Source organism: Bactrocera oleae, chromosome 4, assembly GCF_042242935.1.
Source record: "Bactrocera oleae isolate idBacOlea1 chromosome 4, idBacOlea1, whole genome shotgun sequence".
Classification (NCBI taxonomy): Eukaryota; Metazoa; Arthropoda; class Insecta; order Diptera; family Tephritidae; genus Bactrocera; species Bactrocera oleae.
The window spans coordinates 41,632,579-41,704,667 of NC_091538.1; the positions used below are offsets into that span (position 1 = coordinate 41,632,579).

Sequence of the window (72,089 nt, forward strand, 5' to 3'; positions counted from 1 at the left end):
TGTGTGTCTCGCACGTGCACTTGAGTCTATTTTCGTTTATGCAACAATTTGTTGCACACTCTTTGCATGGGCAACTCCATCAGCACATAGGCCAAAAACGATGACAGCACTGCCAACACATTCACCGCAATAAAGTCCGAGCCGGAGGCAATCTCATTGAAGCTGGTCGGCTCATTGCGCAGACCATAGCTTCCCAATGTAATTATGGGCGTTAGCAAATAAATGCTGAAGCAGAATTTATTCAGCAGCCGAAAGAGGCGCGCGCTCAGCAACACATTCAAGCGGCCACCGTGTCCCCAAGCGCACATCAGAATGCCACCACCGATGCAGAGTGCGAAAAGCAATTTGCCAAAGGACATAATTGTTGCCACCAGCCATGTGGGTGTGCTGTGCCAGTAGCCCATGAAGTTTGCCACCGCACAGACGATGCCGGCGAAAAGCCAGAAAGCCGCACGCCACCAACTAATATTATTTCTCTCCAACGATTCGGCCGTTGCAGTAGCCGCTGACGACGCGCTTGGCTGTCGGTTCGGTGCTTGTTGTTGTTGTTGTTGCTGTGTTGGCACGTGTGGCTCTGATTGCGACTGTGAGTTCGGTGGATGCTGCTGCTGATTTTGCTGTTGGTGATTATGGTATCGGTGTCGCCGCTGCTGGTCGTGATTGTGCAGCAGCCAGCCGCAAAGGGCACCGCCGAAGTATGGATTGATGCGCACCCATGGCTTCACATACAGCTGATTCAGCGTGGAGTGTACTTTGTCAATGCTGTGCGTCAATTTATTTGGACAATGTGAGTACTTTTAGACGAACTATGTGATTGTAGAAAAATATGGACAGTGCAAATATGTGTGTATGTATATATGGCCGCAACTTTCTTGTGGCAAAGCGTGCGTCTAAATTGTGGACCACATACAACCTCATACAATTTATACACATGTAGAACATACATACATATTTGCAAATTATCTTATACCAGAGAACTTAAAACAACTTGTTTTAAGTTCTCTGCTTATACTTACTCGAATGTGATGCCATTGTAATAATAGCAGAGCCATCCGACCACTGGAAATCCCAAAGCAAGTGTTACAAAGACGAATTTGGCAAAACGCTCCCTTCTAACATATAAAAAGAGCAAAACGGTTATGAGCAGATAGAACTGCATTTCACACGCCAGATACCAAGTCCACGAGCAGCAGATGTCTTTCATGTCCAAGAAGTTTTGTATATAGAGAACATTGTGCCACCAGCTTCTAATAAAATACGAAAAATCAGGCATCAAAAATATTATAATATAGAAATTTGTATACCCTGACCAGGGTATATCAAGTTTGCCTCGAAGTTTGTAATACCTAGAAGGAAAAAAAGGAGACTCTAAAAATTATGTATGGTATCCGTCTATATATACGCGAACTTGCCCCTCAGTTTTTGAGATATCGGTGATATCTGATTTGATTCATAAATTGTTTTCTCTCCAAGGAACCGCTCATTCATATATAACATATAGCTACTTATATGAAAAGCTTTCTTAACTTGTTGAGATATTACGAGACGGTTAAGCGGATCGGATCACTATAGCATATAGCTGCCATACAAACTGACCGGTCAAAATTAAGTTCCTATAAAGTTCGCATGTTAATATCCGCATATACTCATATTCGTTCGAGATGTTATTCCATGAAGTCGAATATTACGCATTCACAAGTAAGAGATTATAATAGTGTTAAGCCACTTTTCAATCAGCTGATGCGATTTTAACCCTGGAAGGCCATAGTTCGTCGTTTCGACGACGCGAGTTTTTATTTTACCGTTTTCGAAATTTTTTTTTGTTTGGCTTGGGCTGATTTTTCGTACAGCGCTAGTCGGTGTTGGGGTGTTATTGTGTGCAGTTGGTCAGCTTCATGCACTTCGTGTAAGTAATTTTTTTTTTAATGTGCGTAGTCGAAACGATGAACTTTCTGTAAGTTCTGTTTCTTTGTTTATATATTTGGCTTTTCAAGTTGTAATACAGAATGAGTGTCTCCAAACTTTATACTGACGAAAAAAGTATAAACTAAGCGAAGAAGAAAACCAAATCGAATTGGAATCTGAAGCAGAGATCAAACAGAACGAAAGCTTGAAGGACGCAAGTTCTTCAGAAAATTTAACCGATACATATGAAGAAAACATACCACTTAATTGATTAAAAACCAATTCCAAAATAATTAGTTTGAAGAAAATTATTTTCCGAGGAAAAAATAAACATAAGTGGGCAACGCAAAAAGACAACACATCGCTATGGTCTAAATGTGGTGCATCTTCTTGGCATGTTGAACATGGCTTTTATAAATAGCTACATTATAGATTCACATATATTTCAAATAAATAAAAATCTTTCAGTCGCCCAGCTTTTATGAAAAAAGTACTTTCTTCATTTGACGAACGATTTGAGCATGTGCATTTTGTCCCCCTGGTAAGCGACGAATGACAAAATCATCCTGTGCAAAATGCCAAAAAAGCCTCTGTGGAGAGCATCAAATAGAACTCTGTGCCTCTTGCACAAAATAAAAACTATCGTTCCTGCAAGCATGTTCCTTTTTTAAGATATATTATTTTTTTTTAGAAGAAAACATATTAAATGAATTTTATATACTACAAGTTTTTTATTTTTAATATTTTCCAAATTATTTTTTTTTACACCAAGCCAAATGAATCAGAGCTGTGAAATATTTATTTATAATAAAAAGGCTAAAGAGAATCACTTAATATTGTTTTATTTTGAAAAAATATTAAGATAATAATGTAAAAATAATAACTTTTGTGGGTTTTGATGCACAGGTTAGTTTAAACATGCCTTTTAGAATTGGCGTCCTTCATACATATAAAAATAACGATGACCTTCCAGGGTTAAAATAATGTAAATAGTGGTTAGAGGAAAGCAAATTCTAGAAAACCTCTGAGCACATGCCTGCCATAAAAAAGCTCTCATAAATTTATTTGACCTTTGGAGATGGCTTATAACTTGCAGCTTTTCTATTAGAGGGATAATAAAGCACAGCATCAAGCACAAATGTAAATGCTATTTATACATAGCACACACAGTACCACAAAGTTTATTGATGAATATTATTCGGGCTCCTTGTCAGACAAATCAACTATTCCTAAGTAGTTTTTAAAATTCCGTACAAGCCATATGAATACTGAAGGCGATGAATGTAGTGCATGCCCTAAAGAAACTATTAGGGAAAATCAAAACCCTTTAACAGATTTTGGATTACCAATTTGAGTTAAAGCTCACAAAAAGATAAATATGCGGTTCCGATAAATAAGATGCTGAGCTTCATTGTTATATCTCGTAGATTGTCCGCTATCTCAGGTCTACATATTCGGTATGTAGAGGACTTTATAAGTTATGTTCCGATTTCGACCATTTTTACACCTGAGTTGTCTTGAAGGCACTATTTGTGCAAAGATTTATACACATATTTTCATTGGTGCTTGATTTGTAAATAGTAGAGTGAAAAATTCATAAGGAATTTAAAATTGTGTTATATCGGAAGTAGGCGGGCATAAGATAAAAATGTCAATAGTCGTTTTCTGAGAAATAGGACTTCACCTAAAGGTGCGCGATGCCACGCAATTTGCTCAATTTTTGCACCGATTCCGCTGAATAGCTTCCGTACCATCTTGTTCGTGAAATTAAATGATTCTGGCGTATGTATTTCGTGAGTTATTCCGCGTTTAGTAGTTTTCATCAGAATTGTTATAAGAGGAGTGGGCGGGGTTAGCACCCAATTTCATCCATTTTCACACTGTTTAAAGCAAGTTAAAGGATTTCTCCTAAGCAAGTTTTGTTAATATTGCTTTAGAGTATTATGAAATATGTACGTTTAAACTATTTCATAGGCGGGGCCACACCCACTTTTAATAATTTTCAGCTCACAGCTTAGTTATAGCTCGTAATAGGTTTTTGCTTAATGGCATTTTGTGGGCGTGGTAATTGTCCGATTACGACCATCAACAATACTAACCTCCCCATACTGCCAAGAAACACGTATAAACGTATACGTGTTTCATCACAATATCTCAATTTTCGCTCTAATTATTGCTAACACAGATGGCGATTAATTAGTTTTAGATGTTACAAAAGACTGTTACGTGAACAAAACTAGTTATTATACTCTATAGCAACATGTTGCAAGAGTATAAAAGTATGATAACGCGATAAAAGACTCAGTTTGGATTGGAGATTTTGAAACCAAACTTAACCTAAAAAAAGTTAATTTCAATGCGCCTGTGGCCATACTTTATAAAAACATTCAGATTATTATTCAACTGAAAAATTATACAATTTATGCTTGATTGCATCCAGGTAATTAAATCTCGCATACAATTACATAACCGTTACATGTGATGGAGTAGCGGTTGGCTTACAAAGTATGACAAGCGTTTGACAACTATTTTGTATAAGTGTGTCTACAAGGATTACAGCCATCTAAAATGTATACATATACAAGTATATGTGTGTATGTGTGTGGCAGCCGCCGGAACATTTTCGTATAAAATAAATTAAACGTGTGGTTGCTAAACCTTTTTTCGGCTCTGAATCGCCTTTAATTGAAAATCATTTCGTTAATCAATATATATTTGATTAAATCATATGCACGCATAACCAAATCCGATTTAAATTAATTCGGGTTATGTGTTATTTTCCCATATCAAATATGTATGTATATCTGCACTTGCAATTAACATGCATTCTTCCATTTTGTAACAATTTGAATAAATTAACGAACAAATAACCCTCAGAATTCGCCTTAAATAATCAACAAAAAATCTTCAATTAATAAAAAATGTATAAATAAATATGAATTAGATGGGCTTATCTAGATGGTAATATACTATATGTACATATCTGTGTAGCTCGCATATACTCACTGCTTGCAGTAATACCCGCTGTTCACTCCCAAGTAAAAGGGTGAATATGTGTTGGTCAAGTCGTAGAATACATCACTCAGAAGCATTGTGGTAATGAGCATTGGCGTGAGCCTGGTAACGAAAGCAAGAAGCAATTAGAAAACAATACGCAGCTTCAATTAATACTTTGAAATGTATTGCCGCATACCCACCGCAAATACCGCTGCAATAGAAGTTTCCCAAATAATTTCGAATTCTGTACGAAATCATTTTGTCGAATCTCCTTCAATCTCGACTCAGACGAGAGAAAATTGTAGACGAGCAGCAACGCACTGGAATGAAATAAATGGGAGTATAGCGATTACAATAACGTTTTATATATTTTTATTACATATGCATCTGATTATATAAATTTTGTAGATATGTAATTACTCGTATAAGCAATTATATTATATTAATATTAATAAAATTTACCACGATGTTTGTAACACCCAAAAGGAAACATCGGAGTCTATAAAATATATACATGAATAAATGATCAGCGTTACGAGCTGAGTCGATTAGGCATATATAGCAGCTATATGCTATAGTGGTCCGCTATCGATAGTTTCTACAAAGGAGTAGCTTTTTAAGGAGAAAAGGATATGTGCAAAATTTCATATTTCCATATATCTCAAAAACTGAGGAACTAGTTCGCATATATTCAGACAGACGAACAGACAGAGAGACATAAGTAAACTCAACTCGTCTCACCGGTCATATACTCTTACTCCTATATATATATTTTATAGGGTCTTCTACGCTTCCTTCTGGATGTTACAAACTTCATGGCAGACTTAATATACCATATTCAGGCTTTAAAAAAACAAGTTAGAAAGGGCTATGTAACATTTTATAACATCGCAACTTGCAAGAATCAAAGCCTGGGAAATACCTTCAGTTTTTTTCAAAACTTTAGAAAGACTAAATTCGAGAGTAACCGAAGGGTTAAGACCAATTTCATTCCTATACAGCTAGTGGTTAAGAAAATACCTAATTTCACGAAAATGTTACCCATATTGTCCTAAATACATAAACTGTTTAAAATCGATTGCAAATTCGGAAATGACTATATAAGGTATATGGAGGTAAGGAGAAGTGTTAACTTGATTTCGACAATTTTTGGATGGGTGACATACCTTAAAGACAAGTGTTAACTTCATTCGACTAAATCGCGAATGAATTATAATTAAATTTGGTATTTTATTAAGTTATATTATAGGTCATAGACTCAATCAGTTTTAAAACTATATTTTACGTCCCGCCAGCGAAAATTATATTAAAATCATCCTCAAATGAGATATATTGAACATAAACTTATCCGGAGAGGCTAAATTTAATATTTAATATGCAAAACGTCAATCAGCAGATCGCAATTCATGATACCATATTAGGAATATGAGATTAAAACCAAGACCAACTCCAATCATGTTCAACGATTTGTTAGAATAACGGAAATTATCATATCTGGTATAATATAATCTCACATATTTTCGGCATTAAACTAAAGTATATCCATTATTATACTTCAGTTAATTTTTCTAACATATTGACCGATGGTATACGGTATAAGGCCAACCGAAAGTTTGAAAATATTTTATTAGTTATATTGGATATAGGTATAGTATTGACCCAATTTTATCTATTTTTGGCGTTACTACATAGAAACAGAACCTCCTGAGTTTAATTAGGGTACCTCACATACCACCAACAATATATAAGGATCTTTGAAAAGCTTGATATTAGTTATATGAGAAGAAAGAGAAAATAACGCTCACTCAATTTAATTAATAGATAACTTAACTTAGATATTGGCCGATATATGGGATATAAAGTCAGCCGGAAATAGAAAAATTGCTTATTTAGTATATGGAGACCAAGGAAATTATTGATCTGATTCAATCCAATTTTGATACACCAGCATACTATTATCAAAATATGGTTCTCTCCGACTTTCCATAACATATCTCACAGATTGAGCGATATTTTCGATAAAACAATCGCAATGGGGACTGGGTCCACATATTCGGAACCTAGGAGTTTGAATAGTTTTGGTCAATTTTTGATCATAAGGTGGCACACTTTAGGAGTACTATTCGTACTAAGATTTATCCGTTATATTCATTGGTGCTTGATGTGTGGAAAGGGAAAGAATCAGATGGAATTTCATATTGTGGTATATGGGAAGTAGGCAGAATTGTATTCTGATTTCGTCCATTTTTGAACTATAACATAGAAATATCAGAAGAATGTTAAAACTGAACCCGGTTGAAATGGTTCGACCAGGTCCCGAGATATGTTATTTCACTCAAAAGTGGACGGAGCCACGCCCATCGTCCAATATTTACCACGGCTCCTATAAAATCCTCTCATACCATCTCGGAGGTAAAATTTAATATCTCTGGCGTATTTAGTTATTGATTTAACGCGCTTTAAGTTGGTTCTAACAGTGCTTATATGAGGAGTGGGCGGGGCTATCATCAGATTTCATCCATTTTTAAAGTATCGGTACGCGTGCTCAAGGGTCCAAGTCTTAATCCAATTTGGTTATTTTAGCTTGAATGATGTGGGAGATATGTATGTATACATTAAATCTTTTATATTTTTTAGCCCACAGATGCCCCTTGCTACTGCGATACCCTGTGCCAAATTACAGTTCCATAATTTAGTGTTTAGTTATGGCACTTTATAAGTTTACGATTATGCCCATCTACGAACTCGTCCTCCATTGTTTTCCAAACAACACGTATACGTTTCGTTAGGATATCTCAATTTTTACTCAAGCTACAATTGCACAGACAGACAGACGGACGGACGGACAGACAGACATCCGGATTTCAACTCGTCTCATCATCCTGATCATTTATATATGCATAACCTAAATAATATAAATCTTTCATGATTTTAAGTGATACAAACAACTGTTAGGAGAACAACATGTTGCAAGCAAGTTTTTTTTTTTTTTTGATATAGCTTTACTGGTTTGTAAAATATGTTCATTAAACTTATTAGAGGTCAGGGACACGCTTACTTTTAAAACACTTTAAAACCACAAATAGCACTTCCCTACTGCGGCTCGCTGTACCAGTTTTGCAATATATTAATATAGGTTTTCGCTTAACGTCATTTGAGGGAGTGGCAACGGTCCGATTCCGACCATCTGCAATACCAACCTCCACAGAGTATCAAGAAATACGTGGGCCAAGTTTTGTCAGGATACATTAATTTTTACTTAAGTTATCGCTTGCACGGACGGACAGCAGTTCAACTCGTCTCGTCATCCTGATCATGACCTCGATTAGTTTTAGGCATTAGAAACAACGGTTAGTCGTTATACTCTGTTGTCACATGTTGCGAAAGTTTAAAAACCTTACCCCGAATAGCTTTTGTTTTTGGGTTCGCATGTAGAATTTGTTTAGTATAAATTAACCTTATTCTGCTTCGAACCGCGGATTTCTTCGATCTTTCTGCGTTACTTTAGTAACCACAATACTTGCTACCGTGAGTGTCATCACGTTAATAGGTTGTGAAGACTTTGGAAGCAACTTTTGAAAGCTCATTCGCGCAATGCAAATTTTTTGAACCACTTATAATCAACTGCAAAAGCCTTTTCACGAGATCTTCCAACCACCCCTTAACTTGATGTGTACCTGATAAACTTTTTTACCAAGGGCATATGTGTTACTTCTATATGTTATAAGTATGTATATGTATTCTATTATTTATGCTTTTTTTAATAAATTTATACACAAACATACCTTATGATAAAGAAAACGTCTACGAAAAAAATGGCCTCTATAAGCGGTTGATTGAGAAAATTCCCCATTGCCACGAACAGCATGGGCGCATTGGAAAGAGCGAAGACCGAATAGTAGTATACGTGAAAAGTGGAGACCCATAGGCAAATAACGGTACGTACGCCGGCAATAACGCCTACAAAGTTTGAATTTGAATTCAAGCGTTCGGCTTTCAAAGCGCGCTGCCAATTCTCAGTGAATCGGAAACACAGCAAAATCTCTTCAACCGTTAAGCTGTTAACAGCAGTGCTTTCATTTGCTGACTCTACCGGAACATTTGCTATGTGCACGCCACCTACCGTCACCGTAGCGATTGGAGCTTTTGTATACAACATTTTATGGAGCTTCAATTTTGCTTTCGAGCGATAAACAATCTCAGCTAAAGCCATGAGTAGAACCAGTGTGGTGAGAATAATGCTGGAAGAAAAAAAGTATGTTAGAAGTTATTAAAATGCATGGTAAGTTCAGTGCAAATATTAAGCTTTAAGTTTGTACATGTACCGAAATTTCACCACACATACGTGTATCTTGAGAAAAATTGTGGAGTGCTTATAACCTCAGGAAATATACAATTTTCGAATATATTTAGTAGAGGTAAAAAATTGTATACTATGAACAGGGTATATTAAGTAACACCCAGAACAAAACATCGGAGACCCTATAAGATTTATATACAAATGATCTGTGTGACGAGCTGAGTTGATTTAGCCATCTCCGTCTGTCTGTCTGGCTGTATATAGCCGAACTAGTTATTCAGTTTTTAGATATCGCCCTGAAATTTTACATACGTTCTTTTCTCTCTAAAAAGCTGCTTATTTGTCGGAAACTTCTTTATTTGTGAAGGGTAGTATAGCTTCGGTGCAATAGAAGTTAAAATTTGTTTTTGTTTTGTGCCATGATCACACCAAAGGTTTGTTCAACTTATATAATACACAAAAATTATCTCGTCAACAAAGTCATCTTTAAAATTTTCTATTCAACAAAGCAACTGTAACTGATTTAATACAGCTGGAATCATTATTCTTAGAGTACTCTTTGCAAATGTTCAAAAAATCTTAAATTGAAAATATTTGACGTCATTAGAATTTCATAGAACAAAAAATAGAATCAAAACTAAAACAGATCTTTAAGCTAAAAAATGATGTTTCAAACATGACGTCATTAGAATTTCATAGAACAAAAAATAGAATCAAAACTAAAACAGATCTTTAAGCTAAAAAATGATGTTTCAAACAAATTTTCAAATTAATGCACCCACGACTTAAAAACGATTTCCCACCGTTTCCGACAATTTTTTTTTTTTTGCATTTGTTATTTCGATTTGGGTCTTAATTCAAATCTGAGTTTTTTGACGGAAAATAAGTAATAATAGTATATAATATTTTGTGCCCCAAAAGACTGGCAGTTGTTTACATAAAGTGAAATAAACCGCATAGGGTCAGATGGACGCATATGCAGAAGAACTTCTTCTAAGTTCTCTGGCACACGGACGTGGTTCGATAAGGAAATTTGTGTTCATGCATACAACGTACATATCAGAGAACTGCAGCGAGTAATACATTTTTGTTCATACACGAGAACGGGCTGATTCTGTCAGTTTGATTAATTGACACGAATCGAACCGTTTGTCTTAAAATCAGCGACAAGGAACAAGTTTGAATCACTAGCGATCGGCTTAGACATGATTTGCTTATGAACGTTCGCTTTTGCAGACAATAACCGTAAATGAATCATACTCATATTTGTATGATTGAAATGTTCGACAATGTTCAGGTTGTATCCCTACAGGGAACTGCTGATGGGTTCACCTGTACACTTACATTTGTTATGTCAGTACTGATGGTCAATTTACCCCTCAATTGACCGTCACAGTTGTTGTTAAAAAGAGACCCTTACGAATTATATTAATTACTACAATATTTGCTGCAATATTTAGTACTGTAACTACCGACAGTCAAATGAATAGTATAATGACTGTCAATGTTTACGATTTTTCCAAAAGCAAATTTTTTATACGTCGAAAAGAGGCAGCACACATTTCCATAGGAGTTTCGAAAAGTTTTGAAATACCTATATACAGTGTATCACAAAAATAAGTATGCAGTGTGTTTATCTGTTTTGTCATGCCAAAAAAAACGTTTAAACTAATATTATTAACCAATTTTTTTAAATTTTCAATTATTTCACATATTTATATTTCTCCAATAAAAAAAAACCCCCAAACTTAAAGTAATAATTTTTCAAATTGCAGAAAACAATGTTCCAATAGCTTAAAATTAAAAGGGGTTGTTTTTGAGCCTCAACCTGGATGGCGTGAACTTTACCATCTTTTGGGTCACTGAAGGGGGAATCTTGCTCCATTCGTCGATTAACGCAGCTTTCAAAGATTCTTTGCTGGTTATTTGGTGCCTTCTGATTTTTTTTCTAAATAATCCCACAAATGCTCGATAGGATTGACATAAGGAGATTGGGCTGGTGTTTTTAATTGTTTGGGTGTCTTGTAAAGAAGCCATTCCTTAACAATGGTGCGGTATTTTTAGGATCGTTGTCGTGTTGGAAGACAAATGATCCTTCAAGTCCTAATCTAGCCGCACTTTCGTTCAAATTGGCTTTTAAAATGTTAAGGTAATCATATTTGTTCATTGTATGCTCAATGAACAAGATTACCTACTCCAGATGCTGCCATATATCCCCACACCATGAGCGACCCACCACCATGTTTTACCGTGGCACTAATATTCCGTGTTTCGAGCTCAGTATTCCCTTTTCTCCAAACTTTTTCATGTCCATCCGAGCCAAATATATTGTATTTACTTTAGTCCGAGAAAATAACAGAATTCCAGAAATGTTCGTCTTTATTTTCGTGCTCTTTCACAAACTTCAATCTTTTTTGTCTGTTAGTGTTGCTTATGAATGGCTTTTTACGGACTTTATGACCATGGTAGCTAGCATCATACAGTACTCGACGAATAGTTTGGGGATTGCAGGTTTTACCAATCTCGTTTTCAATCTCTGTACTCACTTTTGGTGCACTCTTCTTTGGGTTCACCTGTATCTTGCGTGTTATAATACGCCGCTTGTTTGCATCAAACATTTTTGGCCGCCCAGATCTTGCCTTATTTTTTGTATTTCCCTCTTTTTTTATATATTATATTATATATACTCTCGCAACCTGTTGCTACAGAGTATAATAGTTTTGTTCACCTAACGGTTGTTTGTATCACCTAAAACTAATCGAGTTAGATATAGGGTTATATATATATAAATGATCAGGATGAAGAGACGGGTCTGACCGTCCGTCTGTCCGTCCGTACAAGCTCTAACTTGAGTAAAAATTGAGATATCTTTATGAAACTTTGTAGACATGTTTCTTGGTACCGTGAGACGGTTGGTATTGCAGATGGGCGTAAGCGGACCACTGCCACGCCCACAAAACGCCATTAATCAAAAACAAATAAATTGCCATAACTAAGCTCCGCAATAAGATACAAGACTGTTATTTGGTACACAGGATCACATTAGGGAGGGGCATCTGCAGTTAAGTATTTTTTTTTAAGTAGCCGTGGTCCCGCCTCTAATAGGTTTAATGTGCATATCTCCTAAACCGCTAATGCTACAATAACATAATTCACTGGAAGCAAATGTTTTTAGCACTTCTATTGACAGTGTGAAAATAGTTGAAATCAGGTGGCAACTCCGCCCACTCCCCATATAACGGTACTGTTAAAAAGTACTAAAAGCGCGATAAATCAAGCACTAAACACGCCAGAGACATTAAATTTTATCTATGAGATGACTTTATAGGAACCGCGTTCAAAATTAGACAGTGGGCGTGGCACAGCCCACTTTTAGGTGAAAACCCATATCTTGAGATCTGCTTTACCGATTTCAACCAAATTCGGTGCATAACGTTCTTTTCATATTTCTATGTCATAGTGTGAAAATGGGCGAAATCGGACTACAACCACGCCTACTTCCCATATAACACCATTTTAAATTCCATCTGATTCTTTCACTTTCCACTATGCAAATCAGGCAACAATGACTGTATCGGGACAAAACTTTGTGTGAATAATGCGATTAAAGTATGCCACATTGTGGCCAAAAATTGTCTAAATCGATTCAAAACTGTTTAAGCCCCTAAGTACTAAATATGTGGACCCCAGTGCCTATGTTGACCTTCTACCGAAAATATCAGTCAATCCACAAAGAAATCTCAAACGAGTATACTATTATATTTGACTTTGCGAGAGTATAAAATTTTCGGTTACATCCGAACTTAGTCCTTCCTTACTTGTTATAAATATTTATGTATATTATATATTATATATTATATAATTTATTAAAGATATAAAAACTGTATAATAAACTGCGCATAAAATAATTTTTCATTTGTGATAGATTTACAGTCATAACTAACAAATTTCAGCTTTGATGGTTGTATGATCAGCAACGACTCAGGAAAAAGCATGAGAGTTAGCAGTATGGATACACTTATAGTGAATCAATGCCGAATATCCATGTGTTTAAGGGATATGCAAAATCACACAAATGCGTTTGTTTACATCAATTTTGCACAAGGCTCATAAGAAAATTATACAAACTTTGTTCTGCTCGCTGATAAAATTTTTTCAGCTGTACCTGTCATATTACCGGTCAGATGACTGTCACTGTTCTTGTCTTATCCAAAGACCACTAATGAAAAAAATACTATGGTCGCCCATTGAATTTTTTGAGTTTTCGTGAACGGTTTAATCCACAATACGGTTGATAGCACATGTTATTAAACAACGAAAGGCTTTGATATTGAAAATGAACAGCATTTTATCCGTAAATACCTGAGCTCGTGTTGTCTTCAGTGGCCGTTAATACAAACGTCAACTATATCAGAAAACTTTATCGCACAGCTTTTGTCACATTGACGTATTTTTTAGTCAGCTTTATCTATTTGTATATTACTTAATTTGTTTTGATTTCTACAACTCCTGCTCACAGCTGCTTTTATAAACTTTCCCACTCCCCGGCAATAAACTCGGCTTACTTTCTAAATAGAAAACATATAACAACATTGATGCACTTACATGGAAAATAGTGTTCCGGTTTGCTGAAAGAAATCCAAGCCAAACGACGGTACTCTGGCCGCAACCGATTGCATTTGGAGCTCGAAATCGCGTTGCATCGTAAACTCACCGCGCCGAAAAAATTCATCCGTGTAGCGACGCAGAGCAGCACTCGAGCAGGATTGTGGTAAACACAGACCGATGTGAATGAAAGACTATATTTCATAAAAAATCACAAATGCCCATTTGAGAAAGATTTACATAAGCACACGAATAAAAAAATAACGAGTTTTCAGATTTTAATCACCTCATACGGAAGACGCAAATCGATAAAGTGCGGTGTGGAGAAACGCATATACACCATGGTGAAACGCATGCGAAAAGGGCTGGTGACATTGAATGGATTAAAGGCATAGGTACGAAGAAACTCTGACGAGGTCGCGACAACGTATGGCTCATTCAAATCGTTGCATTTCCATTGCGGACCGAACCAGTGGTTATTGCCCCAACTGAAGGATGGCGGTGGCGCGCCAAACGAATCGAGCACTTGCAGCGTGTCAATAAGAAATAAGAAATTAAGTTAAACATAAACAGATAATAATAATATGGAATGAAAAAAATTAAAAACACTGATAAAGTGAGCGCTTTGAGCGGCATCAATGAACACACAGAGACCTTTTATGCTCCAAAACTCTTTGGCCGCTACAGCCTTTAGCAGAGTTTCAAGTTCTCTGCCACAGCGCGTGCCGTTTTCGTGAAGCGCGCCTAACTGCGCCACACCAACCAGGAAGTTCGGACGCGCCAGCGAAGTCTCCGCCGAAGAGACTGATTCAGCGCGTGACGCGACGCTTGCTTTGACGACAACGAATGCCAAATACGCGGCCACAATCACAGCTGCAATAGTCCGCATTTTGGTGTTTTCGATATAAAGCGCGGAAAGTGACTGAAGAGCCAAAGCGATGAAATGCAAAAATTAGCGTAGGCTACCGGACTTTGACGGTTGGTGATTTTTCATGAACGCACGCAAACGTTGCAGTTTTTCTGCTTGAGCAACTAACACGGAAAAGTACGCTAATGGGCAAAGTAAATGCTGCTAACGAGTAATCAACGCAGCTTGAAGGGATTCGCACTACGCGTATAGCCTTATGACACCAACTGCAGCCACAACGCACTTTGCTCCCTTTTTATTAATAATTTCTCATTTAAATATGTAAACGAATGAAGACTTATCCGATTAATTATGAATTGCAACATCTGTACATACGAACATATCTGTGTCGCTTTATAAAGGGTGTCTCAAAAATGTAGTACAAATTTTTACTTTTCTACGGAGGCAGTTTTAGCATCGACTGGGAAAATGTTCGACTGTTATAATATCCTATAGAGAACGGACCGAAGCTCAATTGTTCTCAAGCATTTTCTTGCCTAGAGTAGAGTCACAAGAGGTACATTGAAAACATAGATGTAGAGACATTACCCAATGGATATGCGTTAAGCAAAGATTTCGAACAACGCCAACAGTCGAAGCTGTTTGGAAAAAGTCGACGAAAAATAATCGCAAAACTTTTTTCCGAACTGTCTAACTTTCGTAGGGGTGAGGTTTAAGTAAATTATATGTCATTTTATCAGCCATTCAAGTGAGTTAGTTGCAATCGAAGTTAGCCTCCTTAACGGATTTATGATAGTCTCATGATTCTATTGAAACACCCGTTATAAAAAATATGTATGCATCAGCGTTATTGCAAAATTATAATTGTCAACAAGTGTCGATCATCAATTGATATTCGTATTTGATGGAGCTACAAACTGTGCAAACTAAATGGGTGCAATTTTTTCAAGAAAGCGTCAATGCGCACGGTGGATTTGTTTCTAAGTATTAAAGAAAACATGATTATAAAAGAAAATAATATTTCTGGAATGGGTTTTGAATAATATAATAGAAACTTAATCACAACTGTTTATTAAAACAATAAATACAACGTGTCACAAATCAATGAAAATTATAGCAAAGTTATACAAATTTGGTTTGTAATCGCTTCCGCTAGCACTGTATGGCTTACTCCGAATCTGCGAATGCTTGATAGAAAAATATTTAGCGAAAATTTAATCACAGAGAATGAGACCTATTTTGAAGCAAAAGAAAAATCTAAATACAAGTAGTATTGAATATATGAAACCAAAGGATTGACTCAAAAGTATTGATATGATTTTTTATCTATTGCAAATTTAAAGTAACTTACTAATGTGTGTAGAAATTCCTCCATTTTAGCACTATCGCGTTTCACTTTTCGTTTATAAAAAGTTACAACAATTTATCTGTTTTACAAGCTTATGATTATCAATAATTTTAAGGCTTTATTCACTTTGATAATAACTAAAACAAAAATGTCTCTTCCTGTTTTTACATAAAAAATTCACAAGTAAAACCACTTTTTCGTTTCATACTATATATGTTATATAAATTGTTTGTGTTTCTTTTCCTAAGGGTCTTATGTAAGAATTACATACACATATCCATACATACTTGTATAACTGCTCATAACATGAATTACACGGCCCTTTCCACTACTGAAACTTACTCCTTCTCATAAATTCTTAAAAAGTAAACAGACCACTATCTCAAACCTGTTTGGATGCAATTTTAAAGTCGACTACGGAATACAATGTCACTCATGTACATCTGTATGTATGTATATGTACTTGTATGTATATTGCATATGACTATAATATTGAACTTCGATACCTTTGGGAATATTCCAGTGGAGAGCAAAATCAAAATATTGTCTGCTTCATTTGGCCTTACAATATCGTTTAATTTTACTATTTGCCTTGACTTTAATTTTAAGCACTTACATAAATACGTACATAAAGGCCTATGAAGCTCATTGAATAAAAAACAAGAAAACCCGTTAACTTCGGTTGCACTGAAGCTATAATACCCTTCACAAATACAAAATATTCCTTATGATAACTTGTTTTTGATCGGTCAGCTTGTATGGCAGCTATATCTTACCGGACCATGTCGCTTATGAGCTACTTCTAATGGAGACAAGTGCAAAATATGTGAACAATTTCAGATCGATAACTCAAATACTAAGGGACTAGTTCGCATGTATTCAAACAGGCATATACTATAGACTATATTTTATAAGCTCACTGACGTTTACTTCTAGGTGTTACAAATTTCGTGGCAAAATTAATATACCATGTTTAGGGTATACAAAATTTTAACTTGAAAAAGAGACAAAAAATATGCAGTTGTCCTCTTCAATGCTGGAGATCTGAATGCCTTACTTAAAATATTTATGAACATAAACTCAATCTTATGAACTATTTTTAATCATTCGGCTATTCAAAAGAGCATTTTTCATTATACCCTACCCACTGTGCTATCATAACTAAGGCACAAACAACTGACCGTTTTGAAAAGGGCTCGGTTTTACAAGTATTTATGACGGCTTCTAAATGGCATACATAACGCAAATAAAGTAGAACCTTTTTTCATCTGATTAAATGCAAATGTAAGTACATTTGATAAGATCGTATAGTTAAAAAAAAATAGAAAAGCGTCATATTAGTAAAAAGAGTGCCTGTAGTATTGACGAAAAACAAATATATGATTAATTAAGAATTTTGAGAAATATTTTCAAAAAGTGTTTGAACTCCATGCCTACATAGGTATACAACAAATAGTCAAAATAAAGCTACAGGGTTAGAGAACTCGAACGCGATCTCGATAAGCCATTGAAAGGAGATTCTCAGCTGCTCAATTTCTATTAGTTAGAAACATTGAGAGTCGTGGAAGATATCCTATCTCAACTGTCTTGCCCTAGTTCTGATGGAAAAATGGATAAATGCCATGTGAAGACTCCTACCATATCACACAACTCCTACTTTTCTAAAAGTGAAAGCCTTTTGGTCTGTCTGCCATCGATATTACCCCAAAATATTATTGCTTCAGCAACGGCAGCTTATGGAAATTGCATTGCCGGTCGCCTCCGAGCGGTTAAACCCGTGCGCTACTGAAGCATTTATATCTTTCTTCGAATATTTTAGAAATGGAGTAGATCTAATTCTTTTTTAGTGAAAGCTTAAAATTTCAGGAATATTAAATATATTCACGCAGTGGTGTTTTAAAGATAATTCGTAGTTAAGTTATTTCCAGAATAAGTATTTGAGGTTGACAAATACCTAAACCCACAATGCGGTCAATACTCGCCTATATTTGAGAACTTCATGTATGTGTGAAAAATGTACGGAGTGACTACTAATCTCAGTAGACAAGTGTTTGCTCGCTTATTTGCATATCTGCGAATGTGTACATTTATACAGATTTCTACATACGTAGATGTGAATATCTGATTTTTGAAGCTCGAAGATCAATTGATCTATTCATCGTCCAATAGGTCATCAACATGACAGTGACTAAATTATAAATAATTGCACTCACAGTTTGCTTCATCACTTGCAGAGCTCATACATAAATCAACATTGTGCTAAAAACAATCGATATCTACAATATTTACGGTGATGAATTTCAATGCGGAGAGGTGTTTACTTGGTTGGAGCCCAAAGATCAGCATAGCTTACAACATTGGACCGGGAGACACAGCGGTTATAGAAGGATTACATTGTTTGTTGAGCGCTTGCTGTTAGATTCCATGTTTCACATCCATATGAAATTATTGAGTTTACTCCGAAAATTTTCAGCTACCTGCGACTAGATATATTCGTTACTTACCATACCTTGCTATCTAGCACACACAAATTAAGCGCATCCCCCTAGATAATCGGTCTGCTGCTTTCTTCGGTGTGCCAGCGATCTGGAACGTAAATGTTGTCTAGTCCAAGAGTTTCGTTGTTTGCAGTGAATCAATCAAGTGTGTGCTGCGAATGTCACGTCTTGTAATGTGACGATCGCTCGGCTAGATGAACTACGAGGATGGCGCATACGCTACTTTTTGCAATACTACTCCCAAATGTGGACTTGTTCGCCCTTGAAGATCGTCAACTCTCCATTTTCATCTTCAAATGGCTTTGTGGTTTTGAAGTTGGGGCTCGTTTGCTGTCTTACCGTGTGAAAAAGATCTCGGGTGCTATGTGTTTCAGTGGCAGCTTGTGTTATCAATTCTCCTTCTTTAATCAGTTCTGGCACTTTATTTGCTTGTCAATGTTGCTTTACTATTGCTGCAGCCCTGCTTTAGATTGCGTGGTTTTCGGTTTGGTTTTTGGTTTACTCACTTTGTAGCCGACATGCTCTTCTGGTACAATAATTTGTCGTTGTATCTGATCCCATTCGTCTGCAAGTGCGAGTCCTAAAGTAAGGAAAGTGCCCATCGATTTCGTAAACCTTGTACAAGTTGCTACGTATTTTAGTTTTGCAATATCAAACTTCGTTTGCGCTTTTTGGCTACAATCTTTGCTGACCGCTCCCACCTTGAGCCTTACTATTGCGAACAGAAGTTATAATCACGTGCTATAACACCTCCACGCTGATTGCGCACGTTCATAAGGGAGCCACGCCATTTACTTAATTTTATGACTTATGGTAATGTAGTCGACCTGGCTTTCGGTAGCTCGATCGGGCAACATCCATATTATTTTGGGAATGCGCCACCAATAACAAGATTATAGTTAGAAGAACACTCAGTAAATATCCCTCGATTCTCAGTTTTCAAGCCGTGTCATCGTCCTTTCGAGACCCAAATTACATTGCCTAACTTGAGTGTTCATGTCGTCCATTAGAATAACTATCACCTCTGTTCGATTAAGATATTCTAAAGACTGTTGTAAAATATATCTTTAGCTACAAAATCTGTAACATTGACCGGTGCGCAACATTGGACTATTTTCATATTCCTTACTCTTGTACATAATTTCATCGAGTTCACTTTCCATTCTATAAGAGCCGCCGCAGTTGATTTGAAGAGGAGAAATCCGAAGCCACTAATTGTTTTTGTGTTTTCTCTCGAGTCCGCCCATCAGATTTCCCAGAGGCTGGGCACGAGAAGATGGTAGCGCTCGAACTCTTTGCATAGTTGCGACAATTTGGTAAGTTCTAGCAATGAGCGCATTTGTTCGTGGGTCTTAGGTCGTGATCAATTTATTGGAATTTTTAATTTCTTTGTTTATCTTGTTTTTTGTAATCTGTTTAACTTAAGATGAGTAGGGGACTAACCTTCTGCTTCTCCGCTTTAATTGAGGTTATATTGCCGGATAGGCTCTGTGTTCGCATCACCAAACCCCATTTGGAATAACATAATCTAAAAAATTAGCTTCTGACTCTTAAATGCCTTTCTGCGTTTTTGAATTTATTCGAATTTATATCGAGACTCCATGTAATGTACATCAATATACACAAAAACTGAATGTTCGGACGTTTGTACTTTTGGAGTACCTGTTCTGGAGTTCTGTGTAGTAAATTTACGTTTATATTTTTGCCGGCAGATCATCTTAGGGCATTAGACATAATTCCTATACCTAATAAGCAACTCTAAATAATCAAAATTACAAACATTCCCAATGAATCCTAGTGTGGGTTGTATTACAACGGATTGGTCCATACTTTAAAAACAAACGATGGAGCCACAGTTACTGTTAATTATATAAATGTAACAAGAAATGGGGGGCGTGAATTGGCCATCTAGATCATGTGATTTGACACCATTATAATAATTTTGGTTAAGGTACATTAAGTCAATGCTTTGATTTGACAAAATGCTCTTTATAAGACGCAGTCACTGGGGACTTACATCCGAGATTACATCCCAAACAGCATATGTCATTCAGTTTTCTAAAAAAGTACTTAAAAATCTCAAAAATGTACAGTGGTAGTAAAAGCGTTGAAGATCAGAATTTCAAATATTCACTTTCCATTACAACCACTTATAGCGATAAGCAATTTTTATACTCTTTCAACATGTTGCTACAGGGTATAATAGTTTTGTTCACCTAACGGTTGTTTGTATCACCTAAAAATAATCGAGTTAGATATAGGATTATATATATATAATATATATAAATTATCAGGATAATGAGACGCGTTGAAATCCGAGTGACTGCCTGTCCGTCCATCCAACTTCAGTAAAAATCAAGATATCTTAATGAAACTTAGAAGTAAAAATTAATGAAATCAGATGAATCTTCGGATGACTTTACACCGCATATATCAGCAAATATATGGGTTATATTAATAAAATTGAGATAACGTGTTTTTTAAATAATGGTGCATCTTTGTGCCTAAAATGGATAAAATCGGTTGAAGACTTGTCCTAGACCCCATATAACTAATATCAGAATTTTTAAATACCTAGTTGACTTTACTCCTTATATATTGATGTTGGTATGCGAGGTACTTTAATAAAGCTCTGAGAACATTTTTAAAATAAAGTTTAGCCTACATCTGAAGGTATTTCCCCGGCTTTAATCCTTGTAAGTTGCAAAAGTATTAAAAATGTTAGGTTATACCTGGACTTAGCCCTTCCTTACTTGTTTTTTGTTTCGATTGATCAAGACTATATCTAGCTGTCATTGGCATTTGAAGAGCATCAGAGTCTCAACTACGTTTTACAGGAAATATAAATTGGCCTGATGACATAAGTGACCTTCACAGTAATCTTCAACATTTTCACATTTTCCCAAAATTACGTAAAACACTTCATTGCTGAGCAAACCATTCTACAGTTATGTGGATAAAATAAAGCCAGATCTCTAATTTTTAATTAAATAATCAGTACAAAGGATACATAATAAAATAAATGTAACTTGAATATTTAGTGCAGGGTCCATTGTTAAAATTGTTTATAACTGCTGAGCCACGTCTGGACATAAAATTCACTAAATTCTGTCACATAACAGCTGGAATTTTGTACCATACCTCTTTCACTAGCCTCCAAAGATCCTCTTTATTTGATGGATTTTGGTCTCTTAGAGCCTTTTTAACTTTCCATAAATTTTCTTATGGATTAAAATGTGGCGATTGCGGAGGCCAGCTTAAAACTTCTATGTCATTTTGCCTGAACCATTCCTTTCCCCACTTCGTTGTGTGTTCCGTGTCATTATGTTGTTGAAACATCCAGGATTCATTCTTACAATAGATATTTTAAATCCAAATGTTTAAAAAGGAACAGTTTCACTTTTCCTGTTATGTTCCGTAGAAGATTTTATTATTAACCACGAAATATAGTCACCTCCCCCTCTTATGATTTCAGTATGTTGGCCTTGGTAACGTCTATCAAATTCCATTATATCATGTGGAAGCCTTCTCCTTGTTCTTCCGAATAAGCTCCTGTATTTTCTTAAAAAATAACTAAAGGGGAATGTAACATGTGTATCTTTAAAGGCATTCTACATTCGATGACTGGGGAAATTCATAATCATGTCAGTGATCAGCTCGTTACAATTGGAATCCAAGGAAATTATGTACTATTGCCTTAAACCTACTCAAGGCTTTGTTCTCCTCATTGCTAAGTAACTTCGGGAAACTACTTAATTTTTTATTTGAAGGCCTACAAAGAGTTCAGCTTTTATTATCGCCTCTGAAAGCTTTGAAAAAAAATTCTTCAATCGACTTGTAATAGTCCCTTCACATACAGCTGTGTTCACAAAAATAGCAGTGCGAGAAATGCAATCAAGTAATATTATTTTTTTTCAAGTTCCGTTACGATTATTCCAACGTCTACGCATAGCTGTTGTAGAATGGAATGTGTATAAGGAAGAAACGAAAAAATCCCGTTAGATTTGCGAGATTTAAGCAAATGAACAACTCGAAAAGCACCAGTCTTTGGCTGTTCATTAAAATAGCAGTGCGTATCTTGATATGCCAAAAAAATTTTGTTAAGACGTTTAATTGATAAAAAAGTAAGTGGTTTTGTGTTAGTGACTATTATTAACATTAGAAAACACTAAAATAAATATATATTTTTTAACTTAGTGGGCAGGGGCAAACATTGTACTCCTGAAAAAAGAAATATTATAGTGCAACTAAGAAACCTGGGAAAAACATATAAGGACATCCAAGAAATATGCGGATGTTCTGCTAAAATGATTCATAATGCTTTAAACTTTAAAGTAATGCCCGAAAATCGTGGTATCCAACGTTAAACCACACCTCATGAGGACCGATCTATTGTGTGATATAGCAGGACGCAGCCTTTTGCATCATCCAGCAAGATAAAAAATGACACTGTTAGCCACCAGACATGTCAAAGCACGTTTGGAGTTCGCCAAAAGTCACCTTAATTGGCCCATTACAAAGTGGCGAAATATTTTATGGAGTGACGAAAGTAAAATTGTGTTATTTGGTGGAAAGGGCTCCAGATAATATGTCAGACGTCCACCTAACACAGAGTACGATCCTAGGTATACTTTGAAGACAGTTAAACACGGCGGATTGAGTATTATGGTATGGGCATGTTTTTCTTACAGTGGAGTGGGTACTATATTCATGATTGATGGGATCATGGATCGATCTGTATATGTTAACATATTAGAAAATATTATGTTTCCTTATGCCAATTGGGAAATGCCACTAAAATGGACGTTTCAACATGATAACGAACCTAAACATACAAGCAAACTGGCCAAAAGCTAGATGGCATCAAAGCGGATCGATCTTATGTCATGGCCTGCGCAGTCTCCGGATTTAAATCCAATTGAAAACCTATGGGGAGATGTTAAGCGATATGTTGCAAATGCAAATCCAACATCTCGATCACAGCTTTGGGAGGTTGTTCAAAAATCATGGGAGCGGATCCCTGTCAAACGCTGCCAGGACTTGGTGGATTCTATGCCTTGCAGATGCCAGGCCATAATAAAAAATAATGGGTACACGACTAAGTGTTCAACAATGTTTTTTTCAACTAATTGCACTGTTTTCATTACTCACTGCTATTTTTATGAACAGCTGTAAACAGCACTTTTTTGTTTAAATTAATAATGTAAAAAAAATTAACAACATTTTGAATAATAAATTGATTAGGTTTTGTTTAAAATAATCACAAAGTTAAAACAAAATTAAATTTGTGAACATTCATTTACTTTTTGATATATAAAATTAAGTTTAAAGTTGCAGCTCATGAGCACTACTATTTTTATGAACACAGCTGTATATACTGATATTATAATGGGTGATCTAAATAGAGGTACTTTTTTCGGTAGCCTTTCTTTGACAGATCACGAGAGAGTCGTGTCAAACTGTCATGTTATTTTTGTTCAGTATTGTTTGCATTTTATTATAGAAAGACTTACGCCTAAACAACATTTACAAATTTTTCAACTTTATTACGAAAATTAATGTTCTGTAAAGAATGTGTTTCGCGCGCTCCGCTCAACTTATGGTCGACATAATCGACCTACTGAGCGTATTATTCGCAACACCATCATCCATCTTGCTACTCAGCATTCATTAATGGATAATATTCTACCGAACAGACCACGTCCAGCACGCAGTGAAGAAAATATAGCGGCCGTAGCTGGGAGTGTACATGAAGACCGTGGAAAGTCGATTCGGCGAGAGTCGCAGCAACTCTGACCTACGTTGGGCTTTTGAAAAGTTCCAAGAAGATCCGACGTTTTCGAGACAAATTTGGTTCGGCGATAAGGCTCTTTTTTGGCTCAATGGGTATGCCGCATTTGGAACGAAGAGCAACCTGAAGAGATTTAAGAGCTGCCATTTCATCCAGAAAAAACAACTGTTTGATGTGGTTTGTGGAATGGACCGGTGGAATCATCGGTCCATATTTCTACAAAAATGATGCCGGTGGGAACGTAACCGTCAATTGCGAAAGTTATCGCGCCATGATATTCGACTATTTGATGCCTAAAATAGAAGCTCGTGATATCGGCAACATTTGGTTTCAACAAGACGGCGCCACTTTCCACACATCGCATCAATCAATTTTTTTAATGACGGTCGATTGGCCACCAAAATCGTGTAATATCACACCGTTAGACTTTTTCCTGTGGGGATATGTAAAGTCTAAAGTCTATGCAGGCAATCCTGCTTCGACTCAGGACTTGGAGCAAAATATCACGTGTGTCATTCGCCAGTTACCATTCGAAATGCTCTAAGGAGTCATCGAAAATTGGACTCAAAGGATGAACCATCTGAGACGTAGCCGCGGCCAACATTTGAAAGAGATAATCTTCAAAAAATAAATCCAAAGATTTTTCTTTGCACAATTTATTGACTGAGTATTCTTCAAAACTTTCAAATTCAGCCATTCACTGGTGAGAAGTCAGTTAAAAATTTTAAATTTTTGAAATCTGCCGTCAACTGATAAAACGAAGATAATGTATAAAATTACTGAACTGGTTTCGAAACTTCTACCCTTCCATTAAACTTTGTATTTACTTTTGTTGGTGAATTCCACAATAAAAAAGGAAATGTGTCCAAAATTTTGGTCCATCTGTTGTTAATAAATGCAATTCACTTAACCTTTTCATGCCCAAATTAAAATCGGAGCAGTGAATATATTTGAAGGCAGATTTGTGCTAATCGTGGCAGGAACATGAACTGATGGACAAGGAAACATTGGGCAGTGGTGATAAATTTAAAAAGCATGTACATTTTTATTGCATTTTATATTGAAATTAAAGTGTGAATCTGCCTTTTGCTATTTATTCTACACCGTAGATTTTGCAAAATACGCTCTTTTATAGGAGGTTGATTCAGAAGCCGGATGCTGGTAAAGAATCTTTTGAAAGAGGGTCCACACCAACGTTGAAAGGAGTGATGATGGGCGACCTCTTTTTCTTCTTGCTCAAACGGCTGTTTGAGTTGCGTTCATAAGCTCATTAGCAATATCCAACTGAAATCTTATTAGCGGGATATACAAGTATTGTACTTTACCGCGCCGTCTCTATTTTTGAGGTCTCTGCGACACAACAGCCAACTACTAACTACAGAGGAACCATCTCTTGCATTCGCTCATGAGACTTTGACTAATATAGTTAGAAACCCGTTGAAAACTCATATTGTCATACCATTGATCCACGGACTCGTATTTAAAGTTCTTTCTCACGGCTTAGAGCACAATTTTTAAACCACCTGCTTCGAATTGTATCTACGGATAATATACCTCTTTGCCTTAGGGCAATCATCAAGCTTATTGACGTAAACCAATTGTCAAAAAATAATTTGAAAATTTGGTTCGTGGGAATATTAGATGCCAAAACTAAATCAAAGTCTGATGATATTCCCAAAATTATATCTGAAACGTTCCATCTCCAATGTAGAGTGTAGCATCGCAAAAAATGCCAGTTTACCAGCTCTAGTGAACATTTGGCAGATACTGTTTCAAACTATGTTAACCTAATAAAAAATATATTTTGGCATTAGATAAAAATCTATTGCATATCTTTCAATTTCGGTCACATTAAATTTTTACTCCGTTCCATTAGTTTGCTCCACATACAAGTTTGTTTCGTCACAAATCTTCTGCCAAATTTCGTCTGTAAAAAATTGGTTGAAAAATTCGATTGCTTCTTTCAACTGCTCTTTTTCTTAATTTTTCTCATCCGCAGAATCATCCTAGTCAAAAATTTTTTCAATTGCTTTCTTCATTAGACCTCTTAAACGCATCTTAATATATAAAATATAAATAAATATACATTGTTGTTGTTGCCACAATTGACCAATATTGCCTATACTCAACAGTAACTTTACAAAATTATTATAAACAACACTTCACTTTTTTCATTATTATTATTATTTTAATTAATTCTCTTACTTTTGTTTCTTTATACTCTTGACTTGGTTTTACAATGAAGTGTTTACTTTAATATTTTTACACACTTTATTCTTGATACTTTTTTCGCAAAATGATATTCACAATTTCCACGGAGAATGGCTACTGAATGAACACATGCAAGTCTTACGATAGAAAACAAGTAGGGAAGGGCTAAGGTCGGGTGTAACCGAACATTTATGGTCATGAAACTTGCAAGGATCAAAGCAGGGAAAATACTTTCAGGTGTTAGAAAAACTTTGTATTAAAAAATGTTGCGAAACAATTCAACATTCAATATTCGATGATATTGTAAATTGCTTCCAATCAAATTTTTTATTTTATTAAGTTATATTATATTATAGGATTCACTTAGTTTTGTTTACTATATTTTTCTTCCCGTCAGCTAAAATTATATTAAATCAGCTTCAAATGAGAAAACGTCAGAGGATCGCAATTTATTATTTTAGGGACATAAGGTTTGGACCAATTTCTAGACCAATTTTATTCATATTCCCACACAATTTTATTCACACATTTTGTCAGGAGGAAAGTCGGAAATTATTATACAGGCTAAAGGGAGAAATGAGCCTAATTGAGTTAATTTTGACATTGCGGAGGTTACTTGAGATTATATTTTCAAGCAATTTTATAAACATATAACTCACACATTGAACGAAATGTTCGGCATAAAGTTTGTTAAAATAACGAAAATCAATATATGTAATATTTGGAAGTTGGGGTATTCGTAGGCTAAATTCACATATTTTCAGCACTTAACTATAGTATATCCAATATTAATCAGTTAATTTTGCTAAGATATCTTACATATTGACAGATATGTGTGTCATAAGGCTAACCGGAAGTTTGAAAATCTTATGTTAGGTATATGAGAGATAGGAGTAGTATTGACTCGATTTTATCTAGTTTTGGCAATACAACATACTATTAGCAGAATAAAATGCTCTCTACCGTGTTTGAAAATTCTGTGATTAGTTATATAAGGGCTAGGTCAAGTTTTCACCCGATTTTCGATTTTATTTAATTACGGCACAAAGATACACTATTATTAAGAAAATACGCTCTCTCATTTTTATTGAGATAACTCACATATTGGCTGGTATATGCGTTATAAAGTCACCCGGAAGTTCGGAAATATTTATATTAAGTATATGGGGGCTAAGAGAAATATTGACCCAATTCAACCCATTTTTGACATTTAGATATACTATCATCAGGAAAGCATTATCGGTAAAAAGTCAACTATAGGCACTGGGGTTCACATCTTCGATACCTAAAGGTTTGAAAAGTTTTGGTTCGATTTGGACAATTTTTGGCATAAGGTGGCACACTTTAGAGGGACTATTCGTATAAAATTTTATTCCGATATATTAATTGGTGTTTTATTCGTATACTGGAATGAGAAAGAATCAAATGGAATTTAAAATTATGCTATATGAGAAGTAGGCGAGGTTGTAATCCTATTTCCTTCATTTTCGCACTGTAATATCGGGTTATTGTAAGAATGTTCGGTCGAGCAGGTCCCGAGATATGTGATTTCACATAAAAGTGGGCGGTGCCACGCCCACCGTCCAATTTTGATACCGCCTTCTATAAAGCTCTTTTGTGCCATCCTAGGTGTAAAATTTAATGTCTTTGACGCATTTTGTTATTGATTTATCACACTTCACACAATCGTCAGAAGGGTTGAAAATATTTGTTGTGTGCAAATTTGAGTGATATAGCTTTATTTGTTTGGGAGATATATACATTAAACGTATTGAGTGACAGGGCGCCTCCTACTTTTTGAAATTTCTCAAACCACAGATGCACCTCTTTAATTAGATCCGTTGTGTCAAATTTGAGTTCCGTATTTTAATTTAGGGCTTAGTTATGGCACTTTAAAAGTTTTCGTTTAATGGCATTTTGTGAGCTTAGCAATAGTTCGATTCCGCGCATTTGCAATACCATCCTCCCTTTGGTGCCAAAGAATATGTGTACCAAGTTTCATCAAGATATCTTAATTTTTACTCTACTTATCGCTTACACGGGCAGACAGACATTTCGATTTCGAAAAGTCTGCATATCCATCATGCAAGAAACATCTTTTTTCTACGTCCTTGACGTTACAAGTATTTACTTTGATGAATACTTTACAGTTCATATAATGTGATATAATAACATAACTAATATTAAAACTTAATTAAATTGACGCTTACATTCTACTAGATTTCCAATACCAGTATCTTGATTTTCATTCCTTTGTTTAATTTTATACTGTAACATCCTACAAGTATAACTCAGAAAAATTGGATGGTAATTTTTGTCCCTATACTTAGTTGACTTTTGTTTAAACATATCATTTTTTTAAAAGAAAGTCCGCAAACATCTCCAAATATTTTTTACACCTTTAATTCCTACAAAAAAATGAGAATACTTAATGTTCGGCTACACCCAAAAAGAAATTCGTACAATAGATTCAACAATAAATTTGTATAGATTCGACGATGCCTCCTTCTTAAAAACGTGTAGCCTGCAGAGCGTTTGTTCACTAATAACCTAGACTCTATGTTTGAAAGTGATCTAGTGTACTTGAACGCTTTCTTCACATCTATAGGAAAATTAAAGAGCACTTCCTCTTACAGTGGATATTGAACGGAATACACCATGTGTTGATACGATTTTACAGAACTTCAAAGATTTTATGGAGGTTCATGATTTCCACTAAGCAACATTTCACCAGAATAGATGACGTAAACAGATCATCCATAGCCTAGACTTATTACGCAAAAACTCTTGTTTTGAGAGATATTCACTATGCAACGGCGTAATTTGTTTAATTCATTCATTCAATAGGGAATATGGTATATAAATACACTTCGAAATGAGTGTTTGTAGTTCTCCTAACTTTTCCTTCATCACAAATATTTCACACGAGTTTCTATATATTATTATATAGATCTTAGTTACATATGTAAGTATATGTATTTATAGTGTTTTGTTCGTCACAGTTTAGGTTATCTTTAATTGTTTTCTGACTTTTTATATCCTGAACATGGTATATTAAGTTTGCCTCAAAGTTTGTAACACACAGGAGGAAACGTCGGAGACCCTATTTAATATATCATATGTATATATACAAGTATAAATGATCAAGATCACGAGCTGAGCCGTGCAATCTCCAAAGAAATTGTTCAGATCGGATCATTATAGCATATACTTGTAGATGTTATAAAAACTGGTCGATCAAAATCAAGTTCTTGTAAGGAATCTTTTGTATTGGTGAAGGGTATTATAGCTCCGGTACAATCGAATTTAACGTTTTTTCTTATTTAATTACTAACATTATTTGACTTCGTTCTACTAATATACTCCTCTTCCCTACAGCTGATGATGTTCTGTAGCAACTAAGGTAAAATCAACCAAAATAGTTTCTGTATCGCAAAATCTTAGCCAAGTGCAAGTATATATGTATACATATATACGTACGCTTTTATTCACAATTGGTTAGATAATGATGAAATTTGGTTATATAGAAGTATATTGTACATGCATACTTATATATAATATTATATTGTTTGTTTTCCTGCATTCCTTTTATTTTCAAAATGAGTACTCATTTCAAGTAGTCCACTTGCCCTAAAGTATCACTATAGACATGTCTTCTACAAGTATTACTACAACAAAGTTTTAAAATATATTCAGGAAAATGATACACGTGAACATACTTGTATTGGACAGATTTAGAGAAATCTGAGATAGCAGAGTATCTGATCCAGTCAGATGCTAAGGTGTTAAGTTCGTGATATTGAACAATTATTTAAGAAAATTTTGTATACAATTTTTGTATGAATATGCCATAATATTCAGACAATGTCAAGGAACTGATTCCTATAAAAAACCCAAAACAAGGGTATTTAAACCGATCACCTATTATTAAGACCCTTCTACTACATTTGTGGAAGTGGTTAGAAATTACAGAGAGAAATCAAAGCAATAATTACTTTGCTTACAAGTACCGAAATAAAATGCCCATTTTATAAACTTGACAACAACCTCAAAAGTTCTTACCAATGAAAAATTAGCACGACGAGAGCAACTAATTAAACCAATTTTAAAATTTTAGTTTGAAATTATTAAGCAAGCAGTTATCTAATACTTGACTGGCTACTTATAATTAGACAGGTAAACAAGTAATAAGTATAAGCCATGAAAATAAAATATAATATGCGTTACAATGCCTTTCTTTTCAATTGATGTGATCACCGCTTCCACTCATAAAATATCACTAAATATTAAGGTAATCCTAAAGTAATTTAAAGTAAAATCCACACGAAATAAATACACTATTCCCCACATTTTACTCGCTATGACATTGACGAATATATTTTTTTTTGTGCATTTTATATTTGATGATTTGAATTCTATTTTCTCATTACCACGTGAATATAATGAAGATCACACGAAAATATTCACGATTTGTCTCTATATTTTTTTATTTGTTTAGCAAACAACATTTGTAGGTATTTTATTTAACGTTTTCATAGAAACATCGTCTGAGAACATAAGACTAGCTGATTGGCAACTGACTGCGAATAAATTTGTGTAATTTTCGAACCAGTCTAATGTATGTGATATAGAACTCTCCATTACAATGGTAGAGATTAAATTGAAATAAACTCAAAAGCTACGCAAAACTTAACTACTAAACACTTCAAAATTTTAGTACAGCAGACAATGTGTAAATATTACGGCTATAAGTATGGATACACCGTTGCACCAGCTGAAAATATTGGTTGATGAAATTGTTCGATCGGTTTGTTTGCTGCTTTAAATTTACTCTCGTTCGCAAGTTTTTATAGTACAGTTTTCAATTTCATTTCAACCGCGGTACACGTTGTTTTTTGTTTCCATCATAGTACTAAAATTCAAATACAATGGGCGTAGAATCCTTACAACAACCGACATATGTTCTCGAGCCACAGCCAATTCGGTGGACAAGAAGGTTTGTTTTAGATTGAATATTTGTGTATATTCGAGCAACAATCGTGACAACAACAGAAGAGTACTATTAGACTAACAACTCTCTGCTAAAGAAAACTCTCAAATGAACTGCGACGGAAGAATTAATAGATTTATTGTTTTTAAAGAAAATATATTATCTATTTTAAAAAGTCCTTACGTAGCACAGTTATCACCAATCTCACAAATATCGACGGTGAGTTGTGTGAGTGTATCAGAATAGGTTTGTAAAACTAAAAATGCTTTTATAAATTAAAACTGAGGATTTTTATGGGATAATCAAGTGACAATTGAAATTTTAAGAAAGTCTATCAAGTGGTGCCATTCATTAGAAAACTACTCTAACCATCCAAATTAAAGTTCCATCCAGTAAAAAATACAAGATTATCTAGATAAGTGTTGCTGTCATACTAACTAAAATTTTTTTTTTTCACTAAATTGCGGTGTGGGTTAAGTGGACCTTGAGAAATCATGACTATGTTAACGACATCAATGATTTCTGAAAAAGCTTTCGCGTAAACTTGAGATGAAGGCTGCAATCTTTTGAGAACCTATACAGTAGTATTCCATTTCGATTTAAATTGTGTAGATAAACGGTTCGATTCAAATAGTTGGTAGGAAAAAGACATTAAAGCTATGCATTTTTTGCGGTAGTAAACTACTAATGAACCACTCTTTATTTTTCAGTTGCTTGAAAAAATTGAATATAGATGTAAGTACCTTTGATTACATATGCCAGTTTCTCGGCGAGTTTATCGGCACCGCAATGTTGGTATTTCTCGGCTGTATGGGATGCTCCTATAATGCCAGCTTCGAACACAGCGTATTTCAGTCGGCATTTACCGTTGGCTTAGTAGTGATGGTTATCGTACATTGTTTCGGTTGCATTTGTGGAGCACATTTGAATCCCGCCATCACATTGGCCGTTTACATTTACGATATGATCTCACTAACAATGGCGGGCGTTTACTTTCTGGGACAACTTCTTGGTGCTTTTATCGGTTACGCTCTTATGATGGCACTAATACCAGACAGTGCCGTGAAGTTGGGCGGTGCCGCGCATGGCGTCTGCGTTGCTACACCACATCCACAAATTACAATAATGCAAGGATTTTGGATTGAATTCATTCTCACTGCGATGCTGATATTCACAACCTGTAGTGCAGCCGATTCACGAAACATTACATTTCAAGACTCATTGCCGATTCGCTTCGGCTTAACCGTTACCTGCCTTAGTCTCGCGGGGGTAAGTTCTAACTAAAACATAGGGTATACGTATACAAACATAAACTTTCTTAATACAAATACAAATTTTAGGGTCAATACACTGGTGCTATGCTGAACCCTGTCAAAGCTGTTGCCTCAGCTGTCTGGACTTCTGATTACCAGGATCATTGGGTATACTGGGCAGCGCCAATGCTCAGTGCAGCGTTTAGCGCCACGTTTTACAAAGTGATTTTCAAGCGGGATATGGTGGAGCGGGAGTTGAACGAAAAGAGATGACTACGAGTATAATCATATAGAATTAGCATCTGATTAAACACATCTCTCGAAAAAGTTAAAGTGTGGAATAAAATAGTGAAATAATGGTAGCGATATATTCGGAGCAGACCTGCATATCGGTGCATACTACATACATACAAGCCTGCATCTGCGCGTGTCATTCAAGCAATGCCTTCACACACAATTTAAAGTAGTAGAAGAAATGATCTTCAATGTGTCAAATAGTAATCATATGTCAAATGTACATATATATTTTTTCACTTTCTCATCAAACAATTCGCTTCATAAATTCTATATTCTTTTATTGTTCATTATCTCGATGTAATAAAAACCTACAAGTTTTTTGTATAACTTGATTTTTTGCAAAGTGTATTCCTCGTCCATCAAATGAAGTTCAACAAGCTTTTCTTCGTACAAATTTTTGGTGAATTCTGTGCCGCTTCGATGTGGATGCAGTTACATTGTTATGGCTTTGATCCGTTAGTAGCCGAAGGTGGCGTAATGTCGTATGGTCTCTGTGACGGCTGCGCATTGATGATAATCATACAGACATTCGGTTGTGTATCTGGCGCCTACATGAATCCATGTTTAACAGTTGCCGGCGTCATTATGGGACAACTGAAGTGGGATTTGGCCATTTTTTATGTGATTATGCAATACTTAGGTACGATGCTCGGTTTGGTACTGGCTTATTACACAACACCGGCAATGACGAGATCAGATCTCTATTGTGTAACTGATTTGTCACCACAGACCTCTATTCTCGGTGGTTGCTTTTTGGAATTCCTCATGACTTCAGCGTGGGTGTTGGCCCAGTGCACCTGTTGGGATAAGCGCGCTCAAGGCATTCAGGAATCCATATCATTACGTATGGGCGCGGTAATGATTTCACTTGTACTTTGCGCGGTGAGTAGAGTCCAATTGTGAAACAATCTCAATTGTCAATTACTCGTTGAGATAACAATTTTATATATGAATAAGTCATTAAAAGTTGGGTAAGTTTGATTTTGTGGAGGTGATCTACCCCTAATATCCTCGGTATAGGTCCTAATATTTGAGAAATTAAAGATTTTATAAGTGTCATCTCGATACGTCTAACGAATTGTATTAGAAGCGTTGACTTGACATAAATACGTTGGGATATTATAAAAATATATTTTTTTACAGTATACGATTTTGTTTGTTTGGTAAATTCAACACAATCGACTAAGTTTGTGAACTTTAGTTTATATATATCATATACAAATTAACTAGTCGTGCCATAAATCCTGTTACGGATTGCTTTACATAAGTGTGGAAAAAGTGCAAGTGAAATTTATGAGCTTACCAAAAAACTTAATTTCGAGAATGTCCACAGTTGATGACTGGAAGTAAGGTTTTCGTTCTCGCGTCGTTCGAACCAATTCAGCATAAATACTGTTCGCGAACGCATTCGCAGAAATCCCCTTAGAAAACAGAAAATGGATATATTGACTAGATCAATATCAAGACTTATTCGCAATGATCTCAACATGAAAGCCTACCGTCAGTCAACTGGTAATTTTCTTAAAACCCGCTTAAAGCAAGTTAGGCTCAACAGATGCAAGCGGCTTCTTCAGTGACACACGCTCAACGTTATGGTTGTATCCTTTACACAGATGAACAAATTTTCAAAGCTCTTCCCTGGAGAGGCTTGGAGAAGGCCAGGGAGATTCTGCTCCAGCACACAAGGCAAAAACCACCTAGAGTAAAAAATTAATAAGCTGTGATATTCAAAATAACATAACTTAATTCTAACCGACCGTAGCTAGATATTTGTGCAGGTGCCTCAAATATTAATGGTGTCAACAGTTTTTGGTAGGAAAGTTGTATCATTCATAACTCCCCCCTTTGTTAAATGAGTTGTCTCGATTCAAAGATGAGTAGTAATTTACCCTTTCATTTAAATCAGCGATGTCAATTGGTTGTTTAACAGGTTGTGTAAGAACTTGTTATGCCCTGAACAGGGTATATTAAGTTAGCCATGAAGTTTGTAACACTCAGAAGGAAACGTCGGAGACTCTATAAAATATATATATAAATGATCAGCATACTGAGCTGAGTGTCCGTCTGTCTGTATATATGCGATGTAGTCCCTCAGTTTTTGAGATATCGATCTGAAATTTTGCACCTGATGTTTTCTCACCAACAAGCTGTAATGTTCACGACATTTAGAATGGATTATCTAAGGCAGTAATGCAATTTCCGAAGAAAGAAGATTCAGATCAAATCACTATAGCATATACATAACTGTCATACAAACTGAACGATTGGAATAAATTTCTTCTAAGGAACATTTTGTATTTATGGAGGGTACTATAGCTTCGGTCCAAGCAAAGTTAACATTTTTTCTTGTTTAATATTTACTTCCACCTTGTTTTTCCTATTCTTCTTGAATTTCCAAATTATTATAATAGTGACGACTAATGATACTAAGGCTATTAACTGTAATTTGTAGCGTTAAATTTAATAATACAAGAAAAAACTTGAATTAATATCAAAGAAAAAAACAAAAAGACTGCATAAAATACACAAATAATTATAATTGCATAAGTTAATAAAAAAATGTTATGCAACACGTACTTTTTATATTTGTAAAAGGTTTCCATTACTTTAACATCGAATTTTCAAACATAATTTAATAATTTCCATCTATGTTAAGGTTGTTTGAATTACAATTGTGATAAACAATTTCGTTTGTAGCATTGATTATATACACTTTCCTTTAATATGTCAACATATTGGAAACGATTCATAATACCTTGCACAAAATGGAGGTTGCCCGGTCTTTTAGCCGATATACATCTCCAAACCATTACCGACCCATATGCACCACCGTGCTTAAGAGTTGCCCTAGTATGTTTTGGCCATACAAAACTGCGTCCATCAGTTAAACTTGCTTTCGGCTGTGAAAAGAACCTTAAAAACGAATATATAATACTTACTAATACTTATAATGATTACCAAATTAAAATTACGCCATTTACCCTTTGCCAGAATTCTTCAGGCTTTTTTAAATGCAATTTCGCAAATTCTAGCTTTTTCTTTCTATTTTTTTTCGGGTATGTACGGCTTTTTATAACTGCTCTACCGTGTAAATCGAAGCTTCTAAAGGTACGACGAACTGTTTCAGCTGAAACCTTCTTCCCTTTTTCATTTTCCAATATATTTTTTACATTTTCCGTCGAGAAAAAGGGGTTTTTTTCAACAATTTTGACTACGAACTTTTCTTCGGCTTGTGTTAGCTTCGTCCCTTGACCAGCTCTACTAATATTATTAATCCTATTTTCCTTTTCATACTTTTTATAATATCGAAGACGGTTGAAGTACTCCTCTTCACAATTTCCGAAATGTCTTTAATGGTTTTCCTTCTTCCCGTAACGGAATAATTAGCATTTGAATTTCGGTACAAGTATGAGTGCGTGGGGGCGTCATATTATCCTAGTTGCTTGCCCATAGACTTGCCGATAAGTACTAATATGCAGAAAAGTACATTCAATATTTGTTCAGCTGAAATTCCACAACGCTCAAAATACCGTTCCTTGTAAAAGCTTATTTATTAGGATTTTCCGGTTAATTATGTGGAACGAGTTTTGTATGTTGCGTCTTATATTGCTAAGTTTTGCGCGTGGAATTAATTTATTACTATTTTTAAGTTTCCAAAAATTAAATAGAAGATTTTTCCTTTAATTTGATGTATGTGACATTTCTTAGATTTTGACTTTATGATTAGATGGTACCATCATTGGCAATGCACGCATCCGGTTAGATGTGTGAGTCACGCTATACTTGAACGTACTTATATAATATATGATTCAACAATATTTCGTTTTATTTAATACAAATTTCCATTTGTCTTGCATTTTGGTATTGGTGGTGGAATGAATTTTTTGATACATGTTTTTTCAAATTGAGGTAATTTTACTAATTAGCAGCAATTATAATTTTTATTTCTTTTAGTTGTTCGAAAGTCACATTAAAGTTAGTTATATATTCATCTGCAATAATATCTATACTTAACAAACTGTTTGGCTAGTCATTACTATTTTCTTTATTCTAATTACGTTTCAATATATATTAAACTTTTTAATAATTTATTGATGTGGAGTTAAAGTACCAATTTGAATACTGATAGTTTTGAGTTTAGCAATTAGTAAAGGATTTGGTTTTTTCCAAAATTAATTTTTCCAAATTATTTAGGTACGTGACCTTTGTACATTGTTGTATTTACTAAGTATGTTATTCTAAATCTTTCGATTAGTTTAACTTCATTCAATTTCAGTTGTGAATAGCCCTCGCCATGGTTCAAATCCACTACTTTTATCTGGGCTGGATTAGAGGTAATATCAACAAGAGAATGATAATCTGTATGATTGTGTTTTACTTAGAAGAGTTAAGATTTTATATTATCCTTGCGAATAATTCTATTTTTCCCTTAGTCATTACTTTATTTCTTAAATCTTGTTTAACTGTTTATTTATTACATCTAGGCTTTGTTTTCCCGTAAAATTTATTTCCTTTTTCACAAATTGTTAGATTTTCATTGAATATGTTTAATTTTATTATATAAATTTTAAAAGAAAAAGAAAATCTTTCCGTTACAGATTGAATAGTTTGATTATACGATTATGCGCGCTTATTATTATTTCAACATCATTTATTAATTCCAATTTCTCTTTTAGACATTTTGCAATTTCAATTATTTTTGAGTGAATTCTTTCTGTTTGTCCGTTCATAGTTGAATATCTAGGGTTGCAGTAATTCATTTTAATTCTCGTAAGATTTAAATTGAACTAAGCTGAATCCTGGTTCATTGTCGCATGAAATATTTTTTTTACTTTTGGTAAACTTTATAGGGCTTCCAATACTTATTCTGTTAGGTTAGTTTTGTCTTCGATATGTTACCCTATTAAAAATTTGGAAAATTGCAATGTCAGGAATTTTAAATTTGATGCGAAGAATCTACTCACTTTTTCCTGAATTTAAGCCTCTCCAGTACCCGTATTGGGTTTATATCATATTTATTTTTATTACTAATCTCACAATTTCTTTCAAATTGTTTAAATTGTTTCTTCATTAGTGGCCAGTAGTAATCCTTCAAATTTGTTTTAAATTTCCTTTATAACACCTGTGCGCTGTTGTATGTATTTGTCTTATTATGTTTTCTTGGTCCTTTTCGTTAGTTACATCAATAGCTATTATATCTGTATGAAAAATTCAAAAAATCATTTGGATTTCTAGGAGATACAGCAAAAGTAAGAGGTTGATGATCCGGATGAATTTCCAGATCAGTTTTAGAAATAAAGATTATTGGCTTTTTGGCTTGGGACATTACGGTTCCTTTGGCATCGTTTAATGCATCAGTAGTTAATATACATTTTTTGTTAAAATCTGGTTAAGTGAGTTCAACCTTTTGTATTAAATCATTATTTAATCTCGCCCTCGCTTTAAAAGATTCATCATCTAATTCTATTATTGCTTTCTTTGATTGGGTTTTCGGTATTCTACCATTTTCTGCTTGCAAACATTTAATTAATGATGTTGTAATGTGTGCGTAATTTCACACCAATCATTCCCAGAAAACTTTTTCACTGTCGTAAAGTTTCTGGTATAGAATATTTTTATTTAATAGTTTATACTTAATTTTTATGTGTCATTATTATATATTAAGGTTGCCCCTTCTATATATAAATTCAACACTTGTCAGAAAAAAGTCGGATTTTTCAAGAGAAATGGTTTGGATTGTCCGCATAGACTTTAGACTATAAATATCCCAACAGGAAAAAGTCTAACAGTGTGATATCACACGATCTTGGTGGCCAATCGACTGGCCCAAAACGTGAAATTATCTGCTCACCGAAATATTCTCTCAATAAATCCATTGATTGATGCCATGTGTAGAAAGTGGCGCCGTCTTGTTGAAACCAAATGTCGCCGAGATCACGAGCTTCAATCTCAGGCATCAAATAGTCACTTATCATGGCCCAATAACGGTCGCTATTGACGGTTACGTTCTCACCGGCATCACTTTTGTAGAAATATGGACCGATGATTCCACCGGCACACAAACCACATCAAACCGTTGTTTTTCTGGATGAAATGGCAGCTCTTGAATCTCTTCAGGTTGCTCTTCGTCCCAAATGCGGCATACCCATTGAGCCAAAACAGAGCCTCATCGCCGAACAAAATTTTTCTCGAAAACGTCGCATCTTCTTGGAACTTTTCAAGAACCCAACGTCAGCCAGAGTTGCTACGAATGGCGCCGAATCGACTCTCAACGGTCTTAATGTATTAATGAATGCTGGGTCTCAAGATGGGCGATGGTGTTGTGACTAGTACGATCAGTAGGCCGATTATGTCGACCATAAGTTGAGCGGAGTGCACAAAACACATTCTTTACTGAACGTGAGTTTTCGTAATAAAGTTGAACGATTTATAAACGTTGTTTAGGCGTAAGCCTTTCCATGGTGAAATGTCAAACAATATTGAACAAAACATGACAGCTTGACACGACTCACGCACCGTTATTATTTGATGTTCCTAATACTATTTCGCTAAGGTATAGACTTCCTCTTTATGATAACTACTATGGGTTAAAAATGTGTTATCTCTAAGATTTAATTGTATTCTTTCTTTACTGAGTAAATTCATCTCTATTAGCATATCGCTTTGCAAATTGTTAACTTCATAAAATCGTGTTATATGATCAAAAATGTGCCCACTGTATTGTATTTATCCCTCGTAATTTTCTGAATATATAGAGAAGGATGCTGCTTTGTTTAAAAAAGCACTTTCTTGGATGTTGTTGATTCTTTGATGTTTTTACGGAAGCTGAAGGCTATTGATTGATTCACGACTTCTTTTATTGTTGTCTAAACCGATTTAGACTAGTTGGTTGTTTAAATTAATCGGAACTATCTATTTCCCTGAGGGTTTGTTGAGATTTGTTTCGCCATCCGAAGGTACTATTATTATAGTTATTATTAAACTGTTAGGGCCTTTGATTAAATCTCAAATTATTAGGATATTGTTTGTTAGTTCTATAATGAAAACTATTAATGCATCAGCGCAATGTCTTTTGTTATGTTCTTTGGTAATTTCCGAATTATCACCATATGTCATGATAGTTTTATTAATCATTAAAGTTAATTGATAATTTATTGTATTATAATAGTCAATCAAGTTTATATTTTTTTGCTTTAAAAAGTTTAATTCCAGTTCAAAGATATGCAGGGGTCTCTTGTCTGCACATGCGAAATCTAATCGGCTAATTATTGTCTCGAAATTGAGGACTGTACCTTAATTAGTTAAAGATAAATCATAGTATTATTTACGGCTTCTCGCCAACTCACGTAATAAGAATCTTATAATGTCAAATGATCGCCAAAACTTACCATATTCTTCACACATTTTGCACGTCTTCAAAATTTTTTACTTATAAATTTAAAATTTTTATTCCTCTTTTCAAACTGAGTGTATGTACCAAAATAAGTCGAGCTGATGCTTCATCTGAACTTGTAGCCATTTTCATATTCTTTTTATACTGTTGCAACATGTTGCTACAAAGTATAATAGTTTTGTTCACCTAACGGTTGTTTGTATCACCTAAATCTATCCGAAGTAGAAATAGGTGTATATACAATATACACAAATTATTAGAATGACCAAACGTTAAAATCCAGATGTCTGTTTGTTCGTACGTCCGTCTGCCCGTGCAAGCTGTAACTTGAGTAAAAATAGAGATATCGTTATGAAACTTTGTACACGTGTTTCTTGGTCGAATCGAAAATGTTGGAGAGCTCGTAGATGGGCATAATCGGGGCACTGCCACTCCCTTAAAACACCATTAATCGAATCCCTATAAATTGCCATAACTAAACCGCAAATTAAGATGCAAAACTATAATATGATACAATAAATCGCAATAACGAGGGGAATATGTGGTTTGAAATTTTTAAAAAAGTAGGCGTGGCCTTGGCCTCTAATTGGTTTCAAGTATATATCTCCCAAACCATTCAAAGTATATCACCCAAATTTTCACAAGACAAATCATTTCGACACATCTTGCAACAGTATGAAAATAGGTGAAATTGGATGATAACGACTAAAAGTGCGATAAATCTATAACTAAATGTGTCAAAGACATTAAATTTTACGTTCGGAATGGAAGCAGCTGAAGGTGTTTCCCCGGCTTTGATCCTTTTAAGTTGCAAAAGTATGATATGTTCGGTCACACCGTCACTTAGTCCTTCCTTACTTGTTTTTTGTTACTTTTTTTGCACAATTACAATTTTTCACTGCTGGTCCCTGGTCGGGCGCCAGTTAAAAATTAATAAGCTGCGATCTGTTTATTTTTATTAATCATATTCAAAACAACATAACTTAATTTAAACCGACCAATACTCGTCTTACTCTGCTGTGGCAATTCCATGAAACGCCTGTTGTCTATTGTGTTGCAGTATCCATAGCTAGATGTTTGTGCACGTGCAACAAATAGTAATGGTGTCAGCAGTTTTTGATAGGAACATTCATAACTCCCAGCAGTGGCTTCAAAGCAATATTCCTGGTTGCATAGTTGCAGATGATGGGCCGTCTGAAAATCCCAATTTGAATGAATTCGATTACAATTTGTGTTCAGAAAGGAGAAGATGAACTGTCAAATACCTCACAGAAATTCGGAGAGCCTCAAAAAATGTTTAGAGTGCTGCCGTTTCGAATAAAAGTTTGTACATTATTAAATAAAACTAATTTTATAAAGAAATTTATTATAGTTTCATTTTTATATCGGCCTGAACTTGTAACAGAACTTTTGGCAGGACTAAGTATATAATGACAGGTTTGTTTTACCATTTATAACTCTAGAACGACTAAACCGACTTTAATGAAAATATGCATACTATTTTCAGCAATTATTAAGATTCTAAAAAACTTAAATCGTATTTAATTACTATAGGTCATATACTCACTTAGTTTCATTACTACTTTTTGCTTCATGTCCAAGATATTTATAATGGGTGTTTTTTTAGACGTGTGGTTTTCAATGATGCAATCATTTTTTCAGGGTTGGTCTTTTTTAGTGCTGTTACTTACTTTTACTAAGTTTGGTTTGCCATGTCGTAATGAAGAAACCGATCGCCATCAAGCGCGTCGCACGTTCACTGAAATATATATCTCACTTTTGGCTGAATGGGTACGTTAATAAAGAAAATTTACACATTTGGAGTTTGTGGATTATTACAAGCCATTGTTGAGATGCCGTTATATCCTTAAAAAGTCACTGTTTGGTGTGCTCTACGGGCAGAGATAATTTCCACCAAAAAGTGGCACGCGCCGTGATAAAAGTTTCAATTTCTCCCAACCATTAATCGTATTTATCTAAAATTATATTTTTGGAATATAATATTATAATATTTTAACAAAAATTGATTGTAATCTTTTTGTTAGAAATACTAAATAAGAATTCTTCTTCAACAGGGTTACATGAGCGGTTTAAGCATGAACTCAGCCAAGAGCTTAGCTGGTGCTCTATTCAATTGGTATTGGTCAAATAATTGGATATATCATGTAACAACGTTTCCGGCCGCTATTTTGATGGCACTCGTTCATAAATTTCTACTTAACGAAGGTTCGAAATCTGCCGAAGAGTAAACAACTCTGATATTTAAATTATTGCCGTATGAACTCAGCATTTTTGTTTTTTGAATATCGAGTGGGAAATTTATCAGTTTATTTGTTTATTTTTTCGTGACTGTCAACAACATTCGAACGGTCAAATATATACTATTATAAATTTTTATTAATATAGATATTTTCACTTCAAATTTGGTGTATTATACTCGGTGAAAGCATATCTTAAAATGAAATTCGATAGGCATTTGTTGATGGTGTGTGTCAGCGAATTCACCGGCACTGCGATTCTCATGTGTGTCGGCTGTGCATCTATGGTGGGTATTACATTACCATTTTATGAACGAAACTTGCCAATGATCGGAATTGGCTTTGGACTGGCCGTGCACATTTCCGTGCATACATTCGGCACAATTTCCGGCTCGCACATCAATCCGAGCGTTACCATAGCGGCCGTTATGCTTGGCAATATGGAATGGCAATTGGCTTGCTTTTATGTATTTAGTCAGTTTCTAGGCGGATTCACCGGTTATGCACTGCTATTCGTTTCCCTAACGACATATGTACGAACCGAAAGTTTTTGCACCACAAAGCCAGCACTTGGTATCGAAATATGGCAATCGATCTTGATTGAGTTTTTCTTAACATCCATACTTGTGTATTTTTGTTGTGGCGTCTGGGATAAACGCAATCTGCAGGTTCATGATACATTACCTCTACGTTTTGGCTTCTTAATTGCCGGTCTTTTATTTGCGGCGGTAAATTTGAGAACAATAAATTGTATTCAAGCATTTAAAGAAATCTGTTTTAATAGGCACCTTATACCGGCGCCAGCATGAACTTGGCACGCTCCTTACCACCGGCCATATTTACAAATATTTGGACGGCATTTTGGATATACCCCGTTGCACATGTGCCGGCTTCAATTTTAGTACCGTTAGCTTGGAAATATCTGCATACAGCCGGTTCTTCCGAAACGGGTGGCGCTGAAGGAGAGGCATAAATATTAAAGAAAGTAAATTCTGTCGGTGCAGAACTTACTACGGTTTGAGACTATTGTAAAATTTTTAATAACAGATAAGATTTGGCCAATCCAACAAAGTCTTGTCAGTTGTTTCAATGGTTAGGCAATTCCAAACTTGTAAATGAAGCCGAAAGTTTATCCATAATATGTCTCTAGCAGAACGACATTAAATTATTTCAGAGCAATAGAATTTGGATGGAGTGAAGTTGTTCAGACGAAGTATTGGTAAGAGAGATTCAACATAGGTTTTCAAGGTTGGCATGGTGTTTAAACCTTCAAGTTATGTCTTTCTATAGTAAAAAGCAGGCAAAGATTAACGAGCCGCTCTGTTTCAATACAATGTTTTAACGCTCAATGTTTTATTGGGATTTGTACGATTGTGAACGGTTTGCTTAACACCAAACCAGAGACGAGTGCAATCAGCACCGAGTTACAATCAGAAAAGAGTTTCGTACACACATGTCCTCCTACATTTATAGAAGTTCAACGGAATTTAAAATACCGTAATTTTAAATATGCATAAACAAAGATAATTATAAAGAAAGTTAATGATAACAGAAAGATGACAAATACAAAACTTAGATAAGACAGTATTGCCAGATCAGACTTGACATTATTAGAAAATAAACTTAAACTAATGTAAATAATAATAAACATCCTGCCCGGTCGGGTCAATTGACTCGAAATTCTCCTTCTTTATCCATAGACATAGTTTCTGGATAGCTCGTTTCATGTATCCTTTAGCGGTTCTCAACGTGGCATTGCAGACCATTGCATCAGCTATCCATTGCCATTGTTTCAGCCGGTTGCTAGGAATATGTTTGATATCTGGTTCAGGGACCGCTAGAAGTGGCGGCCCAATCAGGAAATCACCTGGCGTTTATGCAAGTTTCTCTTCAGGATCATCGTAGAGTGGTGTAATAGGCGTTTGAGAGCGTTTCGTTCCGGTTCGTAGTGTGAAAGGCAAACAGTAATCGACACCAGATGATATGAACGGCCTTGCTGCTCTGATCCTCTGCCCGGGTAAGGAAGCCATTTGTTGCTTCAGAAGTTTCCTCTATAACGGTGGCATACAGCACAGTTATAGATGAAACGATCGACTGCTTGCCTGGCACTCAGAAACCAGAAGCGTTGACGAAAAGTGTACAGCATGAGTTGCGTGCCTCCACGCAGTGTAACCTTATGCGCCTGAATTTGTAAAAGCTGGACCAACGGCGTTGATTTAGGCAGAATAATCGGAAATCGTGAATCATGCCCTAGCTCGGCCTGGTGGATGCGTCCCCCGACATTGAGGATTCGGTTTTTGTCTATAAATGGTTTTAAAGGTATTATTCCGACTGGGAGATGACAAACCTGAACTAAACTTCAATTGGCGAATTTCATCTACAAAATGTTCCTCTTGCTCTAAACGAATTATAGTGTATAATGAGTCTTCCATTTCCTGAGCAACGATCACCGGTTGACGAAAGTGTAGACGCCTTCATAACCAGTGCAAGATAATGCCCAATGTACCTAACAATCGAGTGAAACTACTAAACCGTTCAGTTAACAAAATAGTGTGGCCGTTTGGACGACGAGTATATAACGGATGTGAAACGAGTACAATAAATTTGATTGTATTTCGGTTTTCGGCGAGTAAGACATTTGACTAATCCTTGCTGAGAGGAACATCACTACTGTCCGAATACATCAGCTTTGCTTCCTTAGGTCCATGCCACCAAAGGGGATGTACTAATAGCTCGGCGGGTGTGATGCCTCTACTGGCACAATCATCTAGGTTCTGAGCCGAATGAATGTGATGCCATCGGGCGGGGTATGTCAGTTCCGGTATTCTCAGAAATCGGTTTGATATGAATAATTTAAGTGTAGCTGGATCCTTCCTCATTCAACAAAATACGATTGCTGAGTCCGACCACAGATAGTTGAGAACGTCAACTAATCCCAAAATCTCGCAAGTTCTGGTCTCGGCAAGAAGGAGCGCTGCCGCAAGTTCTAGGCGTGAAATGGTAGCAGTTTTGAGTGATGCCACCTTGGTGCGTGCCATCAGAAGTGTGAAACGCATCGAACCGTTTGTGTTCGACGTCTTCGCGTAAATAACTGCTGCATAAATGTGTGAGCTAGCATCGCAAAACCAGTGAAATGATGTCTGAATGCGTGGAATCAGTCCCATCCACCGCTCGATGCGAATTTGATTGAGCTCCAGAAGTTGTGGCCGATAGTTTAGCCAATCGCGGCAAAGATCCTCAGGTAATGGTGAGTCCCAGGATAGACCCACAGAACACAGCCGTTGAATGAATATTGTCTCTGTTACGATATCACGATAACAATCCAGTAGGATCGAAGAGTCGTACCAACTCGCTGAGTACCCGACGCTTTGTTAGAATTTCTGCTCTTTACATAGATCGACGTGAAAGAGTAACTGATCCTTCAGCGCGCCCTATCTTAAGCCCAAAACGGAAGCTTGACCAGAATGGAAAATATAACTAGAAAGTGACGACGCATGGGGTTCCATTTTCTAAGGTTGAACTGTCCCGCAGATAATATGGCGTCCGCATTCTTAGCCAGCTCAACTGCTTCGGTAACGCTTTCACAACTTGTTAAGAAGTCGTCAACATAAAACGAGGCTAATATCGCAGTTCGAGCGAGTTAATACTTTAACCTTTAACCACAACCTTATGTTTCAGTAAACATTAAAGAAAAATCATCAAAACAACTTTATCTTAGAACAATAGAAGCGCACTATCAGTACAACAAACAATAACAAACCAAATAGTTATTTACTAGTAAACAACCAGCATCTCAATAGCATGAGCAGCGATAATCATAGCCTATATAAGCAACTGGAACAATAGCCTCGGGGTCACTTTATCATTATTGACTGCCGAGTAACAAGTTACCACTTGTAACACTTGTACAGTTTAAGTGTAATAAATTCAATATTAAAGTACATGTGTATACAGTGAAATATTATACAAATAAAGCATCAGTCAGAACCAGTCTCATTGGCTGACTTAAAATTATATATTTATTTGGGGGCAGCAACAAAAAAGGATCATCAATAATATCCTTAGTCAGTCTGCCTGAAAGGAAAGAACCTAGTCCCTGGAAACAAAAAAAGAATTCCTTTAAACCATCCAAGAAGTTTACCAGTGCATCATCCCACACAACGTCAATCAAAAGAGATTCACATAAAAATCCTAATACGACAACAAATTGAAAGTAAAGGATCAATATACCATCCTTGGCAAACAACACGCTTTCATAGAAAGAATACCATATCAAGCAGCGCTCCAAGAATACAAATGGAGACCGATCTTTAGTAAAATAAATCCACAAATAAATCAGCAAGATGACAGAACAAGCAAATTTAATTGCATTAACCAACGCAGTCGCCGATCTGCAACGACAGTTATCCGAACTACAATTAGGAAGAAGTGCAACCATTTCACAACGAACAGAACAAATATGTTCTTACACCAGACCAGAAGAAGTGGATCTGAATATGTTTAAATCAATAACACAATTTAATGGTGCTTACAACGAATACAGGAATTGGAGGAAAGTAGCAACCACATTAATGGAAGACTTACGACAATACGAAGGACATAATATATATGCCCAAGCATTAATAACGATCAGAGGAAAAATTACTGGCAAAGCAGCACAGATCCTGATCAACCACAACGTAAAGAGAAACTTCCAAGACATCATCGATAGGCTAGACGACTCCTATGCCGACAAACGACCAATATACCTTTAAAGATTGAATGTAGTGCTATCCAAGATTGAGATGACACACAAGGAAGAACGAATAGTCCAAGTATTGACACAAGAAATCCAAGCTAAGGCAATCAGAACATTCGTCACTGGACTGAGAAGTGTAGCTATCAAGAATGCCATCTATGCACGAGCCTGCACAACATTAGCAGATGCCTACAGCATCGCCATCGACAGAATTATCAAAATCCATTTAAGAAAGTAGCAGGAGCATTGGGATACAAACGAGAACGAGATAATACAAGTCATGCTAATATACAACCGAAGAATCAACGAATCAACCAAATTACACACGATCAACAATCAAATACAGAATATGAACAGGAATAATATTTTTTATTCTAAGGCATGGATTACCAACGCTTGTAAGGACCACAGAAGAAGGTAACTCAGTGTATATTTTAATTGATAGTGGGGCAGAAGAAAATTATGTAAATTCTAAATTCCCTCACGCAAAAAGGATAGAGGTAGAAAGTAAAAAACAAGCCGCTACTTTACACGGTAAATCATTAATTAAATATAAAAAGAAAGTGAATATAAAAGGATTCAGTATAGAATTTTTAGAACTCGATACCTTACAAGATTTCAATTTCTTGATAGAAATTAAAGGTTTAAAGCAAATGAAAGCAATGATAGATACAGAAAGAAATGTATTAATTGTGAAAAAGAATAAATTAACAAGAATAAATTATATGATAGGAGAAGAAATGTATAAAAAAAAAGTAAATGAATTAATGAAAAGAAATGGGCAGAGTAAAATATTACCCTACGTAACTACAGTAGAGGCAGAAATCAGAACAGAAACAAATAATCCTATTTGGGTCAGACAGTATCCATACCCCCAAGCGGATAGAGCATTTGTAGAAACTGAAATAAAAAAATTATTAGATAATGAAATAATACAGCCAAGCAAAAGCCCGTACAATTCACCCAAATGGACAGTTTCTAAAAAAGGTAACACACTAGAAACCTGGTATGAAGTTCATGATATTATTAACTTTTCATTTAATATAGAGAAAAAGGTTTTTTGTCAAAATTTATTAAAGGACATCACGAGTGAAGAGGATAGAGAAAATATAATTAAACATACGCATGAAAGAGCACATAGAAACGCAAAAAAACATTAGAGATACTAGAAACTTGCTATTGGCCAAATATAAAAAATGATGTAATCCGACTAACTAGAAATTGTAGCATTTGTAAAGAGAACAAATATGAACGCCACCCGACAAAACAAGTTTTTGCAAAAACACCCATACCCGAAGGCATAGGCACACAAATACAAATGGACACATTTGAAATCGATGGAACAATGTATCTCTCATGCATAGATAGATACTCAAAATACGCATATATAAGAAAATTAAACGACAAAAGAGAACTCTACAAAATATAATATTAGAGGAAGTACTCATACAAATATTCCCATTTTGTAATGAACTAATGACAGATAACGAGGCTATATTTAACAGCATAGCAGCAAAAGCTCTATTCCAACGGCTATATATTGAACATTCAATGACCGCAGCAAACCATTCAACATCGAACGCTCTAGTTGAACGGCTGCATTCAACCATTCTGAAAATTACTAGAATTCGCATTAAACAAAATAAATCAACCGCGACTGAAGAACTATTCAACGCAATCAAGGAATACAATAGGACAATACATTCCGTCACAAAAAGGAAACGAACTTAAGCAAAATACTTAAACCATACTACGAGATCGCCGAACATAAAGGAGAGATGCCTAGTGAAGACGCAACAGAAACAGCATTGTTCAACAGAATAGAAATCCTCAGAAAACAACTACTGAATAATGGACGAGCCAGACGCTCAAGACGATCTTTTGATTTCTTAGGATCGATTTTGAAATTTATCACAGGAGTTCCAGACCACAACGACCTGATTGAAATTAAAACAATACTCAACGACATAATTAAAAATAATAACAAACAAAGACAAATTAATTCCAACTTTGAAATAATGATGAAAACATTTAATATTGAGACGATTAAACAAAAAGTTATATTGCAAGAATTATAAAAGGAGTTATTTGACTTAACTACGACAATTAATCTCGCGAAGAACGGACATTTTTATTCAGCAGCAATAAATACGGACGAGATTGAAAGGATATTAGAAAAGGAACAAACTAGTATACCGGTTATTGACATACTCGAATATGCAGACACGCATGTAGGTAGATTAGATGACACTTTCATTGTAATTTATAAATATCCAGTCATTGAGAAGAAATGCACAACATACAAATACAAATCCATTATCCTATCGTCAAAGCATTTTGGATATGAATAAAATCATAAGTAAATGTGAAGATAAAATAATATTAACATCTAAATGTAAAAATAATGTAAGTAAATATATTTGTAAACAAGAACCTAATGACAATTGTACAATACCAATGATCGAAGGTTACGAAGCCCATTGTAATGTTATCCAAGAAAATAACGCACCTATTATAGATTTAGGACATGGTAATGTCGTATTACAAACATATTTTAAACGAAAAATCAATTAAAGGATTGAATTTAATCCAATTTAATGAAACAATTATTATTGACTCAGAAGTATTCCACAACCAGGAACAAGAATTTAAAGTTTATATTATAGCTAATGGAAACGAAAGAATTCACATTCTTGAAATATTGGAATCGGAAAACGAATATCAATTTGACAACATTAAAAAATTTAATACATTTTTAATACCATTTGAAGAACATCCAATCAAGAATATATTCATAACTATAGGAGAACTTGTAGCCCTAGGATTAAGTATATTTGTAATATTCAAACTATGCATAATTTATCAAAAAACTGTATATCTGAGAAACTACAACGCTACCATAGAACGTGTAGGAATGACTCATCTACTCAAGACTCAAGACGATGAAAACATAAAAGTATACTACTCAGCGAATTCTGAAATGTTAGACCTACCAGTTGAACGTCGTTCAGTGAGATTCCAGTGCTGGTAGATGCCGAACGTTGAACACCACGCGGAACTTCGCTGTGACCCATGATGAGGAATGTAGTAGCAATTGATGATCGTAAGGTGGTTGTACCAGTTCCATGTGCCCGAGTGCTGCATACTCCCTTATAAATGAAATGTAGTTTTCCTTAAGGACTGGATCCGCAACCATGCGACGCTCTAATCTATGAAATAGCGCTGAAGGAGAGGCATAAATATTAAAGAAAGTAAATTCTGTCGGTGCAGAACTTACTACGGTTTGAGACTATTGTAAAATTTTTAATAACAGATAAGATTTGGCCAATCCAACAAAGTCTTGTCAGTTGTTTCAATGGTTAGGCAATTCCAAACTTGTAAATGAAGCCGAAAGTTTATCCATAATATGTCTCTAGCAGAACGACATTAAATTATTTCAGAGCAATAGAATTTGGATGGAGTGAAGTTGTTCAGACGAAGTATTGGTAAGAGAGATTCAACATAGGTTTTCAAGGTTGGCATGGTGTTTAAACCTTCAAGTTATGTCTTTCTATAGTAAAAAGCAGGCAAAGATTAACGAGCCGCTCTGTTTCAATACAATGTTTTAACGCTCAATGTTTTATTGGGATTTGTACGATTGTGAACGGTTTGCTTAACACCAAACCAGAGACGAGTGCAATCAGCACCGAGTTACAATCAGAAAAGAGTTTCGTACACACATGTCCTCCTACATTTATAGAAGTTCAACGGAATTTAAAATACCGTAATTTTAAATATGCATAAACAAAGATAATTATAAAGAAAGTTAATGATAACAGAAAGATGACAAATACAAAACTTAGATAAGACAGTATTGCCAGATCAGACTTGACATTATTAGAAAATAAACTTAAACTAATGTAAATAATAATAAACATCCTGCCCGGTCGGGTCAATTGACTCGAAATTCTCCTTCTTTATCCATAGACATAGTTTCTGGATAGCTCGTTTCATGTATCCTTTAGCGGTTCTCAACGTGGCATTGCAGACCATTGCATCAGCTATCCATTGCCATTGTTTCAGCCGGTTGCTAGGAATATGTTTGATATCTGGTTCAGGGACCGCTAGAAGTGGCGGCCCAATCAGGAAATCACCTGGCGTTTATGCAAGTTTCTCTTCAGGATCATCGTAGAGTGGTGTAATAGGCGTTTGAGAGCGTTTCGTTCCGGTTCGTAGTGTGAAAGGCAAACAGTAATCGACACCAGATGATATGAACGGCCTTGCTGCTCTGATCCTCTGCCCGGGTAAGGAAGCCATTTGTTGCTTCAGAAGTTTCCTCTATAACGGTGGCATACAGCACAGTTATAGATGAAACGATCGACTGCTTGCCTGGCACTCAGAAACCAGAAGCGTTGACGAAAAGTGTACAGCATGAGTTGCGTGCCTCCACGCAGTGTAACCTTATGCGCCTGAATTTGTAAAAGCTGGACCAACGGCGTTGATTTAGGCAGAATAATCGGAAATCGTGAATCATGCCCTAGCTCGGCCTGGTGGATGCGTCCCCCGACATTGAGGATTCGGTTTTTGTCTATAAATGGTTTTAAAGGTATTATTCCGACTGGGAGATGACAAACCTGAACTAAACTTCAATTGGCGAATTTCATCTACAAAATGTTCCTCTTGCTCTAAACGAATTATAGTGTATAATGAGTCTTCCATTTCCTGAGCAACGATCACCGGTTGACGAAAGTGTAGACGCCTTCATAACCAGTGCAAGATAATGCCCAATGTACCTAACAATCGAGTGAAACTACTAAACCGTTCAGTTAACAAAATAGTGTGGCCGTTTGGACGACGAGTATATAACGGATGTGAAACGAGTACAATAAATTTGATTGTATTTCGGTTTTCGGCGAGTAAGACATTTGACTAATCCTTGCTGAGAGGAACATCACTACTGTCCGAATACATCAGCTTTGCTTCCTTAGGTCCATGCCACCAAAGGGGATGTACTAATAGCTCGGCGGGTGTGATGCCTCTACTGGCACAATCATCTAGGTTCTGAGCCGAATGAATGTGATGCCATCGGGCGGGGTATGTCAGTTCCGGTATTCTCAGAAATCGGTTTGATATGAATAATTTAAGTGTAGCTGGATCCTTCCTCATTCAACAAAATACGATTGCTGAGTCCGACCACAGATAGTTGAGAACGTCAACTAATCCCAAAATCTCGCAAGTTCTGGTCTCGGCAAGAAGGAGCGCTGCCGCAAGTTCTAGGCGTGAAATGGTAGCAGTTTTGAGTGATGCCACCTTGGTGCGTGCCATCAGAAGTGTGAAACGCATCGAACCGTTTGTGTTCGACGTCTTCGCGTAAATAACTGCTGCATAAATGTGTGAGCTAGCATCGCAAAACCAGTGAAATGATGTCTGAATGCGTGGAATCAGTCCCATCCACCGCTCGATGCGAATTTGATTGAGCTCCAGAAGTTGTGGCCGATAGTTTAGCCAATCGCGGCAAAGATCCTCAGGTAATGGTGAGTCCCAGGATAGACCCACAGAACACAGCCGTTGAATGAATATTGTCTCTGTTACGATATCACGATAACAATCCAGTAGGATCGAAGAGTCGTACCAACTCGCTGAGTACCCGACGCTTTGTTAGAATTTCTGCTCTTTACATAGATCGACGTGAAAGAGTAACTGATCCTTCAGCGCGCCCTATCTTAAGCCCAAAACGGAAGCTTGACCAGAATGGAAAATATAACTAGAAAGTGACGACGCATGGGGTTCCATTTTCTAAGGTTGAACTGTCCCGCAGATAATATGGCGTCCGCATTCTTAGCCAGCTCAACTGCTTCGGTAACGCTTTCACAACTTGTTAAGAAGTCGTCAACATAAAACGAGGCTAATATCGCAGTTCGAGCGAGTTAATACTTTAACCTTTAACCACAACCTTATGTTTCAGTAAACATTAAAGAAAAATCATCAAAACAACTTTATCTTAGAACAATAGAAGCGCACTATCAGTACAACAAACAATAACAAACCAAATAGTTATTTACTAGTAAACAACCAGCATCTCAATAGCATGAGCAGCGATAATCATAGCCTATATAAGCAACTGGAACAATAGCCTCGGGGTCACTTTATCATTATTGACTGCCGAGTAACAAGTTACCACTTGTAACACTTGTACAGTTTAAGTGTAATAAATTCAATATTAAAGTACATGTGTATACAGTGAAATATTATACAAATAAAGCATCAGTCAGAACCAGTCTCATTGGCTGACTTAAAATTATATATTTATTTGGGGGCAGCAACAAAAAAGGATCATCAATAATATCCTTAGTCAGTCTGCCTGAAAGGAAAGAACCTAGTCCCTGGAAACAAAAAAAGAATTCCTTTAAACCATCCAAGAAGTTTACCAGTGCATCATCCCACACAACGTCAATCAAAAGAGATTCACATAAAAATCCTAATACGACAACAAATTGAAAGTAAAGGATCAATATACCATCCTTGGCAAACAACACGCTTTCATAGAAAGAATACCATATCAAGCAGCGCTCCAAGAATACAAATGGAGACCGATCTTTAGTAAAATAAATCCACAAATAAATCAGCAAGATGACAGATCAAGCAAATTTAATTGCATTAACCAACGCAGTCGCCGATCTGCAACGACAGTTATCCGAACTACAATTAGGAAGAAGTGCAACCATTTCACAACGAACAGAACAAATATGTTCTTACACCAGACCAGAAGAAGTGGATCTGAATATGTTTAAATCAATAACACAATTTAATGGTGCTTACAACGAATACAGGAATTGGAGGAAAGTAGCAACCACATTAATGGAAGACTTACGACAATACGAAGGACATAATATATATGCCCAAGCATTAATAACGATCAGAGGAAAAATTACTGGCAAAGCAGCACAGATCCTGATCAACCACAACGTAAAGAGAAACTTCCAAGACATCATCGATAGGCTAGACGACTCCTATGCCGACAAACGACCAATATACCTTTAAAGATTGAATGTAGTGCTATCCAAGATTGAGATGACACACAAGGAAGAACGAATAGTCCAAGTATTGACACAAGAAATCCAAGCTAAGGCAATCAGAACATTCGTCACTGGACTGAGAAGTGTAGCTATCAAGAATGCCATCTATGCACGAGCCTGCACAACATTAGCAGATGCCTACAGCATCGCCATCGACAGAATTATCAAAATCCATTTAAGAAAGTAGCAGGAGCATTGGGATACAAACGAGAACGAGATAATACAAGTCATGCTAATATACAACCGAAGAATCAACGAATCAACCAAATTACACACGATCAACAATCAAATACAGAATATGAACAGGAATAATATTTTTTATTCTAAGGCATGGATTACCAACGCTTGTAAGGACCACAGAAGAAGGTAACTCAGTGTATATTTTAATTGATAGTGGGGCAGAAGAAAATTATGTAAATTCTAAATTCCCTCACGCAAAAAGGATAGAGGTAGAAAGTAAAAAACAAGCCGCTACTTTACACGGTAAATCATTAATTAAATATAAAAAGAAAGTGAATATAAAAGGATTCAGTATAGAATTTTTAGAACTCGATACCTTACAAGATTTCAATTTCTTGATAGAAATTAAAGGTTTAAAGCAAATGAAAGCAATGATAGATACAGAAAGAAATGTATTAATTGTGAAAAAGAATAAATTAACAAGAATAAATTATATGATAGGAGAAGAAATGTATAAAAAAAAAGTAAATGAATTAATGAAAAGAAATGGGCAGAGTAAAATATTACCCTACGTAACTACAGTAGAGGCAGAAATCAGAACAGAAACAAATAATCCTATTTGGGTCAGACAGTATCCATACCCCCAAGCGGATAGAGCATTTGTAGAAACTGAAATAAAAAAATTATTAGATAATGAAATAATACAGCCAAGCAAAAGCCCGTACAATTCACCCAAATGGACAGTTTCTAAAAAAGGTAACACACTAGAAACCTGGTATGAAATTCATGATATTATTAACTTTTCATTTAATATAGAGAAAAAGGTTTTTTGTCAAAATTTATTAAAGGACATCACGAGTGAAGAGGATAGAGAAAATATAATTAAACATACGCATGAAAGAGCACATAGAAACGCAAAAAAACATTAGAGATACTAGAAACTTGCTATTGGCCAAATATAAAAAATGATGTAATCCGACTAACTAGAAATTGTAGCATTTGTAAAGAGAACAAATATGAACGCCACCCGACAAAACAAGTTTTTGCAAAAACACCCATACCCGAAGGCATAGGCACACAAATACAAATGGACACATTTGAAATCGATGGAACAATGTATCTCTCATGCATAGATAGATACTCAAAATACGCATATATAAGAAAATTAAACGACAAAAGAGAACTCTACAAAATATAATATTAGAGGAAGTACTCATACAAATATTCCCATTTTGTAATGAACTAATGACAGATAACGAGGCTATATTTAACAGAATAGCAGCAAAAGCTCTATTCCAACGGCTATATATTGAACATTCAATGACCGCAGCAAACCATTCAACATCGAACGCTCTAGTTGAACGGCTGCATTCAACCATTCTGAAAATTACTAGAATTCGCATTAAACAAAATAAATCAACCGCGACTGAAGAACTATTCAACGCAATCAAGGAATACAATAGGACAATACATTCCGTCACAAAAAGGAAACGAACTTAAGCAAAATACTTAAACCATACTACGAGATCGCCGAACATAAAGGAGAGATGCCTAGTGAAGACGCAACAGAAACAGCATTGTTCAACAGAATAGAAATCCTCAGAAAACAACTACTGAATAATGGACGAGCCAGACGCTCAAGACGATCTTTTGATTTCTTAGGATCGATTTTGAAATTTATCACAGGAGTTCCAGACCACAACGACCTGATTGAAATTAAAACAATACTCAACGACATAATTAAAAATAATAACAAACAAAGACAAATTAATTCCAACTTTGAAATAATGATGAAAACATTTAATATTGAGACGATTAAACAAAAAGTTATATTGCAAGAATTATAAAAGGAGTTATTTGACTTAACTACGACAATTAATCTCGCGAAGAACGGACATTTTTATTCAGCAGCAATAAATACGGACGAGATTGAAAGGATATTAGAAAAGGAACAAACTAGTATACCGGTTATTGACATACTCGAATATGCAGACACGCATGTAGGTAGATTAGATGACACTTTCATTGTAATTTATAAATATCCAGTCATTGAGAAGAAATGCACAACATACAAATACAAATCCATTATCCTATCGTCAAAGCATTTTGGATATGAATAAAATCATAAGTAAATGTGAAGATAAAATAATATTAACATCTAAATGTAAAAATAATGTAAGTAAATATATTTGTAAACAAGAACCTAATGACAATTGTACAATACCAATGATCGAAGGTTACGAAGCCCATTGTAATGTTATCCAAGAAAATAACGCACCTATTATAGATTTAGGACATGGTAATGTCGTATTACAAACATATTTTAAACGAAAAATCAATTAAAGGATTGAATTTAATCCAATTTAATGAAACAATTATTATTGACTCAGAAGTATTCCACAACCAGGAACAAGAATTTAAAGTTTATATTATAGCTAATGGAAACGAAAGAATTCACATTCTTGAAATATTGGAATCGGAAAACGAATATCAATTTGACAACATTAAAAAATTTAATACATTTTTAATACCATTTGAAGAACATCCAATCAAGAATATATTCATAACTATAGGAGAACTTGTAGCCCTAGGATTAAGTATATTTGTAATATTCAAACTATGCATAATTTATCAAAAAACTGTATATCTGAGAAACTACAACGCTACCATAGAACGTGTAGGAATGACTCATCTACTCAAGACTCAAGACGATGAAAACATAAAAGTATACTACTCAGCGAATTCTGAAATGTTAGACCTACCAGTTGAACGTCGTTCAGTGAGATTCCAGTGCTGGTAGATGCCGAACGTTGAACACCACGCGGAACTTCGCTGTGACCCATGATGAGGAATGTAGTAGCAATTGATGATCGTAAGGTGGTTGTACCAGTTCCATGTGCCCGAGTGCTGCATACTCCCTTATAAATGAAATGTAGTTTTCCTTAAGGACTGGATCCGCAACCATGCGACGCTCTAATCTATGAAATAGCCGTAATGCCAGTGCGTAAGAGTCACCTAGTTTCGTTGGCTTTCGTCGCAAGGGTATGTGTACGATATACCGGCCGTCTGAGGTACGGCTATCAGTGATCTCGAAGATCTGCCCATATTCATTCTCTGACAGATCGTCAACTACTGCGATTTCCTCTATTTATCAAAAGTTGGAAACCAGTTCCTCCAACCGGGGGTTCTCCCTGTCTAGCGAAGTGGTGAGTGTGAGCAATGATTCCTTTGCAGGAAGGGTCACTGCTGCTGGACCAAACAGCACCCATCCAAAGCGGGTACGCTGGCTAGCCATGATGTTGTGGTTGTCGGCACCTCCGCAAGTACCTCATTGCTTACGGCTGGCGTAGTTGTACAAGCAAACGTTGACGTGTTGTTGAACTTGTCTCGGCATAGGATTGTGTTGTGCTTACGACCACAACTTCGACAGCTACCAGATGAACACTGTCCATAAGAATGACCCGTACGTATGCAGTTGTAACACATCTTCAGCCTCTTAAGAGCTTCAAACCGTTGCTCAATACTAAGAGCCAATAATGTACGACACCTGGCGATTCTACAAGTATGCGCTAACCCGCAATGGCCACACAGAGCTGCATCCGTGGTAACCACATGCGTCGTTGCTGCCGACAAACCATTAATGAGATCGATGGCTCAGGAGCAAGGCTATGAGCATGTCTCTCAAAAAAAAAGGGCTTCTAACTGTGGTATTTCTATAGTGGAGCACCACATACACCAATCTCGCTTAGTTATTGCTGGAAGCTTTGCCCCCACCATTGATACAGCTAACGCATCCCACTGATTTATGGAGATATTCATAACACGCAATGCACGCAGCGGCTCATGAACCATTTCCACAATAGCCAATAACGATTGTGATGACTCATGGGTAGCTGTTTTAAGGTTAAGAAAACGGCAGACTTGTATTTCCGCTAGCTGCTTTTTATTGTCATAGCAGTCCTTGAGAGCCTTCCACACCTTTTGATAGCCACCCGAGTATATTAAACCAATTAAAGGAAAAGTAGTTCCTGACGAGGTTTTCCCTATTTAAACGCTTCTAGGTATGCCGAATCATGTACCAGTGTTTCAAAGGCACCTTTGAACGCTAACCATTTACACATGTCTCAATCAAATAACGGGATAGCTAACGGGTCCAATCACAGATGTTGTTGGACAATTGTGCGCTCCGTCAGCGACATTAGATTCAACCCTTGACGATGCGAACGATTGAAAAATATTTTTCCTCACAGGAGGAAATGTTAAATAAATAATTTACCAGCGGGTAAAGTACTCAATGCTTTATTGGGATTTGTACGATTGTGAACAGTTTGCTTAACATCAAACCAGAGACGAGTACAATCAGCACCGAGTTACAATCAGAAAAGAGGCTCGTACACACATGTCCTCCTACATTTATATAAGTTCAACCAGAGAACGTAAATGAATAGAGAAGGAGCAAATGTTAGCAGTACTAAAATGTTAATTACGATGGAGGAACATCGAAAACACGCAAATTGGAAAATAAAATTTCACCACAACTATCAGGGTACGAAACGAACTACACCACTCTATAAGCAAAATGTATACACATACATATGCACAGATGTTCTTTGATATGCGCATAAACAAAACTTTAAATAATAAAAACGAAAGAAATTGACTTCTGACAGGAAAATATTAATAATCAGGGAAATAATATTAAAATAGAATTCAAATATCATTTCATAAAAAAGGGTTATAAAAATAAAAAAGGACTATATAAAATATGATAGGATTTAAACTTAGGCAAAATATTTCACGTTGCAATAAACAAGTCTGCTATACAAGCAGCACTACAGACAATATTCAAACTTTTATGTCTAATCTGTGAACTCAAACAGCTATTGTTGTTTACTTGCTTCAATGTTCATATGTCTATATGTGAATATTCTTGAAATTGCCTTCCTTCATTCGCATGTCCAAATATATTTGCATATATGTACACATATGTACATATGTATGTCCCTCAATATGTCTTTCGCAAAAAATTAAACACTCGCGCAAGTGACAAAAAAAACGTAGACGCACCATCATCGGCCAATAATATTCAAGCGAACTCGCGGCATATTTTCTAAGTATTTTATATTACAACGATAACAAATTCATTCATAAGGAACGTGCGTCTGCTTCAAAGCAAAGTGCGCTCGTTCATAACTCTGCGCCGCGCTATATTTTCTGTGCGCCTGGTAAACCACATTTGGTTTTCATATAGAATTCCTATCGCAAATGCGCGATATGAATGAAATTGAATTTGAATGTCTTCAGTAAAATTGAAGAATCAGCAAAATTTCAATTTTACAATTTGTATCACTGAAAATCCTACCATCCCCCTCGCGTTTGTATGTTGCCCACAAGCTGCTTCCTCACAACATTTGCTAAAAATCAGAAATTGAAGAATTTGTCTGATGTTCACTTCAAAAAGGAGAATTGGCAACATGACCTCTTAGCGAGCTTAAATAATATTTATATTTTTGCATATTATGCACTATTTATGGCATTAAATTACAAAATTTATATTAAATTGCCATTCATATGAAATCATTAACTACTTCTATATATTCTAAGCACAGTCCATATAGTACTTTTATATGTTTACTTATTATCATTATTTCATAGTTTGTCGATTTAGCTCATTTTATCTAAATACGACGCTATGAAAATGCAGCCCAATCGGTAATCACAATATTTCAAAAGAGCATAAGTCAATTTTCAACAGCAAAGCCCTGCAAAAAGGAAAAAAGAGACAACATAGCCGATCGACATTGTCGTAAAATTGTCGATTGAAACAAATTTTATCAACTCCGCCACGATGCGCAAAATTCGGCGTCAATATGTATGCGAGCTCATATGTATATATGTATGTTTGTCGACAAAATCGTCATTTGGTTTTTTTCAACAACACAATGTCCGCGCGAACTCGCCGTTATTTCGTTGGCTTGCCACCATACACAAAGGCGTTTCAACTGAGGGCTCATAGTATATTAATATGCTGCTTAATTTGAATTGAAAAATACTGATGCATAAATTACTTATTTTCGAATTATAATATTAATATACGTAAAAATATAAATACACATATATTCATACTTATAATCGTTTTTAAAATAAATTCGATTAATAAAAATATATCTGAAATAATTATGTGGCAGTGCGCCCCAATCCCTCCTTGCCTGCGATCGTTCAACTCGCAAAAAGCAAAACGTGTGGACAAAAGTCATTGCTTGTGCGGGGCAAGAAGAAGCAAGCATCAGCGTACGTGTACTCATGAATGTATGTGTGATTATCACATTTGTGTAAATACACATAAATAAAGGAATATGCAATAAACCCAAACATATGAACATATTTTCCTGAAATATTTTAATTATCTCAGGAAGTTAAATATGCTATTAAAGTAATTGAATTATGATATGCTTAGATTCCAATTAATAAAATAAAAATTAAAGAAAATTTCAGTTCATTCGAACGTATAGGTTCGTATTCGGATTGTGCTTAACCCCTTCCCGCTTACGACCTCAGCCACCACAAAAGTGGAAATGTGGTCGCTTAGCCACCGTTTTATTGTTATCCTTTGTTTAATAAGCAATTGCTCACATAACGCACATACATAAGTTGAAAAAATAGCCTATTAAATGTATATTTTATTATGAATTCTGAGGTTTTTACCGGTAATACAGATTTTTAATTCAGAAGGCTTTTCATAATTATAAATTTGTCATATCATAGAAATTGAAAACATAAATCTAAATAGGTATGCGCAACGATTTTTCATACAGGAATATTCGTTGTGTCTATTTATAGCATTTCGCATATTGTGTGGTGTATTTTTCTTTTTCGAAGTTATATTTTTCGATGTTCCTTCATGTGGAATTACAAATTAGTACTCAAAAAGATTTCATTTAACATTTGCTCCTTCTCTACTCTTCAACATTCTCTGGTTCAACGGAATTTAAAATACCGTAACTTTAAATATGCATAAACAAAGATAATTACATATAAAGAAAATTAATGATAACAGAGAGATGACAAATACAAAACTTAGATAAGACAGTATTGCCAGAGAATGTTAATGAATAGAAAAGGCGCAAATGTTAAATGAAATCTTTTTGAGTACTAATTTGTAATTCCAGATGAGGGAAGATCGAAAAATATAACTTCGAAAAAGAAAAATACACCACACAATGTGCGAAATGCTATAAATAGGCACAACGAATATTCCTAAATGAAAAATCGTTGCGCATACCTATTTAGATTTATGTTTTCAATTTCTATGATATGACAAATTTATAATTATGAAAAGCCTTCTGAATTAAAAATCTGTATTACCGGTAAAAACCCCAGAATTCATAATAAAATAACCTTCGATATGCAATTTTTCCAACTTTTGTATGTGCGTTGCGTAAGCAATATACTTATTAAACAAATGATAATAAAAAAACTGTGGCTAAGCGGTCGCGTTTCCATTTATATAGTGGCTTAGGTCGTAGACGTGAAGGTGTTAAGCTCAATCCGAATACGAACATACCTCCTGCTCAAATATAAACGAGACTTTATCCATAACTCGACAGGGACATGGCATATGGCCATACTTTTTTTTGCTTAGGTTGGCAGGACTGTTATATGTTTACATGTCAAATTTGAGCGCGATCTGTCACATAGTTTTTTTTTTACGGCACTATAAACAAGTCAACCTCGAGTGTGTTTTTCGAATTTTACTATGGAAATTAACGTTGAGCAAAGAGAGTTTGTTTGAAATTTTGTTATTCCAATGGAATAAGTGCGACGGACGCAATGAAAATGTTGCAGAAGGCATATGGGGAGTCTTGCCTATCACGTGCACGTATTTTTGATTGGTATAAGTCGTTCAAGGACGGCCGTACACCGCTGGAGAACTTGCCCCATGATCGTCGTCCAGCAACGTCAATAAACGAAGAAAACGTCGAAAAAGTAAAGAAAATTGTGTTGGAAAATCGTCGTGTGACTGAAAGAGAGATAGCTAGTGAGCCCAACATATCAAATGGATCCGCTCATAGCATTATTCACGATATTTGGGCATGAGACGTGTGTCTGCTCGACTTGTTCCAAAATCCAGCTCATACGTCTCGTCTTGTACGCGATTATTTGACCAAAAACAACGTAAATATTGTTCCACAAGCACCGTATTCACCCGACATGGCACCGTGTGACTTTTTTCTTTTCCCTAAACTCAAATTGCCGCTTCGTGGAAAGCATTTTCAGTCGATTGAAGTCATAAAAGAGAATTCGAAGATGGAACTGAAAGCCATACCTAAAGCGGCCTACCAGAAGTGTTATGAAGATTGAAAAGTGGCATATGTGTATCGCCTCTAATGGTGACTATTTTGAAGGGGATAAAATAAATATTGAAGAATAATTAACCGTTTTTGATTTATTGAGCCAGTCTCGTTTATATTTGAGCAGGAGGTATACGTTCGAATTGTAAAATACATAAAATTCAAATTTTATTTAATTTTTTTATTTTATTAATTGGAATCTAAGCATATCATAATTCAATTTCTTTAATAGCATATTTTACTTCCTGATATAATATAATAATATCAGGAAAATATGGTCATATGTTTAGGTTTATTGAATATTCCTTTATTTATGTGTATTTACACAAATGTGATAATCACACATACATTCTAAAATACACGTACGGTGATGCTTGCTTCTTCTTGCCCCGCACAAGCAATGACTTTTGTCCACACTTTTTGCTTTTTGCGAGTTGAACGATCGCAGGCAATTAGGGATTGGGGCGCACTGCCACATAATTATTTCAGATATATTTTTATTAATCGAATTTATTTTAAAAACGATTATAAGTATGAATATATGTGTATTTATATTTTTACGTATATTAATATTATAATTCGAAAATAAGTAATTTATGCATCAGTATTTTTCAATTCAAATTAAGCAGCATATTAATATACTATGAGCCCTCAGTTGAAACGCCTTTGTGTATGGTGGCAAGCCAACGAAATAACGGCGAGTTCGCGCGGACATTGTGTTGTTGAAAAAAACCAAATGACGATTTTGTCGACAAACATACATATATACATATGAGCTCGCATACATATTGACGCCGAATTTTGCGCATCGTGGCGGAGTTGATAAAATTTGTTTCAATCGACAATTTTACGACAATGTCGATCGGCTATGTTGTCTCGTTTGTCCTTTTTGCAGGGCTTTGCTGTTGAAAATTGACTTATGCTCTTTTGAAATATTGTGATTACCGATTGGGCTGCATTTTCATAGCGTCGTATTTAGATAAAATGAGCTAAAACGACAAACTATGAAATAATGATAATAAGTAAACATATAAAAGTACTATATGGACTGTGCTTAGAATATATAGAAGTAGTTAATGATTTCATATGAATGGCAATTTAATATAAATTTTGTAATTTAATGCCATAAATAGTGCATAATATGCAAAAATATAAATATTATTTAAGCTCGCTAAGAGGTCATGTTGCCAATTCTCCTTTTTGAAGTGAACATCAGACAAATTCTTCAATTTCTGATTTTTAGCAAATGTTGTGAGGAAGCAGCTTGTGGGCAACATACAAACGCGAGGGGGATGGTAGGATTTTCAGTGATACAAATTGTAAAATTGAAATTTTGCTGATTCTTCAATTTTACTGAAGACATTCAAATTCAATTTCATTCATATCGCGCATTTGCGATAGGAATTCTATATGAAAACCAAATGTGGTTTACCAGGCGCACAGAAAATATAGCGCGGCGCAGAGTTATGAACGAGCGCACTTTGCTTTGAAGCAGACGCACGTTCCTTATGAATGAATTTGTTATCGTTGTAATATAAAATACTTAGAAAATATGCCGCGAGTTCGCTTGAATATTATTGGCCGATGATGGTGCGTCTACGTTTTTTTTGTCACTTGCGCGAGTGTTTAATTTTTTGCGAAAGACATATTGAGGGACATACATATGTACATATGTGTACATATATGCAAATATATTTGGACATGCGAATGAAGGAAGGCAATTTCAAGAATATTCACATATAGACATATGAACATTGAAGCAAGTAAACAACAATAGCTGTTTGAGTTCACAGATTAGACATAAAAGTTTGAATATTGTCTGTAGTGCTGCTTGTATAGCAGACTTGTTTATTGCAACGTGAAATATTTTGCCTAAGTTTAAATCCTATCATATTTTATATAGTCCTTTTTTATTTTTATAACTCTTTTTTATGAAATGATATTTGAATTCTATTTTAATATTATTTCCCTGATTATTAATATTTTCCTGTCAGAAGTCAATTTCTTTCGTTTTTATTATTTAAAGTTTTGTTTATGCGCATATCAAAGAACATCTGTGCATATGTATGTGTATACATTTTGCTTATAGAGTGGTGTAGTTCGTTTCGTACCCTGATAGTTGTGGTGAAATTTTATTTTCCAATTTGCGCGTTTTCGATGTTCCTCCATCGTAATTAACATTTTAGTACTGCTAACATTTGCTCCTTCTCTATTCATTTACGTTCTCTGCTTTTGCCCACACTTTTTACGAAAAACAAGTTGAACGATCGAAATCAAGAAGGGGTTAGAGCGCACTGCCACATAATTATTTCAGATAGTTTTTATTAATCGAATTTATTTTAAAAACGATTATAAGTATGAATTTATGTGTATTTATATTTTTACGTATATATTAATTATATTACGAAAATAAGTCATAAATGCATCAGTATTTTTCAATACAAAATAAGCAACATATTAATATATTATGGGCCCTCACTTGATACGCCCCTTGCATGGTGGCAGAGAACGTAAATGAATAGAGAAGGAGCAAATGTTAAATGAAAACTTTTTCATTCATTTACGTTCTCTGGTTCTGGTTCTTCTTCTGAACCCAGTGTTTTCTCACGCTTCCCGTTCTCACTGTTTGTCTGTGGCTGAGAAGTTAATTATTTGCCAAAAGAAGAAGAGCCCCATCTGTATAATAATGTTTTTCTACCCTAAATTAGGATGGCACTTCGATAGAAAGGCACTATTATACAGATGGGGCTATTCTTCTTTTGGCAAATAGGAATGAAATCAGCTGATTGCAGTGTCTCTGTTCACGCGTATAGGATCAGCTGAGAGTTGAAGAGATACAAAAAAAAACTTCACTTAATTTTTGTAATTTAAATATACAAATCTACCTAGAATTTCATAAGCATACTGTTGTGCTGTAATTTTTTGCACTAACAAATGCAAAGACTGAAATAGGGTGGTTTTTTGTTGAGTGAAAGTGTTTCACAATTCATCAGTTAGATGGTTGAAATGGATATTACAGATTTTGTTATTGGCGGTACCGCTTCCGTTGGTGCTACATACTTTACAAATCCATTAGAGGTTGGTACCCGTTAGTTGAAATTGTTATATATTTATTAGCGTCATGGAATATAGGTGATAAAGACGAGAATACAACTTCAAGGCGAACTATCTAAAAGTGGTACCTATGTGAAGTCTTATAAAGGAGTAATAAGTGCGTTTATTGTCGTCGGGCGTAATGAGGGGATAAGTGGTCTACAAAAAGGACTTGTGCCGGCGCTGTACTTTCAATTTATATTAAATTCTTTTAGGTAAGGTTGTGCATCATTGTACGAGCAACTCTCAATGAAATATACACATATATTCTTAGATTAGGTTTCTACACTACGGCTATGCAGAAAAAATGGATGCACAAGAAGAATGGTGATGTTTCCTTCCCATTGGGTTTGTTTTGGGGCGCGTTGGGTGGTTGTGTGGGCACATATTTTTCTAGTCCCTTTTTTATGGTAAATTGTGCAATTAATTGTTTTTTAATCATCCACGCACTCATCCAGTAAATTTGTTTGCTGTGTTCTTTAACAAATAACATCAGCATACTTTATGCATACTATGTATGTTTGTACAAACGTGTAATGTCTGAGACAATTCGCTCTCGTAGCAAAAACAACATACTCATAGAGTTATAAGAAGTAAATCCATACACATATCATCACATGAAAATTAATTACGCATATAAATGATTTAAGACAAAAATTTCACTTATGTAATTATATCTAATACTGTATGAATTATTTCAGATAAAAACGCAATTGCAATCACAAGCTGCTAAAGCTATAGCCGTTGGCTACCAACATAAGCACACCGGCACTTTCCAAGCGTTGAGCCAAATCTATGCTGAGCGTGGTATTACTGGTTTATGGCGAGGTTCAATGGCGGCTGTACCACGAGCAGCTTTAGGCTCCGGCGCTCAAATTGCCACTTTTGGCATAACGAAGTCTAGGTTACGCGACAATGGCTGGGTGACGCAACCCACATTGAATTCCTTCTGTGCCGGCGGTATTGCCGGCACTATTATGTCATTGGCTATAACACCACCTGATGTGTTAACCACTCGTCTTTACAATCAGGGAGTTGATGCCAGTGGCAAAGGTATATATTACAATGGTTGGCTTGATTGCGTGGTTAAGGTTGTGCGCACCGAGGGTTTACTTGGTTTATACAAAGGATTTTGGCCAAACTATTTGCGCATCGCACCGCATTCTACATTAGTACTACTATTTTACGACGAATTAATGGCCATAAGAGACAAATATTATAGTTGAATCCAAATTGTAATTGACAATCATCAGTGGCCTTATATGTACGCACAATGGAAGAAACTAGTGGAGGTATCCATGTACAGTAGGGAGCATATTTGAGTACAAGTTTGTGTAACGTGTATTTCTTTCTGTATATGCAGCATAAGTAAGTAGCAAAGAAATTTTAAAAATATTTTTTTCCTTTTAGTTTATGTTCAAATATAAACCAAATTGCTAATAATACAAAAAGAAAATAACAAGTTCGAAGAAAAAACAAATAAAACTGAAACAACTCGCTTGTACTCAATTTTGCACCTTACAGAAATTTTTTAGATAATATATAATTCCTAATATTAAGTCTATAACCCTTTATCACACAAAACACTTTTTTTTTACATGCATTGGCATACTTTCCACCAAATTTTTTATAATTTCATTTGGAATGCTATGCCATTCCCGCTGCCAAAGCTCATCCAGATTCATTGGGGTTGTTCAATATTTTTCTAACCTTTTCACGATTAACCACAAATTCTCAATTGGATTGAAATTACAACTTTGGGCGGCCCACTGCATCAGTAAGAATTGTTGTTCGGCAAGCCGTTACTATTGAAATTTGACTTCTACTTTAAGATAGGGTGCTTTCCACAAAATCGGGTATATAGGTCTGCAAAATATGCAGATGGTTGTTGTTGTTGTAACGGTTATCTAGTCCCCGCTTGGATGATAAGTAATAGTTTGGTTGTCGTCGAGGTCATCTAACGGGAGGCTCAAGAAACTAGCTGTTTCGACGGGGTCGAACCATAGGGAAAAGGGTGTTAGATGAGTTGGGTTTGTTGGGCATGCAAAGAGGTGGTTAGTATCATGCGGAGACTCATTGCACGCAGGACATATGCTTGGAATATCGGAGTCTATTCTGGATAAGTAGGAGTTTAACCTGCTACAATATCCAGAACGAAGTTGCTCGAGGGTCACTCTGGTTTCGCGAGGCAACTCGAGCTCTACGTCTGCTATGGGTGGTGGTTTGACTCCTAGTACGCCATTCACTTAGCGGTCAGTGATGTCTATAGTTCGTTGCGTCCTAAGTCCGGTCGGGGTACTGTCTACAGATGGTCTTCTTCACACATTATTTCATTGATTTTTTGCAGAGGTGCAACATGTCACATATGAAGCGTGAGGGCGTTGCTATCAATAATGTTTGCCATAGGACTAAAAACGATTAAATTTTGATCCGTTGTTGTTGTTGTTGTAGCGACAGAATTCTGCCGAGTCGACAGAATTTTGATCCGTCTGACCAGATTACAAGCTTCCAATTTCTGCTGTCCAATTTCTATGTTCTCTGGCGAACTTCAACCGGGCCTTAACATTTTTTACTGACAATGCAGGTTTTTGTCTTCTTGCCGCTGTCATATAATCAATGTCACAGAGCGCTCTTCTTGCAATCCATCTACTAACAGGCTTATTTATTTCTATAAATGCATTCTTTGGTGTCAAGGGCTTGTTCCTTTTCATATGTCTTATCATGATAAATGTGTCTGCATCCGCCAAAACTTTTTTGCGGCCCCTGACTTGTGCTTTGGGAACAATAGGTATCTTTTCTGAACTCCTCTGACCACTGATGGACTTATTTCATGCTTTTTAGCTATCGTTCGTGTGGAAGATCCTGGCTATAATACTGTCCTCAATATTTTTACCTGGAACAATATAGCACAATATCAGTTAAATGTCACAGAATAATGGAAACATGTGACAATCTTTGATATTTTTTATTGAAACCGCAACCGGTGCATAATTGAGTACATGCGAATTGTTTCAGTTTTATTTCTTTTTTCCTTAGAATTTGTTATTTTCTTTTTGTATTATTAACAATTTTGCTAATAATTGAATATGAACTAAAGGAAAAAATATTTTTAAATTTTATTTGCTCAACTATTCTTATGCAGAAAGAAATACACGATTCACAAACTTGTACTGATTTGTGCTCCCTGCTGTAACTAAGCAATAATGTTTTCTATTTTTCTTCGAAATGACTTGTTTTTGTTTCAAGTCGTAAATATACCAATTGTTATCTGTTCAAGCGTGATATAACAAAAACATTTAACGTTTGTATGCTTGTATTTGTATATATCATAATGTAGTGTAAAATAAAACCGATTTTTGAAAATAGTGAATATTTACTTACATATATAGATAGACAAATAAAAAAATTTTGGCATTAATTACTTTCAACTTAACTTTAGTTTGCACTAAAAGTAGTGCTAAAACTGCAAATTGCAATTGGATTATAAGTGTATTTTTACATATATTCATTTATTAAGTGTAAGTAAGTAAGTGGGTTATACTGTGTTTTATACGCTTGACGAAATCGCTGCTTTATCTTCTACTTCATCTTAATAAATGTTATATATTTCGTGTCAACATGTTTAATAAAAAATAAATAAATAACAAATTGTTATGGTTAAATATGCTTTCTAATAAAGATTTCTTTTTTATATCAATAGAAATATAAATTTACCAACGAATCCAAGCAAAAGAACCTTGAGCCTATCAACATTGATTTCCTTATTCTAAAACAATATTTAGGTTAATGTAGCAGTTTATTCGTTATATTTCCTGTTGTCATTTCTGGTATTGTACTGTTTCAATTTTGTATCTGCTTGATCCAATTGACATATGTAGCTCATACGCCGTGTTACCCACAAAGTTTAATATATATTGCCATCACTGTAATCATATGTTAGTAAAGATCACACAAACTTGATTTTATCACTAACAGATATGGCGTAGTTAGATAAGAGTTGCAAAAGCCTAGTTAACCAGTGGCTTAATTTACTTTATGGAAAAAATTAACTTAAACTTTTAGTGTATTGTTGTCGTTGTACTAAACGGTGGATATTTTAAGATCGCCTCGAAATATTTATTTAATTAAATGATTGGCTTTTTGGCAAACCGTATTGCTAAGTGATGGAGTCTCAAAAACTCTTTACCCTTTATTAGTAAAAAAAAAGTAAAACGCCGTTAGATATTAAATAAATTCTTACAGATGTAATCTCTAAATATTCGCCTATAGTTTAAAAAAAAATTCTACGTTATGAGTGATTTTATTATCGGTGGTTTAGCCTCTGTGGGCACCATATTGTTCACGAATCCACTGGAGGTAAACCACAATATGTCTTTTTGTGAAATATATAACCTAAGCAGAATGTATTTTTGGCAGGTGATTAAGACACGCCTACAACTGCAGGGCGAGTTAGCCGTGAGTGGGACTTACAATGTTCGCTATAGGGGTATAGTGCATGCCTTTGTGACAGTTATAAAAAATGATGGTTGGACTGGACTGCAAAAAGGACTAGTGCCGGCAATGTACTTTCAATTTACAATAAATTCAATACGGTAATCCTCACTAAATACAATGCAATGAACACACATTTTAAATGTATATTACTTATAGACTTGGGATGTACAACGCCGCGGTCAATAAGCAGTGGACTCACACCAAGGATGGTGGTGAATCATTTGGATTGGGACTTTTTTGGGGCGCTGCTGGTGGTGCAGTGGGGGCCTATTTTGCTAGTCCCTTTCTAATGGTTTGTATGAGAATTCACTTTAGTTAGTTAGTTTTATCATACATTTTAAAGATTATGTGATAAAAAGTTTACGTAGCTAACAGCTTATGATTCTTTATCAAATGTAAAACGTGCATACTACCCGCCAACTCTTAATTTGCTCAGTAAACCGGTTACTTTATTTATAGATAAAGACTCAGCTGCAGTCACAAGCAGCCAAGAACGTGGCTGTAGGATATCAGCATCATCACACTGGTATGTTTAACGCCATAAAACAAATTTATCTAAATGGTGGACTTGCAGCATTGTGGCGTGGTTCTATAGCCTCCATACCACGGGCTTCAATTGGTTCGGGCGCACAAATTGCTACATTCGGCAAAACGAAATCATTGCTCCGGGAATACAATTTAGTTGTACAACCAACATTAAATTCAATGTGTGCTGGTTTCTTAGCTGGTTGTGTTGTAACATTGGCCATCACGCCGCCGGACGTTATATCGACCCGTCTGTATAATCAGGGATTGGATCCTTATGGAAAAGGCTTATTATATAGTGGTTGGTGGGATTGTTTTTTCAAAATAGCGCGAAGCGAAGGTCTATATGGTCTCTATAAGGGATTTTGGGCTAGTTATTTACGATTTGCTCCGCACTCAACACTTTTGTTAGTATTTTTCGATGAGCTCCTAGCTTTAAAAAATAAGTATCAGATGCAACATAAAACTGTAAATAAGGATTAGACGAATGACTTCGCATCAAATTACAACTTGAGAGGCTATAAAATTGAATATAAATAGTGCCATTTATGAAACGATTATTCCTAAATTGGTCTACATTATTTTTCCGAGAACACTAAACAATGTGCAAAATCACTTGCAAAGAATGATTATTAGTAATTTGTAAAATATACATATATACATACGTATGTATATATATGTATGTGTGTAGGTCAAAAGAAGAAAAAAAATATCGATATTAGAACTAGAATGCACCTTTTTTTTGGTTTTAAAAATAAATTTGGTATGGTATTAAATATTATTCATATGTGATCCATTGGTTTTACCTAGTTACCTAAACATTACATTTAGTTCATCATATGTTTTTAAACTCTCACAATATGTGGCACATGGTATAATAGTTTTGTTCACCTAATGGTTATTTACACCCCTTTAAATTAATCCAGTTAGATATAGTAA

At 35.4% G+C, this 72,089-nt stretch overlaps 6 protein-coding genes and 2 long non-coding RNA genes across 12 annotated transcripts in view; 5 read left to right on the forward strand and 3 right to left on the reverse strand.

Annotated features, from left to right (window-relative positions):
- The window catches only part of LOC106615554 (nose resistant to fluoxetine protein 6), a 15,136-nt gene extending 205 nt beyond the window's left edge, over positions 1-14,931 (reverse strand). Inside the window, exons 1-8 of one of the 4 annotated variants that reach the window (XM_036362566.2) lie at positions 14,462-14,931; positions 14,094-14,332; positions 13,808-14,001; positions 8,688-9,143; positions 5,103-5,222; positions 4,912-5,022; positions 1,017-1,244; positions 1-762 (exon numbers count right to left, since the gene is read on the reverse strand). The exon at positions 1-762 is cut by the window's left edge and continues 205 nt beyond it. In XM_036362566.2, coding sequence (XP_036218459.2) covers positions 27-762; positions 1,017-1,244; positions 4,912-5,022; positions 5,103-5,222; positions 8,688-9,143; positions 13,808-14,001; positions 14,094-14,332; positions 14,462-14,696 — 2,319 coding nt within the window. In that variant the 5' untranslated portion in view covers positions 14,697-14,931 and the 3' untranslated portion in view covers positions 1-26. Of the gene's footprint in view, positions 763-1,016; positions 1,347-4,911; positions 5,023-5,102; positions 5,223-8,687; positions 9,144-13,807; positions 14,002-14,093; positions 14,333-14,461 lie in introns of all 4 variants that reach the window. The other 3 variants (XM_014231821.3, XM_070108056.1, XM_070108057.1) reach the window with 3 other exon arrangements.
- Positions 14,932-31,275: 16,344 nt separating this feature from the next.
- Positions 31,276-33,395, forward strand: LOC106615536 (aquaporin AQPAn.G). Its single transcript, XM_014231790.3, has 3 exons — positions 31,276-31,519; positions 32,224-32,782; positions 32,854-33,395. The coding sequence occupies exons 1-3, from the start codon at positions 31,452-31,454 to the stop codon at positions 33,037-33,039; spliced, it is 813 nt and encodes a 270-aa protein (XP_014087265.1). The 5' UTR covers positions 31,276-31,451; the 3' UTR covers positions 33,040-33,395.
- Positions 33,321-35,545, reverse strand: LOC118680877 (uncharacterized). The gene is made up of 4 exons (XR_011395972.1): positions 34,821-35,545; positions 34,563-34,760; positions 34,367-34,484; positions 33,321-34,086 (listed from the first exon to the last, which is right to left on the reverse strand). It is a non-coding gene; the product is annotated as an uncharacterized lncRNA (long non-coding RNA).
- Positions 33,427-42,861, forward strand: LOC138856993 (lens fiber major intrinsic protein-like). The gene is made up of 2 exons (XM_070108214.1): positions 33,427-33,945; positions 42,532-42,861. Exons 1-2 carry the CDS (start codon positions 33,427-33,429, stop codon positions 42,703-42,705), a joined length of 693 nt encoding a protein of 230 aa, XP_069964315.1. The 3' UTR covers positions 42,706-42,861.
- On the reverse strand, positions 41,348-41,846 carry LOC118680876 (uncharacterized). The gene is made up of 2 exons (XR_004976493.2): positions 41,722-41,846; positions 41,348-41,650 (listed from the first exon to the last, which is right to left on the reverse strand). It is a non-coding gene; the product is annotated as an uncharacterized lncRNA (long non-coding RNA).
- A 45-nt stretch (positions 42,862-42,906) lies between the features above and the next one.
- On the forward strand, positions 42,907-43,785 carry LOC138856992 (aquaporin AQPAn.G-like). Its single transcript, XM_070108213.1, has 2 exons — positions 42,907-43,442; positions 43,499-43,785. Exons 1-2 carry the CDS (start codon positions 42,915-42,917, stop codon positions 43,685-43,687), a joined length of 717 nt encoding a protein of 238 aa, XP_069964314.1. The 5' UTR covers positions 42,907-42,914; the 3' UTR covers positions 43,688-43,785.
- Positions 43,786-65,821: 22,036 nt separating this feature from the next.
- Positions 65,822-69,809, forward strand: LOC106615515 (solute carrier family 25 member 35). Its single transcript, XM_036362572.2, has 4 exons — positions 65,822-66,116; positions 66,171-66,346; positions 66,406-66,541; positions 66,833-69,809. Exons 1-4 carry the CDS (start codon positions 66,036-66,038, stop codon positions 67,355-67,357), a joined length of 918 nt encoding a protein of 305 aa, XP_036218465.1. The 5' UTR covers positions 65,822-66,035; the 3' UTR covers positions 67,358-69,809.
- Positions 69,810-70,063: 254 nt separating this feature from the next.
- Positions 70,064-72,089, forward strand: part of LOC118679742 (solute carrier family 25 member 35) — a 2,290-nt gene continuing 264 nt past the window's right edge. The window contains exons 1-5 of one of the 2 annotated variants that reach the window (XM_036362570.2): positions 70,064-70,487; positions 70,548-70,723; positions 70,782-70,917; positions 71,085-71,151; positions 71,200-72,089. The exon at positions 71,200-72,089 is cut by the window's right edge and continues 264 nt beyond it. In XM_036362570.2, coding sequence (XP_036218463.1) covers positions 70,422-70,487; positions 70,548-70,723; positions 70,782-70,917; positions 71,085-71,151; positions 71,200-71,633 — 879 coding nt within the window. In that variant the 5' untranslated portion in view covers positions 70,064-70,421 and the 3' untranslated portion in view covers positions 71,634-72,089. Of the gene's footprint in view, positions 70,488-70,547; positions 70,724-70,781; positions 70,918-71,084 lie in introns of both variants that reach the window. The other variant, XM_036362569.2, reaches the window with a different exon arrangement.

What these genes read in the sequence shown, in the direction of transcription:
- LOC106615536 (XM_014231790.3), top strand. Translation starts at nt 31,452, where the DNA reads ATGGGCGTAGAATCCTTACAACAACCGACATATGTTCTCGAGCCACAG. An exon ending in CCAATTCGGTGGACAAGAAG is followed by an intron (nt 31,520 to 32,223) that starts GTTTGTTTTAGA and finishes TTTATTTTTCAG; the next exon opens with TTGCTTGAAAAAATTGAATA. An exon ending in CCTGCCTTAGTCTCGCGGGG is followed by an intron (nt 32,783 to 32,853) that starts GTAAGTTCTAAC and finishes TACAAATTTTAG; the next exon opens with GGTCAATACACTGGTGCTAT.
- LOC106615515 (XM_036362572.2), top strand. Translation starts at nt 66,036, where the DNA reads ATGGTTGAAATGGATATTACAGATTTTGTTATTGGCGGTACCGCTTCC. An exon ending in ACTTTACAAATCCATTAGAG is followed by an intron (nt 66,117 to 66,170) that starts GTTGGTACCCGT and finishes CATGGAATATAG; the next exon opens with GTGATAAAGACGAGAATACA. An exon ending in TTTATATTAAATTCTTTTAG is followed by an intron (nt 66,347 to 66,405) that starts GTAAGGTTGTGC and finishes ATATATTCTTAG; the next exon opens with ATTAGGTTTCTACACTACGG.
- LOC138856992 (XM_070108213.1), top strand. Translation starts at nt 42,915, where the DNA reads ATGAAATTCGATAGGCATTTGTTGATGGTGTGTGTCAGCGAATTCACC. An exon ending in CCGGTCTTTTATTTGCGGCG is followed by an intron (nt 43,443 to 43,498) that starts GTAAATTTGAGA and finishes CTGTTTTAATAG; the next exon opens with GCACCTTATACCGGCGCCAG.
- LOC138856993 (XM_070108214.1), top strand. Translation starts at nt 33,427, where the DNA reads ATGAAGTTCAACAAGCTTTTCTTCGTACAAATTTTTGGTGAATTCTGT. An exon ending in TTTCACTTGTACTTTGCGCG is followed by an intron (nt 33,946 to 42,531) that starts GTGAGTAGAGTC and finishes CTTCTTCAACAG; the next exon opens with GGTTACATGAGCGGTTTAAG.